Genomic DNA, 71,866 nt, shown 5'->3' with positions numbered 1-71,866 from the left:
GTTCCCCCATATACAATAACCCCCCACATGACATTTAAAAACACCAATAGGGAACCCCCCCCCACCCACCCAAACGCCCCCCCAAAAGAACCCCCCCCCCTCCCGCCCCTGGGCTGCTGCTGACCTCCTAGCGCTCCACGAGATAGTCTAGGAACAGTTGCCACCGCCTGAGGAACCCTTGCACAGACCCTCTCAAGGCAAACTTCATCCTCTCCAGCTTAATGAACCCTGCCATGTCATTGATCCAAGCTTCCACACGAGGGGACTTCGCATCTTTCCACAGTAGCAAAATCCTCTGCCGGGCTACCAGGGACGCAAAGGCCGGAATACCGGCCTCTTTCACCTCCTACACTCCCGGCTCATCCGTTACCCCAAATAGTGACAACCCCCAGCTCGGCTTGACCCGGGCTTTCACCACCTTGGACATAGTCCTCGCAAAACCCCTCCAAAACCCATCTGTTGCGATGTTCACTTGAATATCATGACATCCCCCTTTTTTTACAAGATTATGTGCCTACGTGGTTATAAATAGAGATGTGTACTGAGTGCAGCTAAATGTGTGTGTGTGTGCATTATTTACAGCAGGTACATGGGGCTTAACTATATACAAGGGGCGATGTCGGGTGTGACATAATAACGAGGTTGTACCATAACAAAGAACGGGGAAACGTGGAACGATAAAACTAATTCCTGTAACGATAAGAACATATTAATACAGTGGTTGCATGAGTTCCACGTGTAAACAGTCTCATAACTTCAGTCTAGTAGGTGGGCGACGAATTTGGGTTGACCGCCTCAAGGGTAGGTCTCGAACAACCGGCTGAGGTGCGGGCCTGGCCACGGACGACGACGGAAGGGGCATGGTGGCAGGCAGCTCCACGAAGTTGCTATCAGGAACAACAGGAGGACACGGTGTCAGTGTAAGGTCTCGTAGCGAGCGTGGAAGCAGGCGAAGAGCCCGGCGATTGCGCCTACGAACGGATCCATCAGGCATGCGAGCCAGGAACGAGCGGGGAGCCACACGTCGGAGAACTTCGGCAGGTGCTGACCAGCCACCTTCTGGTAGGTGGATGCGGACTTCGTCTCCAGGGGCCAGGGCGGGGAGATCAGTTGCCCGTGTGTCATATGACCTCTTCTGGCGACCGCAGTGCAGTTGCATTCTGTGCAGTACCGGAGCATGGTCTATTGTGGGTGCCAGGATGGAAGGCACAGTGGTCCTGAGGGCGCGACCCATCAGCAGCTGGGCTGGTGAGAGACCAGTGGCTAGTGGGGCCGAGCGATAGGCCAGCAGGGCGAGGCAGAAATCCAATCCGGCAGCAGCAGCCTTGCAGAGGAGCCACTTGACAATGTGAACGCCCTTCTCCGCCTTTCCATTGGACTGGGGGTGCAGAGGGCTAGACGTCACGTGTGTGAAGCCATACGAGGCAGCAAACGATAACCATTCCTGGCTGGCGAAACAGGGCCCATTGCCCGACATGACAGTCATCGGAATGCTGTGGTGAGCGAAGGTGTCTTTTCAAGCCCTTATGACAGCAGACAACGTCAAATCGTGCAGGCGGATGACTTCTGGGTAGTTGGAGAAGTAGTCAACGATGATGACATAGTCCCTGCCGAGCGCGTGAAATAGGTCCACACCCACCTTCGCCCAGGGGGACGTCACCAGCTCATGGGGCAGAAGCGTTTCAGGAGGTTGCGCCGGCTGAAACCTTTGGCAGGTGGGACAGTTGAGCACCATATTGGCAATATCGTCACTGATTCCCGGCCAGTATACCGCCTCTCAGGCCCTCCATCTGCACTTCTCGACCCCCAGGTGCCCTTCGTGTAGTTGGTCGAGAACCAGCTTGTGCATGCTGTGCGGAATCACAATCTGGCCCAGCTTCAGAAGGACACCATCAATGTCGGCCAGGTCGTCTCGGACATTGTAGAACTGCGGGGACTGCCCTTTGAGCCACCCTCCCATCATGTGGCGCATCACACGCTGTAGAAGGGGGTCGGCCGCAGTCTCTCGGCGATTACGGGCCAGACTGGAGTCGTCAGCTGGCAGATTTGCCGATGTGAAGGCCACCTGCGCCTCGACCTGACATACGAACCCCTCCGAACCTGGCGGCGTGCTCACTGGTCTGGATAGGGCATCCGCAACAATGAGTTCCTTACCAGGGGTGTAGACCAGTTGGAAGTCGTACCTCCTGAGTTTAAGTAGGAAGCGCTGGAGGCGAGGGGTCATCTCGTTCAGGTCCTTGTTTATGATGCTGACCAGGGGGCGGTGGTCAGTTTCAACAGTGAACCGGGGAAGACCAGACACATAATCATGGAACTTGTCTAAATCGCTTAGCAAGCCCAGGCACTCCTTTTCGATCTGCGCGTAGCACCAGTCAAGATTTTGGTGGCACGAGACGTGTCAAAATACGCCAATACCGGTGCAGTTGTGAGTTTGAGTTTGAGCTCCTCCCATTCCAGCTGGTGTGTGTGTTGCCACTGGAACTCTGTGGACTTTTCAACGAGGTGGCGCAGAGCTGTCGTGTGGGAGGCAAGGTTGGGAATGAACTTCCCCAGGAAGTTTTTTTTAAATTAAATATTTTATTGAAAATTTTTGGTCAACCAACACAGTACATTGTGCATCCTTTACACAATATTATAACAACACAAATAACAATGACCTATTTTATAAACAAAAAATGAATAAATAACAAAAATGAAAACTAGCCCTAATTGGCAACTGCCTTGTCACAAGTAACACTCTCCAAAAATATAATTTAACAGTCCAATATATAATTATCTGTAGCAACGACCTATACATACTATACAGTATATATGAACAACCCTGAGAGTCCTTCTGGTTCCTCCTCCCCCCCCACCCCCACCCCTCCCCCCCGATCCTGGGCTGCTGCTGCTGCCTTCTTTTTCCCATTCCGTCTATCTTTCTGCGAGGTATTCGACGAACGGTTGCCACCGCCTGGTGAACCCTTGAGCCGACCCCCTTAGGACGAACTTAATCCGCTCTAGCTTTATAAACCCTGCCATGTCATTTATCCAGGTCTCCACCCCCGGGGGCTTGGCTTCTTTCCACATTAGCAATATCCTGCGCCGGGCTACTAGGGACGCAAAGGCCAAAACATCGGCCTCTCTCGCCTCCTGCACTCCCGGCTCTTGTGCAACCCCAAATATAGCCAACCCCCAGCTTGGTTCGACCCGGACTCCTACTACTTTTGAAAGCACCTTTGTCACCCCCATCCAAAACCCCTGTAGTGCCGGGCATGACCAAAACATATGGGTATGATTCGCTGGGCTTCTCGAGCACCTCGCACACCTATCCTCCACCCCAAAAAATTTACTGAGCCGTGCTCCAGTCATATGTGCCCTGTGTAATACCTTAAACTGAATCAGGCTTAGCCTGGCACACGAGGACGACGAGTTTACCCTGCTTAGGGCATCTGCCCACAGCCCCTCCTCGATCTCCTCCCCCAGCTCTTCTTCCCATTTCCCTTTTAGTTCATCTACCATAGTCTCCCCTTCGTCCCTCATTTCCCTATATATATCTGACACCTTACCATCCCCCACCCATGTCTTTGAGATCACTCTGTCCTGCACCTCTTGTGTCGGGAGCTGCGGGAATTCCCTCACCTGTTGCCTCGCAAAAGCCCTCAGTTGCATATACCTGAATGCATTCCCTTGGGGCAACCCATATTTCTCGGTCAGCGCTCCCAGACTCGCGAACTTCCCATCCACAAACAGATCTTTCAGCTGCGTTATTCCTGCTCTTTGCCACATTCCATATCCCCCATCCATTCCCCCCGGGGCAAACCTATGGTTGTTTCTTATCGGGGACCCCCCCAAGGCTCCAGTCTTTCCCCTATGCCGTCTCCACTGTCCCCAAATCTTCAGTGTAGCCACCACCACCGGGCTTGTGGTGTAGTTCCTCGGTGAGAACGGCAATGGGGCTGTCACCATAGCCTGTAGGCTAGTCCCCCTACAGGACGCCCTCTCTAATCTCTTCCACGCCGCTCCCTCCTCCTCTCCCATCCACTTACTCACCATTGAAATATTAGCGGCCCAATAATACTCACTCGGTAGTGCCAGCCCCCCCCTATCCCTGCTACGCTGTAAGAATCCCTTCCTCACTCTCGGGGTCTTCCCGGCCCACACAAAACCCATGATGCTCTTTTCAATCCTTTTAAAAAAAGCCTTCGTAATCACCACCGGGAGGCACTGAAACACAAAGAGGAATCTCGGGAGGACCACCATCTTAACCGCCTGCACCCTCCCTGCCATTGACAGGGATACCATATCCCATCTCTTGAAATCCTCCTCCATCTGTTCCACCAACCGCGTTAAATTTAACCTATGCAATGTGCCCCAATTCTTAGCTATCTGGATCCCCAGGTAACGAAAGTCCCTTGTTACCTTCCTCAACGGTAGGTCCTCTATTTCTCTACTCTGCTCCCCTGGATGCACCACAAACAACTCACTTTTCCCCATGTTCAATTTATACCCTGAAAAATCCCCAAACTCCCCAAGTATCCGCATTATTTCTGGCATCCCCTCCGCCGGGTCCGCCACGTATAGTAGCAAATCGTCCGCATACAAAGATACCCGGTGCTCTTCTCCTCCCCTAAGTACTCCCCTCCACTTCTTGGAACCCCTCAACGCTATCGCCAGGGGCTCAATCGCCAGTGCAAACAATAATGGGGACAGAGGGCATCCCTGCCTTGTCCCTCTATGGAGCCGAAAATATGCAGATCCCCGTCCATTCGTGACCACGCTCGCCACTGGGGCCCTATACAACAGCTGCACCCATCTAACATACCCCTCTCCAAAACCAAATCTCCTCAACACCTCCCACAAATAATCCCACTCCACTCTATCAAATGCTTTCTCGGCATCCATCGCCACTACTATCTCCGTTTCTCCCTCTGGTGGGGCCATCATCATTACCCCTAACAACCTCCGTATATTCGTGTTCAGCTGTCTCCCCTTCACAAACCCAGTTTGGTCCTCGTGGACCACCCCCGGGACACATTCCTCTATTCTCATTGCCATTACCGTGGCCAGGACCTTGGCATCTACATTTAGGAGGGAAATAGGTCTATTGGACCCGCATTGTAGCGGGTCCTTTTCCTTCTTTAAGAGAAGCGATATCGTTGCTTCAGACATAGTCGGGGGCAGTTGTCCCCTTTCCTTTGCCTCATTAAAGGTCCTTGTCAGTACCGGGGCGAGCAAGTCCACATATTTTCTATAGAATTCGACTGGGAATCCATCCGGTCCCGGGGCCTTTCCCGCCTGCATGCTCCTAATTCCTTTCACCACTTCTTCTACCTCGATCTGTGCTCCCAGTCCCACCCTTTCCTGCTCTTCCACCTTGGGAAATTCCAGCCGATCCAAGAAGCCCATCATTCTCTCCCTCCCATCCGGGGGTTGAGCTTCATATAATTTTTTATAAAATGTCTTGAACACTCCATTCACTCTCTCCGCTCCCCGCTCCATCTCTCCTTCCTCATCCCTCACTCCCCCTATTTCCCTCGCTGCTCCCCTTTTCCTCAATTGATGTGCCAGCAACCTGCTCGCCTTCTCCCCATATTCGTACTGTACACCCTGTGCCTTCCTCCATTGTGCCTCTGCAGTGCCTGTAGTCAGAAAGTCAAATTCTACATGTAGCCTTTGCCTTTCCCTGTACAGTCCCTCCTCCGGTGCTTCCGCATATTGTCTGTCCACCCTCAAAAGTTCTTGCAGCAACCGCTCCCGTTCCTTACTCTCCTGCTTCCCTTTATGTGCCCTTATTGATATCAGATCCCCTCTAACCACCGCCTTCAACACCTCCCAGACCACTCCCACCTGGACCTCCCCATTATCATTGAGTTCCAAGTACTTTTCAATGCACCCCCTCACCCTTAGACACACCCCCTCATCTGCCATTAGTCCCATGTCCATTCTCCAGGGTGGGCGCCCTCCTGTTTCCCCCCCTATCTCCAAGTCCACCCAGTGTGGAGCGTGATCCGAAATGGCTATAGCCGTATACTCCGTTCCCCTCACCTTCGGGATCAATGCCCTACCCAGCACAAAAAAGTCTATTCGCGAGTAGACTTTATGGGCATAGGAGAAAAACGAGAACTCCTTACTCCTAGGTCTGCTAAATCTCCACGGATCTACACCTCCCATCTGCTCCATAAAATCTTTAAGTACCTTGGCTGCTGCCGGCCTCCTTCCAGTCCTGGACTTCGACCTATCCAGCCCTGGTTCCAACACCGTATTAAAATCTCCCCCCATTATCAGCTTTCCCATCTCTAGGTCCGGAATGCGTCCTAGCATCCGCCTCATAAAATTGGCATCATCCCAGTTCGGGGCATATACGTTTACCAAAACCACCGTCTCCCCCTGTAGTTTGCCACTCACCATCACGTATCTGCCCCCGTTATCCGCCACTATAGTCTTTGCCTCGAACATTACCCGCTTCCCCACTAATATAGCCACCCCCCTGTTTTTCGCATCTAGCCCCGAATGGAACACCTGCCCCACCCATCCTTTGCGTAGCCTAACCTGGTCTATCAGTTTCAGGTGCGTTTCCTGTAACATAACCACATCTGCCTTAAGTTTCTTAAGGTGTGCGAGTACCCGTGCCCTCTTTATCGGCCCGTTCAGCCCTCTCACGTTCCACGTGATCAGCCGAGTTGGGGGGCTTCCTACCCCCCCCCTTGTCGATTAGCCATCACCTTTTTCCAGCTCCTCACCCGGTTCCCACGCAGCTGTATCTCCCCCAGGCGGTGCCCCCCCGCCCATCCTCTCCCATACCAGCTCCCCCCTCTCCCCAGCAGCAGCAACCCAGTAATTCCCCCCTCCCACCCCCCCCGCTAGATCCCCCGCTAGCGTAATTACTCCCCCCATGTTGCTCCCAGAAGTCAGCAAACTCTGGCTGACCTCGGCTTCCCCCCGTGACCTCGGCTCGCACCGTGCGACGCCCCCTCCTTCCTGCTTCTCTATTCCCGCCATGATTATCATAGCGCGGGAACCAAGCCCGCGCTTCTCCCTTGGCCCCGCCCCCAATGGCCAACGCCCCATCTCCTCCACCTCCCCTCTTCCCCCCATCACCACCTGTGGGAGAGAGAAAAGTTACCGCATCGCAGGATTAGTACATAAAACCCCTCTTTGCCCCCCACATTCGCCCCACCACTTTGTTCGAACGTTCTTTTTAATAACCCGCTCATTCCAGTTTTTCTTCCACAATAAAAGTCCACGCTTCATCCGCCGTCTCAAAGTAGTGGTGCCTCTCTAGATATGTGACCCACAGTCTTGCCGGTTGCAGCATTCCAAATTTTATCTTCTTTTTATGAAGCAGCGCCTTGGCCCGATTAAAGCTCGCCCTCCTTCTCGCCACCTCCGCACTCCAGTCTTGATAAACGCGGATCACCGCGTTCTCCCATTTACTACTCCGAGTTTTCTTCGCCCATCTAAGGACCATTTCTCTATCCTTAAAACGGAGGAATCTCACCACTATGGCTCTGGGAATTTCTCCTGCTCTCGGTCCTCGCGCCATCACTCGGTATGCTCCCTCCACCTCCAACGCACCTGCCGGGGCCTCCGCTCCCATTAACGAGTGCAGCATCGTGCTCACATATGCCCCGACGTCCGCTCCCTCCACACCTTCAGGAAGACCAAGAATCCTCAGGTTGTTCCTCCTTGCGTTGTTTTCCAGTGCCTCCAACCTTTCCACACATTGTTTCTGATGTGCCTCCTGCGTCTCCGTCTTCACCACCAGGCCCTGTATATCGTCCTCATTCTCGGCTGCCTTTGCCTTCACGACCCGAAGCTCCCGCTCCTGGGTCTTTTGTTCCTCCTTTAGCCCTTCGATCGCCTGTAGTATCGGGGCCAACAGCTCTTTCTTCATTTCCTTTTTGATCTCTTCCACACAGCATTTCAAGAACTCTTGTTGTTCAGGGCCCCATGTTAAACTGCCACCTTCCGACGCCATCTTGGTTTTTGCTTGCCTTCCTTGCCGCTGTTCTAAAGGATCCACTGCAATCTGGCCACTTCCCTCTCCTTTTTCCATCCGTATCCAGGGGGGATTCCCTTCTGGTTTACCGCACAGTGTTTTTAGCCGTCAAAATTGCCGTTGGGGCTCCTATCAAGAGCCCAAAAGTCCGTTTCACAGGGAGCTGCCGAAACGTGCGACTCAGCTGGTCATCGCCGCACCCGGAAGTCCTTCCCCAGGAAGTTGACCATGCCAAGGAAGTGTAGCACTGCTTTCTTGTCGGCCGGCTGCGGCATGGCTGTGATGGCGCTCACCTTGTCTGCATCCGGACGGACCCCTGACCGGGAAATATGGTCCCCCAGGAATTTCAGCTCGGTTTGGCCAAAGGAGCACTTGGCTCGGTTGAGGCGCAGGCCGTTTTCCCGTATGCGTGCAAAAACGCATTGGAGACGATACATGTGCTCCTGCGGTGTGGTGGACCAGATGATGACATCGTCCACGTATACGCGCACCCCTTCGATGCCTTCCATCATCTGCTCCATGATCCTATGAAAGACCTCGGATGCCGAGATGATGCCAAATGCCATCCGGTTGTAGCAGAACCTGCCGAAAGGGGTATTGAAGGTGCACAGCTTTCGGCTGGACGGATCCAGTTGGAACTGCATCCAGTTTCGTAAATATTTTCGCCTGGGCCATTTCGCTCGTGATCTCCTCCCGTTTGGGTATGGGATAATGTTCCCTCATGATATTGTTATTGAGGTCTTTTGGGTCAATACATATCCGGAGCTCGCCGGAGGGCTTCTTGACACACAACATGGAGTTGACCCACGGCGTGGGCTCTGTGACCCTGGATAGGACCCCTTGGTCCTGGAGATCCTGCAGCTGCTGCTTGAGGCGGTCTTTGAGTGGCGCAGGGACCCTGCGAGGTGCGTGAACGACCAGGGTGGCGTCTGGTTTGAGCCGAATTCTGTAGGTGTACGGCAGTGTTCCCATGCCCTCGAATGCCTCCTGGTTGTGGGCAAGGAGCGATTGGAGCTGTGTGTTAAACTCTGCATCCGGGAAGTCAGACGTTCCGTCTGGAGAGAGAGAGTGGACTCGTTGCACGAGGTGGAGAGCCTTGCATGCCTGTGCGCCTAGCAGGGAATCCTTCGATGAGCCGAGTATCTCGAACGAGAGTGTGGCCGTGTGTGTGTTGTGTGTCACCTGGAGCTGGCAGGATCCCATAGCCGGGATAACATTCCCGTTGTAGTCGACGATCCTGCACCGAGACGGCCGAATTGGTGGTCTGACCTTCATGGAGTAGAAGGCTGACCATGCTGTGAGGTTGGCGGAGGCGCCAGTGTCCAGGCGGAAAGTGATCGGCGATCGGTTGACCGTCAGGGTGGCACACCATTCATCACCCGGGTTGATCGTGTTAACTCGGTTCCCATCAATGACCGCAACCCGGAAGTCGTCTCGGTCGTCTGTGTCACCGGTCTGGATGTCGTCTGGGCAAGATTCGTAATAGGGAGGCTGAATGGTCCGCACGTTCCTGCGAGGTTGTCGGAGTTGTGGAAGATTGGCAGGTTGAGCTGCTCGACAGTAAGCAGCATAGTGGCCCATCTTGCCACAGTGTAGGCATTGTCGGGTTCTTGCAGGACATTGCCGCTTTAAATGTGCAGCTCCACAGTTGCCGCACGTCGTGACGTCATGGCGTTCGTTGCGCCACTGCGCATGCGCAGTTCGGTCTTGCGTCGGGCGCGCCTGCGCATCACGTCCCTCAGTGTTGCCGTAGGTTTTGGCGCGCCCAAGCGCGGGAGGCCTCGAAAAACACGCGAAATGGCCGCCCTCGTCCGGGCCGCGGGCCGGGAGAAACTCGATCGCCTGGACCCGTTCGGCCTCGTGGGGTACCTGGCTCGCTGATCCGGTCGCTTAGGACCCCCTCCGCGCCGATTCGGTCACCTGAAATTGGGTATAGCACATTCTCGTGCAGGACACAGGCTTCTATTGCAGAGGCTAAGGTTAGGTCTTTTATTTTTAAAAGCTGCTGGCGTAGGGTGCCCAGGCGACCCCAAAAACGATCTGGTCCCGAATCATGGACTCTGAGGTGGTGTTGTAATCGCAGGACTGCGCGAGGATACGGAGATGGGTAAGGAATGACTGAAAGAGCTCATCCTTACCTTGCAGGCGCTGCTGGAATACATACCTCTCAAAGCTCTCGTTGACCTTGACGTTGAAGTGTTGGTCGAGCTTGAGGAGGACCGTCTCGTATTTAGATTTGTCCTCGCCTTCCGCGAACACCAGGGAGTTGTAGATATGGATGGCGTGCTGACCTGCGGTGGTGAGGAGGATGGCGATCTTTCTTTTGTCCGAGGCGCTCTCTTTTTCGTTGGCTTCCAGAAAGAGTTCGAAACGCTGTTTGCACAACGTCCAATTTACGTCGAGGTTCCCAGCGACTTGCGGTGTTTTGAGGGTGTCCATGGCGCCGGATGGCAGATTTGTGGGTAGGTATTAATTCACTTCTGGTACCATGAAGTGTTGGGTACTCTGAGACACAGATGAACCAACACGGTTGCGAATGGTACAACGCAGTTTTATTTCATTTAACTATTGACATAGTAAACTCTGGTACTCAGCACATGGTGACTGTCTGAGTGGCTGGCAATGAGGTCTGTGCCCTGAGCTGTCTCCTGCTGGGCTGCCCAGGAAGTGTCGTGTTCCTTGTTTTGTACTGTGTATGCTCTTGTCTGTGATTGGCTGTCGTGTTGTGTGTGCTAATGGGTCCGTTGATCTGTCCATCATTATGTGTGTATGTATGTGCTGTGATGTTCACTTGTTTATCATGACAAGGCAGGCAATCAAATCATAGTCAAAGAGGCAGCTTAAGGTGTGGTTTAAAGAAGGAAAGGGAGGTGGAGAGGTGAAAGGATTTGGAAAGGGAGTTCCAGAATGTTTTAAAAAATATGTATTTATTCAAATTTTTCAACAGATTTTCAACAAACCCCCCCCTGCCAACAAAAAGAAAGAAACAAGAACACAACAATCAAAAATTATACAAAACATTATACATTGGTGTTCCCCCATATACAATAACCCCCCACATGACATTTAAAAACACCAATAGGGAACCCCCCCCCCCCACCACCCACCCAAGCGCCCCCCCAAAAGAACCCCCCCACTCCCCCCCCCCTCCCGCCCCTGGGCTGCTGCTGACCTCCTAGCGCTCCGCGAGATAGTCTAGGAACGGTTGCCACCGCCTGAGGAACCCTTGCACAGACCCTCGCAAGGCAAACTTCATCCTCTCCAGCTTGGTGAACCCTGCCATGTCATTGATCCAGGCTTCCCCACTAGGGGGCTTCGTATCTTTCCACAGTAACAAAATCCTCCGCCGGGCTACCAGGGACGCAAAGGCCGGAATACCAGCCTCTTTCACCTCCTGCACTCCCGGCTCATCCGATACCCCAAATAATGCCAAGCCCCAACTCGGCTTGACCCAGGCTTTCACCACCTTGGACATAGTCCTCGCAAAACCCCTCCAAAACCCATCCAGTGCCGGGCACGACCAGAACATATGGACATGATTTGCCGGGTTTCCCACATCTGTCCCCCACCCCAAAGAACCTACACAACCTCGCCCCTGTCATATGTGCTCTGTGAGTAACTTTGAACTGTATTAGGCTGAGCCTGGCGCAAGAGGAGGAAGAATTAACCCTACTCAGGGCATCAGCCCACAGACCCTCATCTATCTCCTCCCCCAGCTCCTCCTCCCACTTGCCCTTTAACTCCTCCATCTTCCTCTTCCTTCAGCTCCTGGTAAATCGCCGAAACCTTGCCCTCTCCAACCCATACACCTGAAATCACCCTGTCCTGAATGCCCTGTGCTGGGAGCAGCGGGTATTCCCTCACCTGCCGCCTCACAAACGCCCTCACTTGCATGTACCTGAAAGCGTTTCCCGGGGGTAGCCCAAACTTCTTCTCCAGCGCCCCTAGGCTCGCAAACGTCCCATCGATGAACAGGTCCCCCATTCTTCTAATCCTTGCCCGATGCCAGCTCCAAAACCCCCCATCCATCCTTCCCGGGACGAACCGATGATTCTCCCGAATCGGGGACCAAACCGAGGCTCCCACCTCGCCCCTGTGTCGCCTCCACTGCCCCCAGATCTTCAGCGTCGCCGCCACCACCGGACTCGTGGTGTACCTTGTCGGCGAGAGCGGCAGCGGTGCCGACACCAGCGCCCTCAGGCTCGTGCCCACACAGGACACCATCTCTAGCCTCTTGCACGCCGCCCCCTCCCCCTCCATTACCCACTTACGGATCATCGCCACATTGGCTGCCCAATAATAGCCGCACAAATTCGGCAGCGCCAACCCCCCTGTCATGATATTCAAACACACACATCATGATGGACACACTAACAGGCAAATCAGAGTACACAACACCACAACCAATCACAGACAAGAACACCAACCACATAAAAAGCACGAGCACGACACCTGGAGGTCAGTAGGTCTGGGGAGAAGGGAACAAGAAAGAGCTGTTGAAACACCACAAGCAGGGAGCCCCCCACGTGCAGAGTGCAAAGACCAAGTTGTAAATAGTGAGTTTAAATAAAGAAGCGTTGTACCATATGCAACTGTGTTGGCTCATCTGTGTGTCAGAACACCCAACACCACATGGTACAGGAGTGGATCGATACCTGCCTACTAACCTGCCATTCTGGACATGGACCACACCGGCAAACCGCAGCCGATGCAAGTCACGGGGAACCTAGGCACCAACTGGAAGCTCTACAGGCAGCGATTTGACCTGTACATCCGTGCCACCGAAAAACAGAATGCCTCGGATGATTCGAAGATTGCAATGCTCCTCTTCTACGCAGGCCCCCACCCAAACGATGTCTTTAATTCACTGGTGTTCGAAGAAGGCGAAAACCAGGCCAAATATGACACGGTCATCCTCAAACTGGACCAGCACTTTCAAGTTGAAGTAAACGAAAGTTTTGAAAGATACATCTTTCAGCAACGCCTGCAAGGTAAGGAGGAGCTTTTTCAACCCTTTTTGACGCACCTCCGGATTCTAGCGCAGTCCTGCGGTTACGGCACCACTACAGAGTCCATGATCAGGGACCAGATTGTTTTTGGCGTTGCCTCTAGTGGCCTACGCCAGCAGCTTCTTAAAATAAAGAGCCTCACCTTAGCGTCTGCTGTGGAAGCCTGTGTCCTCCATGAAAATGCTACCTGCCGTTTTGCCCGATTTCAGGCGTCCGAGTTGGCACGGAGGGGGTCCCCAGCCGTCGAATCGGCAAGCCAGGCCGCCCACGACGTCGAACGCATCCAGGCCGTCGATTTCTTCCCGCCCCACGGCCCGGACGACAGCGGCCGCTTCCCGCGCTTTTCGCGGTCTCCCGCGCAGGTGCGCGCCAAAAATAACGGCCACAACGAGGGACGCACTGCGCAGGCGCGTCCACCGCAAGATCGCACTGCGCATGCGCAGTGGCGCAACGAACGCCGTGACGTCATGACGTGCAGCAATTGTGGAGGTCTACACTTAAAAGGGCAATGTCCTGCAAAAAACCGACAGTGCAACAGATGTGCCATGATGGGCCACTACGCAGCCCGCTGTCGTGCGGCTCAACCCATAGATCCGGCGCATCCTCGACAACCTCGCGCACGAGTCAGGACCGTCCAGCCCACGCATCAAGACTTCCAGTTAAGTGATGCAGATGACCAGGATGCCTTCCGAGTTGCCGTCATTGATGTCAACAAGGTCAATGCCATCAATCCAGCCGATGAGTGGTGTGCCACCCTGACGGTCAACCGATCGCGCGTCGCCTTCCGTCTGGACACCGGCGCATCCGCCAACCTGATTGCTTACTCTGCAGTCCAGGCCATGAAGGTCAAACCACCCATCACACCATCCCGGCTTAAGATGGTTGACTATAACGGGAACGTTATCCCGTCCATAGGATCTTGCCAGCTACAGGTGACTCACAAGAGGTACACGGCCACACTCCCCTTCGAAGTTGTGGGCTCATCAAAGGACTCGTTACTGGGCGCACAAGCGTGTAAGGTCCTTCACCTGGTACAGCGCATTATGTCTCTCTCTCCAGATGAGATATCCGACTTCCCGGATGCTGAGTTCCACGCGAATCTCCATTCCCTCCTCGCTCACAACCAGGAGGTTTTTGAAGGCATGGGGACATTGCCACACACGTACAAGATTCGACTCAGACCGGACGCCATCCCTGTCGTTCACGCACCTCGCAGGGTTCCTGCGCCTCTCAAAGACCGCCTCAAGGCACAACTGCAGATTCTTCAGGACCAAGGGGTCCTATCCAAGGTCACGGAGCCCACGCCATGGGTCAGCTCCATGGTCTGTGTAAAGAAGCCCTCGGGCGAGCTCCGTATATGTATAGATCCAAAAGATCTGAACAACAACATCATGCGGGAACACTATCCCATCCCGAAACGAGAAGACCTCACCAGCGAGATGGCGCGAGCCAACATATTCACTAAATTGGATGCGTCCAAAGGATTCTGGCAGATCCAACTGGACCCGGCCAGCCGAAGACTATGCACATTCAACACCCCTTTTGGCAGATTCTGCTACAACCGGATGCCATTCGGCATCATTTCGGCATCTGAAGTATTCCACCGCATTATGGAGCAGATGATGGAAGGCATCGAAGGGGTACGTGTATATGTGGACGATATCATCATTTGGTCCACCACTCCGCAGGAACACATGCATCGTCTTCGACGTGTCTTTACCCGCATACGGCAAAATGGCCTGCGTCTCAACCGTGCGAAGTGTGCTTTCGGCCAGACGGAGCTGAAATTCCTCGGGGACCACATCTCAAGGTCCGGGGTCCGTCCCGATGCAGACAAGGTTAGCGCCATCACAGCCATGCCACGACCGGCTGACAAGAAGGCTGTCTTAAGATTCCTGGGCATGGTCAACTTCCTTGGAAAGTTCATTCCCAACCTGGCTTCTCATACAACAAACATGCGCCATCTCGTAAAAAAATCGACGGAATTCAACTGGCACCAATCGCATCAGCGGGAATGGGAGGAGCTCAAGCACAAACTGGTCACGGCACCAGTGCTGGCCTTCTTTGACACGACTCGCCCTACAAAGATCTCAACAGACGCCAGCCAATCTGGTATTGGAGCGGTACTCCTGCAAAAAGACAGCACGTCATCATGGGCCCCGGTTGCGTATGCCTCACGAGCCATGACCCCTACCGAACAGCGCTACGCGCAAATCGAAAAAGAATGCCTGGGCTTGTTAACTGGACTGGACAAGTTCCACGACTATGTGTATGGCCTGCCACGATTCACGGTCGAAACTGACCACCGCCCCCTGGTCAACATCATTAACAAAGACCTGAACGACATGACTCCTCGCCTCCAGCGCATCTTACTCAAACTCAGGAGGTACGATTTTGAACTGATCTACACTCCGGGGAAGGAACTCATCGTGGCGGACACTCTTTCCCGAGCAGTGAGCACACCACCAGATGCAGAGGGGTTCGTGCGTCAAATTGAGGCACACGTGACTCTGACAGCAGCAAATATGCCAGCTGATGATCCTAGTCTGGCCCACATACGCGCAGAGACGGCGACTGACCCTCTGCTGCAGCGAGTGATGCGCCACATGACGGAAGGGTGGCTAAAAGGGCAGTGCCCCCAGTTTTATAATGTGCGAGATGATCTCACCAATATAGACGGGGTCCTTATGAAATCGCATAGGATCGTTATTCCACACAGTGTGCGCCAGATGATTCTTCGTCAACTACACGAAGGCCACTTGGGCGTCGAAAAATGCAGACGAAGGGCCCGGGAGGCGGTATATTGGCCGGGTATTAATGAAGACATAGCCAACATGGTGCTCAACTGCACAACCTGTCAGAGGTTTCAGCCGGCGCAACCTCCGGAAACACTTCTACCACACGAGATGGTGACGTCCCCCTGGGCGAAGGTGGGTGTGGACCTATTTCACGCGCTCGGCAGAGATCACATTGTTATTATAGACTACTTCTCAAACTACCCGGAAGTCATGCCTCTCCATGATCTGACGTCGTCCGCAGTCATTGGGGCCTGCAAGGAAACGTTTGCTCGCCATGGCATTCCAAGGACTGTCATGTCAGACAATGGACCTTGTTTTGCCAGCCGTGAATGGTCGTCCTTTGCCGCAGCATATGGTTTCACTCATGTGACATCCAGCCCTCTGCATCCACAATCGAACGGGAAGGCTGAAAAGGGTGTCCACATCGCAAAGCGGCTCCTGTGCAAGGCGGCTGATGCCGGATCGGACTTTAACCTTGCCTTGCTGGCCTATCGATCGGCCCCGTTATCCACGGGCCTCTCGCCAGCGCAGCTACTAATGGGTCGCTCCCTCAGGACGACGGTACCTTCCGTCCTGGCACCGACAACAGACAATGAGGCGGTTCTTCGGAACATGCAACTGCAGCGTGATCGCCAGAAAGGTCGGTACGACACACGAGCGACGGACCTGCCCCCCCTGTCCTCCGGAGACAAAGTACGCGTCCATCAACCGTATGGTGGCTGGTCAGCACCGGCCGAAGTCCTCCGACAAGTGGCTCCCCGCTCGTTCCTGGTTCGCATGCCGGATGGTTCCGTGCGTCGCCGCAATCGGCGCGCCCTTCGCCGACTTCCACGCTCACAGCCACACAACACGCCAGATCCTCAACAGGCTTCCGAGGATGACTTTGTGGAGCTGCCGCACATCACGCCCTTTCCATCGCCACCCATGGCCATGCCTGCACAGCAGCCGGTGGTTCTTGATCCACCCTTGAGGCGGTCAACCCGAATTCGTCGCAAACCCATTAGAATGGACTTATAATACAGTTCATATGTTTAATAAGTTGGACAATTTTACATGATAACCTGTTGTTGTTTATCGTTCCAGATGTCGTCTGACTGGACAACTGTTCAAATTTTTTTTCTTCTTCTCTCGTTCGCATTTCTGTTATGTTATGGTACAACTGGATTCATGTGACGCACTCGACATCGCCCCATGTACATAGTTCCGTCATAGACACATGCTGCACACGACACACACACACTCTTAGATGCACTCACGTCACGATCATATCTATTACCACGTAGGCACATATCTTTGTAAAAAGGGGGGATGTCATGATATTCAAACACACACATCATGATGGACACACTAACAGGCAAATCAGAGTACACAACACCACAACCAATCACAGACAAGAACACCAACCACATAAAAAGCACGAGCACGACACCTGGAGGTCAGTAGGTCTGGGGAGAAGGGAACAAGAAAGAGCTGTTGAAACACCATAAGCAGGGAGCCCCCCACGTGCAGAGTGCAAAGACCAAGTTGTAAATAGTGAGTTTAAATAAAGAAGCGTTGTACCATATGCAACTGTGTTGGCTCATCTGTGTGTCAGAACACCCAACACCACACCCCCCTGTCCCTGCTACGCTCCAGAAACACTCTCTTCACCCTCGGGGTCTTATTCGCCCACACAAATCCCATGATGCTCCTACTTACCCGTTTGAAAAAGGCCTTGGGGATCATAATGGGAAGGCACTGGAACACAAAGAGAAACCTCGGGAGGACCGTCATTTTGACCGACTGCACCCTACCTGCTAGTGAGAGTGGCAGCATCTCCCATCTTTTAAAATCCTCCTCCATCTGCTACACCAACCGCGTCAAATTGAGCTTGTGCAGGGCCCCCCCCCAACTCCTAGCTACTTGGATCCCTAGATACCGAAAGCTCCTTTCCGCTCTCTTCAGCGGTAGCTCATCTGTCCCCCTTCCCTGGTCTCCTGAATGCACCACAAAGAGCTCACTCTTCCCTATGTTGAGTTCTTCCCCAAAAAGTCCCCACACTCCCTTAGGATCCGCATGACCTCCGCCATCCCCTCCACTGGATCTGCCACATACAGCAACAGGATGTCAGCATACAACGACACCCGGTGTTCCTCTCCCCCCCGGACCAGTCCCCTCCATTTCCTGGACTCCCTCAGTGCCATGACCAGAGGCTCAAATGCCAGTGCAAACAACAAGGGGGATAGGGGGCACCCCTGCCTCGTCCCGTCCGGTACAGCCGAATGTACTCCGACCTCCGCTGATTCGTAGCCACACTCGCCACCAGGGCTCTATGTAGCAGCCTGACCCAACTGATGAACCCCTCCCCGAACCCAAACCTCCGCAACACTTCCCAAAGATACTCCCACTCCACCCGGTCAAAGGCCTTCTCCTCGTCCATAGCTGCCACTACCTCCACTTCCCCCTCCACCGGGGGCATCATAATCACATTGAGGATCCTCCGCACATTTGTATTCAATTGCCTACCCTTCACAAATCCCGTCTGGTCCTCATGAATCACCCTCGGGACACAGTCCTCAATTCTCGTAGCCAGCACCTTCGCCAGCAACATAGCATCAACATTGAGGAGCGAGATCGATCTATACGACTCACATTGCAGTGGATCCTTGTCCCGCTTCAGGATCAAAGAAATCAGCGCCCTAGACATTGTCGGGGGCAAGGTCCCCCCCTCCTTCGCCTTATTGAAAGTCCTCACTAGCAACGGGCCCAGCAGGTCCACGTATTTCCTGTAGAATTCAACCGGGAACCCATCCGGCCCCGGGGCCTTCCCCGCCTGCATGCTCCCCAATCCTTTAACCAGCTCCTCCAGCCCAATCGGCGCCCCCAAACCAGCCACCTGCTCCTCCTCCACCCTCGGGAACCTCAGCTGATCTAGGAATAGTCGCATCCCCTCCTCCCCCGCTGGGGGCTCAGACCTGTACAGATCCCCATAGAAGTCCCTAAATACCTCATTTATTCTCACCGCACTCCGCACCGTATTCCCCCCTCTATCCCTAACTCCACCAATCTCCCTCGCTGCCTCCCTCTTACGAAGCTGATGTGCCAGCATCCGACTCGCCTTCTCCCCATACTCATTAGTCGCCCCCTGCGCTTTCCTCCACTGTGCCTCTGCTTTCCCCGTGGTCAACAGGTCGAACTCCGTCTGGAGCTTCCGTCGCTCCCTGAGTAGCCCCTCCTCGGGGTCCTATGCATACCACCTGTCCACCCTTAAAATCTCCCCCACCAACCTCTCCCTCTTCCTCCCCTCTCTCTTCTCCCTGTGGGCCCTAATGGAGATTAGCTCTCCCCTGACCACCGCCTTCAGTGCCTCCCAGACTACCCCCACCTGCACCTCGTTGGCCTCCAAATATCTTTCAATGCACCCCCGCACCCGCCCACACACCCCCTCATCTGCCAACAGTCCCACATCAAGGCGCCACAGCGGGCGCTGGTCCCTCTCCTCCCCCAACTCCAGCTCCACCTTATGCGGGGCGTGGTCCGAGATGGCTATGGCCGAATATTCCTTTCCCTCCACTTTCGGGATTAGCGCCCTCCTCAAAATGAAAAAATCTATCCGGGAGTAGGCTCTATGGACGTGGGAAAAGAAGGAAAATTCCCTGGCCAGCGGCCTGACAAACCTCCATGGATCCACTCCCCCCCATCTGGTCCATAAACCCCCTGAGCACCTTGGGATGATTGATTAGGGTAGGGCGGTGGATGTTGTCGACATGGACTTCAGTAAGGCCTTTGACAAGGTCTCTCATGGCAGACTGGCACAAAAGCTGGAGTCCAAGAGAGGGGATTGCAGGGTAGGACGGGGGAAGAGTGGGCAGAAAACCGTAGAGTTCGGGCGAGGGAGAAGCGAGACAGTAACCCTCGAGAGGGGGGCCACCACAATAGCAGGAAAGCTAGCGCCGGAGGCATGCAACAAAGCAGGGCCGCAGTGTGCCCCCAACAGGGGGTCTGTGCCAGGCAGGGGGGCGGGGGGGGGGGGGGGGGGGGGACCACTCAACAGAGACAGGAGAGCAAACGGGGATAGGAGCAGTGGAAAGAGGGACAAAAAAGGGTATACGGGAAAGAGGAGAAAAGGGGGGGGGAAGGGAGGGACCGGGGGGGGGGAGGGGGGACACAGGGAAGGAGGGACAAACAAGGCAAGAAAAGGAATAGCAATAGGGCTACAAAGTGCCACAACCAAGGGCTCGGAACAAGGAATTGCTACAAGCATCCACCCAGTATGGTCTCTGGGCGAAGGGAGACCCCAGAGTGCGGGGGGCTACCCACGTGGCGGACGCACAGTGGGCGGCCATGTCGGGTGCCCCCTGGACAAAGGGAAACCCAGGAGCGCAGGGGCCCGACCGCATGGAGAGAGCAGTGACAGCGGCCATCCTGGACGGCCCCCTAACAAAGTGAAACCCCGGAGGGCAGGGGCGCGTCCAGGATGGACGTGTTAACGTGTACGCGCTCAACTGGGACGACACGAGCTTCATCAAAAAGACCATGGCAGAATTCCCCGACACAGCGACGCACCGACTAATTATGGGGGCGGGGGTTGATTCAACTGTGTACAGGACCCAACGAATGACAGATCTTCTCTCCAGTACACAACCAGAATTGACTTCTTTGTGGTGGGGAAAACGGTGCGTCCGGGGATAGACAAAGTGGAATACTCCGCAATTGTGATATCCGACCACGCTCCACCATGGACATGAGGCTGGAGACGGGCAGGGCCCAACGCCCCACATGGCAGTTGGACATTGCCCTACTAGCGGACAAGGCCTTCGACGAAAAGATATCGCGGGTCATAGCAGAATACACGGAGATCAACCAAAACGGGGAGGTCTCACCCTCCACGTTCTGGGAAGCGCTAAAGGCCGTAGTAAGAGGGGAAACTATCGCTTTCAAAGCGCGAAGAGAAAGGGAGGAAATGGCAGCTAGGCAGCAGCTGGTCGACTCCATACTGGAGGTAGACCGTAAATACTCCGAGTCACCGACTGTAGAGCTCCTGGCGGAGGGGAAGGAGCTACAAAGGAATTTTGATCTGCTCTCCACCAGGACAGCAGTGCACCAACTCTGCCAGGCATGTGGGACCCTATACGAACACGGAGACAAAGCCAGCCGCCTGTTGGCACACCAGCTGAGAAAGCAGGCAGCCACCAGAGAAATTGCACAAATCAGGGATACCAGAGACACATTAGAAACAGAACCAGAAAAGATCAACAAAACCTTCAAGGCCTTCTACCAAGGGCTCTACACCTCAGAGCCCCCAATGGGGGAGTCCGGGATGAAACAGTTCCTTGATGGACTGGACATACCAGTCATGGGGGAGGGCAGAAAACCTCCATGGATCCACTCCCCCCCCAACTGGTCCATAAACTCTCTGAGCACCTTGGCCGCAGCCGGCCTCTTACCCGTCCTGGACCTAGAACGGTCCAGTGCTGGGTCCAGCACCGTGTTGAAGTCCCCCCGCATTATCAAGCTTCCTACCTCCAGGTCCGGAATCCAACCCAGCATGCGTTTCATAAATCCGGCATCATCCCAATTCGGGGCATATACGTTCACCAGTACCACCCGCACCCCCTGCAACCTACCGCTCACCATCACATATCGACCTCCATTGTCCACTACAATATTCAATGCCTCGAACGACACCCGCTTTCCCACCAGTATTGCAACCCCTCTGTTCTTCACATCCAGCCCTGAATGAAAGACCTGTCCTACCCATCCCTTTCTCAGCCTAACCTGATCTGCCACCTTCAGATGTGTCTCCTGGAGCATAACCACATCTGCCTTCAGTCCCTTTAAGTGCGCGAACACCCGGGCCTTCTTGACCGGCCCGTTCAGGCCCCTCACATTCCAAGTTATCAGCCGGATTGGGGGGCTACTCGCCCCCCCCCCCCCCCCCCCCCCACCCTCCCCCTGCCAACTAGCCATCTCCTTTTCTAGGCCAGCCACGTGCCTGCGCCTCCCGCACCCTCCAGTCCCCCAGGCGGCGGACCCCCATCCCGACTACCTCTCCTACTTCCAGCTCCCCTTTGGCCAATGCAGCAGCAACCCTGTTCCCCCCCTTCCCCCTCCCCCCTCCCCCCGCTAGATCCTCATCTAGCCATTTTGCTCCCCCCATGACACTCCCGTAAGTCAGCTGACTCCTGCTGACTCCGGCCTCTCCCGCCATTCCATCGACCCCCCAGTGTGAGAATCCCCCCACCCCTTGGCAGTCAGTGTGCGCTCCTCTCCAGCACCGCCCTTCCCCCCAGTCCCCACCCCCATCCTTCCCTAACGCGGGAAAAAGCCCGCGCTTTCCGTCTGAGCCGCCCCCTCTGGTGCAGCTCATTTTTGCGGCCTCACCCCAACTCCCCATCCCCGGGCCTCCGTGGGGCCCTGCCCCTCCAACACCGACGCCCACACTCTCCCACAGCCCCCACATCAAATCCATTCACCCATCCCCACCCAGCACTCAAACCAAGAGAACATTCCCCAAACGCAATAAACACAGTAAACATCCCCCCATGACCAACCCTCAATTTGAGTCCAACTTTTCAGACTGGATAAAGTTCCATGCCTCATTGGGCGTTTCAAAATAGTGGTGCCGATCCTGGAACGTGACCCACAATCGCGCTGGCTGCAGCATCCCGAACTTCACCCCCTTCCGATGGAGCACCGCCTTAGCCCGGTTGAAAAAAGCCCTCTTCTTACCCACCTCCGCACTCCAGTCCTGGTAAATTCGGATCTCCGTGTTCTCCCACCTGCTGCTCTGCTCTTTTTTGGCCCATCTCAGGACGCACTCTCTGTCCACAAAGCGGTGGAACCTCACCACTACAGCACTTGGCGGCTCGTTGGCTTTGGGTCTCCTTCCTAGGACCCGATGAGCCCCATCCAGCTCCAGGGGCCTCGGGAAAGCTCCCGCGCCTATCAGCGAATTGAGCATCGTGCTCATATATGCCCCGGCATCGGGTCCCTCCACTCCTTCGGGGAGACCCAGAATCCGAAGATTCTTCCTCCTCGACCTATTCTCCAGGTCCTCGAATTTTTCCACCCACCTCTTGTGCAGCGCCTCGTGTGCCTCCACCTTCACCGCCAGGCCCAAGATCTCATCCTCGTTCTCCGAGGCTTTTTGCCGCACCTCCCGGATCGCCGCCTCTTGGGCCTTCTGGGTCTCCACAAGCTTCTCAATCGCCGCCTTCATTGGCGCCAGCATTTCTGTCTCCAGCTCCTCAAAGCAGCGTTTAAGAAACTCTTGCTGCTCCTGCGACCACTGCGCCCACACTGCTTGGTCTCGACCTGCTGCCATCTTGCTTTTCCTCCCTCGCACTTTTCGCTGCACCAGGATCACTTTTTTCACCGCTCCACTCCTGGTCCAATACATATAATGTCGGGGGGACCTTGCTGTCACCTTCCCACACTGGGAGCCGTCAAACAATTGCCGTTGGGGCCCCTCTGGAGAGCCCCAAAATCCGTTCCCGGCGGGAGCTGCCGAACGTGCGACCTACCTAGGCATAGCCGCAACTTGAAGCCTTGGGAATTCTAGAACTGAGGGTTTAGTTGACTAAAGGCATAGCCGCTAATGGCGGGGCTAAAGAAAGTAGCGCAGTGCACGATAGGCCATAATTGAAGGATGCAGAGCCCTCAAAGGCTTGTAGGGATCGAGGAGGTTACAGAGATAACCAAGGCCAGGGAAGAATTCATGAACAAAAAAGCCTGACCATTTCTATGCCTTCCTAACTCTACTTATTTACAAATTTATTGTCACAACCTTCTAAACAACTCGAATGGATATATTCTGATGAGGCGGCATGGTTTAACTCTGAGCTCCCTGTCAGTGATCAATATGTTAATCATATATTTGGGGCAGTTGCGCTGTCTTTAGAGTCTGCCTCAAGGTTTTAACCTTGACAGAACAAACAGAATCTGTGATACATTGACCTCAGTCAGACACAGTTTAAATAAATTCACGTGTCCTTGTGGCATCACAGAGTTCATTGGATCAAAGTAGCCCCTGATCTTGATGGGAGGCATTGTCATAAAACACTGAAAAGGTTTGACAATATAATAATAATCACAAAGGCATATGGGGCTGTTTAGCACAGAGCTAAATCGCTGGCTTTGAAAGCAGACCCAGGCAGGCCAGCAGCACGGTTCAATTCCTGTAACAACCTCCCTGAACAGGTGCTGGAATGTGGCGACTAGGGTCTTTTCACAGTAGCTTCATTTGAAGCCTACTTGTGGCAATAAGTGATTTTCATTTAATCTTTCTTAGTGTCACAAGTAAGCTTACATTAACATTTCAATTATGTTACTGTGAAAAGCCCCTAGTCGCCACATTCCGGCGCCTGTTCGGGTACACAGAGGGAGAATTCAGAATGTCCCATTCACCTAACAGCACGTCTTTCGGGACTTGTGAGAGGAAACCGGAGCACACGGAGGAAACCCACGCAGGGGGAGACCATGCAGACTCCGCACAGACAGTGACCCAAGCCGGAAATCAAACCCGGGTCCCTGGCGCTGTGAAGCATCAGTTTTAACTACTGTGCTACAGTTTCTTATTCGACAATTCTTATTCGACAAATGTTAATCACTATATTAGTTGTGAATATTTTAACTGCTTTGTGTGGAAAAATAGACTCTGGTGGGAGCGTTTACCAAAGGCTGCAAATTCCAGCATGGATTGGGAAAAATGAATCCTCATAATTAGCTTCCCTGCACCACTTGCAACAATAAACTCCGAACTCCCTCTAGCTGTGCCGTGCACTATTTTGCAAACAGTTACAGAAAAACTGCAAGCTATTCAGCCCAGCTGCGCTGTGCCAGTGTTTGCCCTCTGCACGAGCCTCCTCCCACTCAACCTCATCTCACTCCATCAGCATACCTACTACTCCCACTTGTCCCTCGCTTGCTCTAACCAGCTGCCCATTAAATATATATTTCTCAACACGAAAGTTCGGCAAACATTCTGCAGACAATTCATTCACCGTTTTTGAACCTCTTCTTATCACTTTTGCCTCGGAAAGAAAAAGGAGGAAACTGCATTCATATGGCGCCTTTCATGACCTCCTCCACGCAATGTGTGTTGCAGCTCCACAGAGGCAGTTTTGAATTGTAATAACAGTGCAGGAACGGATAATTTTTTACAAAAAATATTTGATTGAAATTTTAACTTTTTTTTACAAAGTTTACAAAAATCAAACAATAACACACAATGACAGCAATGTTGCAACCTAACACCATAAGTCCTTAAGACATAGGAGCAGAATTCGGCCACTCGGCCCATCTTCTCCCAAAGGTAGAGGAGTCTAGAACTAGAGGGCATAGGTTTAAGGTGAGACGGGAGAAATACAAAAGAGACCAAAGGGGAAATTTCTTCATACAGAGGGTGGTGAGCATCTGGAACGGGCTGCCAGAGGCACAGGTAGAGGCGGGTACAATTTTTTCCTTTAAATAGCAGTTAGACAGTTACATGGGCAGGGTGGGTATAGAGGGATATGGGCCAAATGCGGGCAAGTGGGACTAGCTCAGTGATAGAAACTGGGCGGCATGGACAAGCTGGGCCGAAGGGCCTGTTTCCATGTTGTAAACATCTATGAATCTATGCCCCTATGAATCTGCTCCACCATTCAATCATGGCTGATATTTTTCTCATCCCCATTCTCCTGCCTTCTCCCCATAACCCCTGATCCCCTTGTTAATCAAGAACCTATCTAGCTCTGTTTTAAAGACATTCAGTGAATTGGCCTCCACAGCCTTCTGCGGCGAAGAGTTCCACAGATTCGCCACCCTCTGGCTGAAGAAATTCCTCCTCATCTCTGTTTTAAAGGATTGTCCCTTTAGTCTGAGATGGTGTCCTCTGCTTCTAGTTTTTTCTACAAGTGGAAACATCCTCTCCACGTCCACTCTATCCAGGCCTCGCAGTACTCTGTAAGTTTCAATAAGATCCCCCCTCATCCTTCTGAACTCCAACGAGTACAGACCCAGAGTCCTCAACCGTTCCTCATACGACAAGCTCTTCATTCCAGGGATCACCTCCTCTGGACCCTTTCCAAGGCCAGCACATTCTTCCTTAGATACGGGGCCCAAAACTGTTCACAATACTCCAAATAGGGTCTGATCAGAGCCTTATACAACCTCAGAAGTACATCCCTGGTCTTGTATTCTAGCCCTCTTGACATGAATGCTAACATTGCATTTGCCTTCCGCACTTAGGGGTCCTCCAATGATACGCTGAGGAATTGCTCCAGTATGTTCCCACGTGACGGTCTACCCGGCAATTGCCCAGAATAGCTAACATCCTCTGGACCCCCAACCTGACCCCCCCCCCCTACTGACTCAACCCACCCCCTCCCGAACTGACCACCCCCTCCTGGTGTGACCCAGTCTGACACCCACTCCTGGTGCGATCTGATCCGACCCCTCCTCCTGGTGCGACCAGGCCTGCCCTTTATCACCCCCCTACCCCAGTCCAATCCTGGCCTGACCTGATCCCTCTACGCAGACTGACTCAAACCCCCGTGTCACAAGTAGGCTTACATTAACACAGCAATGAAGCCACTGTGAAAATCCCCTAGTCGCCACATTGCGGCGCCTGTTCGGGTACACAGAGGGAGAATTCAGAATGTCCAATTCACCCAACAGAACGTCTTTCGAGACTTGTGGGAGGAAACCGGAGCACCCGGAGGAAACCCACGCAGACACAGGGAGAACATGCAGACTCCACACAGACAGTGCCCCAAGCCGGGAATCGAACCCGTGCCCTTGGCGCTGTGAAGCAACGGTGCTAACCACTGTGCTACCGTGTCACCCATATTGGAGGTATTGGCGAGCTTAAAAGTGGATAAATCTCGAGGTCCAGCTGAATTGTGCCCCAGGTGCTAAGGGAGGCGAGGGAGCAGATTGCTGGGGATCTGACCTAAAGTTTTAATTTTTTCTAGCCACGGAGGAGGTGCCAGAGGACTGGAGAACAGCTGTTTAAGAAAGGTTGTAGAGACATGCTAGGGAACTACAGACCAGTGAGTCTCACGTCAGTTGTTGCAAAACTACTGGAGAAGATTCTGAAGGAGAGAATCTATCTCCACTTGGAGAGGCAAGGTTTGATCAGGGATAGTCAGCATTGGTTTGTCAGAGCGATCATGCCTAACAAATGCACTTGAATTTTTGAGCATGTAACCAAGTGTATAAATGGGGGTAGTGCAGTTGATGTCGTTTACATGGATTTCAGCAAAACCTTTGACAAGATCCCACATCTGGGGCGAAATTGTCTTTTATCGGCGCGATGTCCGCCGACCGGCGCCCAAAACGGCGCAAATCAGTCAGGCATCGCGCCGCCCCAAAGCCGCGGAATCCTCCGCATCTTGGGGGGCCGAGCCCCAATCTTAAGGGGCTAGGCCCACGCCGGACTAATTTCCGCCCCGCCAGCTGGTGGAAAAGGCCTTTGGTGCCCCGCCAGCTGGCGTGGAAATGACATCTCCGGGAGGCGCATGCGCGGGAGCGATAGCGGCCGCTCACGGCATCCCTGCGCATGCGCTGTGGAGGGAGTCTCTTCCGCCTTCGCCATGGTGAAGACCGTGGCGAAGGCGGAAGGAAAAGAATGCCCCCACGGCACAGGCCCGCCCGCAGATCGGTGGGTCCCGACCGCGGGACAGGCCACCGTGGGGGCACCCCCCGGGCCAGATCGCCCCATGCCCCCCCCCCCCAGGACCCCGGAGCCCGCCCGCGCCGCCTTGTCCCGCCGGTAAGGTAGGTGGTTTAATCTACGCCGGGGGGACAGGCATTCTAGCAGCGGGACTTTGGCCCATCCGGGCCGGAGAATCGCGGGGGGGGTGGGCCGCCAACCGACGCGGCGCAATTCCCGCCCCCGCCGAATATCCGGTGCCGGAGAATTCGGCAACCGGCGGGGGCGGGATTCACGCCAGCCCCCGGCGATTCTCCGACGCGGCGGGGCTTCGGAGAATCTCGCCCGTGATACTTATTAAGAAGGCAAATGCACATGGGATACAGGTTGATTTGATAAGCTGGATTCATAATTGGTTTTGCAGTAGGAGACAGAGGATGATGACAGACGGCTGCTTTAGTGTCTGGAAGCCAGTGACCAGTGGCATACCACAGAGATCTGTGCTGGGCCCCCTATTGTTTATCATTTATATAAATTACATAGATGACTATGTGGGGAGTAGGATCAGTAAGTTTGTGGATGACACAAAGATTGGCCGGATGCTTAGCAGTGAGGTTGAGGTCTTGCATTACAGGAATATGTAGATGGGATGGTCAAATGGGCGGATAAGTGGGCAGCACGGTAGCATAGTGGTTAGCACTATGGCTTCACAACACCAGGGTCCCAGTTCGATTCCCGGCTAGGGTCACTGTCTGTGTGGCGTCTGCACGTTCTCCCCGTGTCTGCGTGGGTTTCCTCCAGGTGCTCCGGTTTCCTCCCACAATTGCCAAAAGATGTGCTTGTTCGGTAATTTGGACATTCTGAATTCTCCCTCGGTGTACCCGAACAGGTCCCGGAATGTGGCGACTAGGGGCTTTTCACAGCAACTTCATTGCAGTGTTAATGTAAGCCTACTTGTGACAACAAATATTATTAAAATTTAAAATTATTGAAATTGGAAAAAGATGGAATTTAATCCTGAAAAGTGCGAAGTAATTCACTTTGGAAGGAGTAATTTAACAACAAAGTATACTATGAAAAATCTAACACTGGGAAGTTCTGAAGAACAAAGGGATCTTGGCGTGTTTGTTAGGGTGGTGAAAAAGGCAAATGGGACACTCGGCTTTATCAATCGGGGCACAGATTACAAAAGCAGGGAGGTCATAATGGAGTTGTACAGAACTTTGGCGAGGCCACAGTTGGAGTACTGCGCGCAATTCTGGTCGTCACATTACAGAAAGGATGTAATTGCACTGGAGGGGGTGTCGAGGCGATTCACCAGGATGTTGCCTGGGATGGAAGATTTAAGTTGTAAAGAGAGAAATATTCGGGAAGTCCGGTGGTGGTGGCAACGCTGAAGATCTGGAGGCAGCTGAGGCAGCACTTTAACCTACTTGTGGGTGGGGTCAAGAGAGATTCCGATTAGGGGGAACCATAGGTTTGAGCCAGGGAAATGGGATGGGCGGATCCTGTTAGGGTAGAGGTCAGCTCCTCCGCCCTGTGCCTCGGCATGACGAGGGGGGGGGCGGGTGTGGGGGCAGCACAGCAGCACAGTGGTTAGCACAGTTGCTTCACAGCTCCAGGGTCCCAGGTTCGATTCCCGGCTTGGGTGACTGTCTGTGCGGAGTCTGCACTTTCTCCTCGTGTCTGCGTGGGTTTCCTCCGGGTGCTCCGGTTTCCTCCCACAGTCCAAAGATGTGCAGGTTAGGTGGATTGGCCATGCTAAATTGCCTTAGTATCCTAAAAAGATTAGGTGGGTTTACTGGGTTATGGCGATAGGGTGGCGGCATGGGCTTAAGTAGGGTGCTCTTTCCAGGAGCCGGTGCAGACTCAATGGGCCGAATGGCCTCCTTCTGCACTGGCCTTAAGTGCGCAATAGGTGGGGATGTTAAGCGATGACTGCACCATTTGCGACTCCTCAGATAATGAAGCAGTCCATGTCCAAACACAGCAAGACCTGGACAATATCCAGGTTTGGGCTAACAAGTGGCAAGTTACATTCACACCACACAAGTGCCAGGCAATGACCATCTCCTACAAGAGAGGATCTAACCATCGCCCCTCAACTTTCAATGGCATTACCATCGCTGAATCCCCCACAGTCAACATCCTGGGGTTTACCATCGACCAGAAACTGAACTGGACTGGTCATATTAATACTGTGCATACAAGAGCAGGTCAGAGGTTAGGAATCCTGTGACGAGTGACTCACCTCCTGACCCCCCAAAGCCTCACCACCATCTACAAGGCACAAGTCAGGAGTGTAATGGAATACTCCCCACTTGCCTGGATGAGTGCAGCTCCAACAACACTCAAGAAGCTCAACTCCATCCAGGACAAAGCAACCCGCTTGATTGCTCCCCCTTCCACAAACATTCAATTTCTCCACCACCGAAGAACAGTGGCAGCTGTGTCCACTATCTACAAGGTGCACTTCAGTAACTCGCCAAGGTTCCTTAGAAAGCACCTTCCAAACCCACGACCTACTGTCTAGAAAGACAAGAGCAGCATACAACTGGGAACCCCACCACCTGGAGGTTCCCCTCCAAGTCACTCGTCACCCTGACTTTGAAATATATCACCTGCACTGTCGCTGGGGCAACATCCTGGAACTCCCTCCCTAACAGCACAGTGGGTGTACCTATACCTCAGGGACTGCAGCGTTCCAAAAAGGCAGTTCACCACCACCTTCCCAAGAGCAATTAGGGATGGGGAACAAATGCAGGCCCAGCCAGCAATGCCCGCTTCCTGTAAATTAAGTAAAAAACAAAATAACCAGCCGGTAAAGTGCTTTAATAGGTCGATATGGACGGCCCAGCCACTCCCCCTGCCGAAAATACACCTGACGAGGGAGTCGGGTGCGGGCACATGAAATGCAACCCATGAATACCGGGATGATGTGAGGAAAACCAATTGGGTAAGATAGCGATGATCGGGGAGGATTGGGGTTCCCTGAAAATTTACTATTTTCTAGAATTGTGAGAATGACAGCTAGAGAGAAATGTTCAAAGGGTCACTTAATCTAAACAAGCAACAGTTGCGAAGGAGTGAGGTCGACGCTGCCCTGCCGTATATCTGAAGGTAATTATTGACGCAGCAACTGTGCAACCCAGGACCCAATGCTTCCAGCCAAGTGAACTCAGAGAGACCGGGTCCCATGATTGCGGGCGTGGGTGGAAAACACTTTCCTGGAAACGGAGAAGCAGAACTGCTGGATGACAGGGTAACAACGAGCAGAGCTGGATTGGGGGAAAAAACACAGTTGGAAAAAATGGCAAATATCCTGTAGCCAAGTAACAGCCCTGGCAACAAGAGATCACAGCTGGCTCTGATTTGTCACATGACAGTGAATAACTTTGACACAAGTTCCTACTCCCCCTCCCTTCTGATGGGGAGAGCACAACATTTAGCAAGCGTGGCACATTCGAGGACAACTGCCTACCCTTTACAAACCCTATTTGATCTTTCCCAACCACCTGCGGAAGACACTCCTCCAACCTAAGCGCCAACACTTTGGCAAGAATCTTGGCATCCACATTTAACAAGGATGTTGGCCGTTACGACCCTAGGTCCTTATCTTTTTTAACAAAAACAAAATTGATGCCTGTCCCATTGCCTCCAGGACCACCCCGCCCCCCCTCCCCCCCTTAGCTACCATGTCCTCAAACACCTCCACCAAAAGCAGTGTCAGCACTGTAGGGGCTGTTTAGCACAGGGCTAAATCGCTGGCTTTGAAAGTAGACCAAGGCAGGCCAGCAGCATGGTTCGATTCCCGTAACAGCCTCCCCGAACAGGCGCCGGAATGTGGCAACTAGGGGCTTTTCACAGTAACTTCATTTGAAGCCTACTTGTGACAATAAGCCATTTTCATGTCCGATTACTTCTTATAAAGTTCCACCAGGAACCTATCCGGCCCCGGTGCTTTACCTGTTTTCATTTTCCCCATCGCCGTCCGAACCTCCTCGATCCTCAGTGGCTCCTCCAATCCTGCCTTTTCCTCCTCTCCTACTTTGGGACACTCCAACCCCTCCAAAACCTCCCTCATATCTGACTCGTCACCCAGGGGCTCCGACCTATACAACCTCCTATGGAATTCCTCGAATGCCCTATTCATCTGCTCCAGCACCATCACCAGCCCCCTCACTCTATCCCGGACTTGAACAATCTCCCGAGTGGCTGCCTGTTGGCGGAGCAGTCCCACCACCAAGCGACTGGCCTTTTTCCCGCACTCATACACCACACACCTTGCCCGCCTCAGCCACTTTCCCTGAGGACAAAAGGTCAAACTGCGTCTTCAGTTCTTTGACTGGCCAAAGCTCCAGAGTGAGATCTTCCGCGTACTTCCATTAACTTCCAAAATTGTGTCTACCGGCCGCTGCCTCTCTTCTCGCCACCTTATCCACCTGCGCTTTATACGTGATGATCTCGCCCCTTACCACCGCCTTCAACGCCTCCCATACCTCTGATAGCAAAACCTCCCCATTTTTATTAAACCCACATAGTCATCAATCACCTTTCCCATCTTCACACAAAAACCTGGACCCACAAGCAGCCCCATATCTAACCTCCACTCCGGCCTCCGTTTAGGCCTCTTCTCGAAGATCACATAATAATACCAACCTACTCTCCACAGCACCCATTTCTATATCCTATCTCCCCCTGACCTGCTACCACTGTCTCCATCTGAAACCTCACTCTCTTACCCGCCAGTATCACTACACCCCAGCCCCCCCCACCCCCCCCCCCCCACCCCCCCAAGGGCCTTGCTATCAAAGCCCCAGTGAAACACCTGGCTCAGCCTACCCTTCCGCAGTCTTGCTTGGTCCCCTACAACAGCACCACATCGGCTCTCAGGCTCTCCACATGCAAAAAGGTTCTCACCCACTTCACCAGTCCACCCAAACCCCGCACATCCCACGTTACCATTCGGACTGGAGTGTCTCTCGGCCCCTCCTTTCTGCAATGACCACCTCCCCCTTCCCACTGCCAACCTCTTAGGCTCACAGTCCACTCAAAACGGGCCCCGGCCCTTCCCCACAAATGGGCCCAAGCCCTGCCCCAGTCACCGTCAACCAACTACCCCTCCCTCCTATATCAGAAACCTTTCCCCCCCCCCCCCCCTCCTCCCCCCAACCACTTCCACTCGAAACAGCTCCTCTCTGCATGTTCCCCATCCCCCCACCATTCACACTTCCTGGGGCAGTCGAAACCTGTCCACACAGGCTCGGCCAGCCACAGCCTTACTGCCTTAAGACATGGGCTACTTCATTACCCAAGGAGCCGCAAATTCACAGAATTTAGAATTTACAGTGCAGAAGGAGGCCATTCGGCCCATTGAGCACCCTACTTGAAATGAAATGAAATGAAAAATGAAATGAAAATCGCTTATTGTCACAAGTAGGCTTCAAATGAAGTTACTGTGAAAATCCCCTAGTCGCCACATTCCGGCGCCTGTTCGGGGAGGCTGGTACGGGAATTGAACCCACGCTGCTGGCCTGCCTTGGTCTGTTTTAAAAGCCAGCTATTTAGCCCTGTGCTAAACCAGCCCCTCCCCTAAACTTAAGCCCACACCTCCATCCTATCCCCTTAACCCAGTGACCCCACCTAACCTTTTTGGACACTAAGGGCAATTTAGCGTGGCCAATCCACCCAACCTGCTTTGGACTTGTGGGAGGAAACCGGAGCACCCGGAGGAAATCCACGCAGAGAAGGGGAGAATGCGCAGACTCCACACAGCTAGGAATTGGACCTGGGACCCTGGAGCTGTGAAGCAACAGTGCGAACCCCTGTGCCGCTGTGCCGCACACGGCAAACGGTTGGAATTTCAATGATTTTATCCTTGAACTTTGTGATAATGTCGCAATCTTGTGAAGATCAAGGTAATTTAACTTTCCCCAAATAATATTAATCACACACTCTGCCATAATGGCATCCAATGCAGACAGCGCCAGAAGTCCAGACGTATGCAATGCAGACGCCGTTGTGAATCTGAAATGGGACCTGTCGCACCAAAATGATGGGCGATATGCAATTGACCACTTACCCATATGTGGAGCTGGGAAAAGCTGGATGACACCTCAATCAGCACAGCTTCAAACCACTCTCATTCTATCTGATAAAATGCAGTCTGCCCATGCAGTCCCATAAATCCCCTCAGGCTTAATTCACCTTGTGACAATGCCAAAGTGTAAAGTCAGCTAATAAGACATAAGCAGTTCACTGACCACAGGGGATCGAGTGTAATACCAGGTCCTGTAGGAGGTTCCTGTAGTTCTGAACTAAGAATAATGAACTCAACACGTACGTTGTATCGATACATTTCTTTAGAGATTTATTGATTTCTCAAAGAGGTACATTCTGATATGTGCCATGCCTGAATGTACATTGCGATGTTCATTCTCATGTATGTGTATTTGTTGTAGGTTTAAGATACATCCGAAGATAAGATAGGTCAAATTGGCTATTACACAGGTAGCTCTTTTTGATATAAAAGACTTTCTTGCTCGCTGATGCTTGCGTATACATTTATTAACTTTGCATTATGCACAGGATTTTACTGATTCATTGTTTTAAAAGAAGAACTCCAGGAGGGGTAACGGTTACTAATGTTCACCTTCCTGACGTGGAGCTCCCCTATGCATCCCAGAACAATGTAACGTGAAAGAAACCTGTCAGATACTGGCCTACCACAGGAAAGTATGATCTTAGTAGCAAAGCAGAGAAGGAATGTTGTCCTCCAGACTCAGTTTACCTGACAGATTCACATTAAAAGTCTTGCCATGTGACTATTTCCAATGTTATTTTTCTCAGAGAGGGTTGTTACAGCGAGTTATTGTTTGAGGCAGATTCTCACATCTTTTGAAGCAGAAAGTATTTGAAAATGAAGACTAGAAAGGGATTTGGTGAAAGGCCAGAGAAATGGGGTGACAGTAGATGGGTCGACGGATGTGGCGACTAGGGGATTTTCACAGCAACTTCATTGCAGTGTTAATGTAAGCCTACATGTGACAATAATAAAGATTATTATTATTAATTGAAGCTTGATAAAGCAAACGGCTGGAATTTCGATAATTTTATCCCTGCACTTTGTGATAGTAATATGCAATCTTGTGAAGCAGTAAGCCTCACTCTAATGTTTGCTGATTCCAAAGGTACCTGAGGCTTTGGATTCAACCCCTTTGCCTCAGGGACCTCGGGCAAATGGGGACCAGACAGAAAGGCACTCATTGGGGGTCCCCCAGGGGATTGGAGGTCTGCATCTGTGTGCCCTTTGGGCAGGGGGGTGCCCTGGCACTGTTGGTGCCAGCTGGCATGGGCATTGCCAACTGCTGCCATTTCATGCAAGCGCATGATTGGCCCGGGGCTGCCTGGCATGGGTGTGGGAGGGGGCCGGGGACCCTCCCATATTGTGTTCAAGCTGGGGTGGGCGGTCACGGATTGTTTTGGGGGCCTCGGAGATCGGGACGCCATATAAAATGGTTTCCCGCTCTCTTGCGACAATGGGGAGCTCCAGCGAGCGGAGCTCCCCACTGCACAAAATGGGGCTATGTGCCGCCCCATACGGCTCCTTATTCAACGCGGGACGTGTTGAATAGCCACGTGTTTCTCAGCACTGCGAGTGCCGGGAAATACGTGGCTAAATACGCTCGCTAGGGGACGCCCAATGTCCCCATTTTTGGCTCAAAGTCTGATTAAGTTCCTCAGAACTACTTTGAGGCACCTTACTGCATTAACGGCGCCAGATAGATTCAACCTGGTGTTGTTTCAGCTGACTAACTATCCCATTAAAATCCCTGGGAAGTGCACCTCTGCCATAGAGAGGGTCAAGTGGATTGGGCACAGTTTATCACTTCCCTGAAAAGATCTCCAATTATAATTCTGAGAAGGTTCTGTATTGTGCCGTGCACACTCAGTTTGTTTCCGATGTAGTGTCTCTTCCCTCGTTCTACTTCCTTTAGGCACAGGTTCGCTTGAACTTTAAGCTTGAAAAAAAAACCGAAGTCACGTTCAAAGTGATTAAGCCAACCAGACACGACAGTTATCAACCAAAGCAGAGGGTTAGAAGACAAACATCATCGCAGCAGACCCAACGTGATAGACATTAAACAACCTGACTCACAGATTCTCACATGTATGGCTACAGAACATGTAGTGAAATGAATAGGGAGGATTCAGTGGGAGAGCGGGCAACTACGTAAGCTGTTGAAAACAGCGCGGGAGGAAAGAGAGCCGGGACATTGAAAACAGCGCGAGAGGAGAGAGAGCCGGGAGATTTAAAAAGCGCGGGAGATTTAAAAAGCGCAGGAGCTGCGAGTCAGAGCGGAGATTTTAAAAGATCGCGGCCTAGTTTCGGGAGCCGTTCGGAGGAGGAGGAGCAGTCTCTGTCAGGGAGAGAACCTGAGAACATCTAAGACACTCAGAAGGTAAGAGGGTAAGCAAGTGATTTTTACTCATTTTTACTTTTATACCTTTTTCAAATTGTGTGTGTCGGGGGAAACTGAAGTGACATCACAGAAAAGCTGTGACCTGAGTGGCTGGTTGGGAATCTACACTAAATTTTTTTAAATTAAGCATTGGTAACTAATTAAACATAATTACTTAATTATAATTTAGAGGGGTATCTAAGCCAGAGATCGGAGAGTACTATATTTAGCTTTCGCATTTATATCAGAAATCTACTGCTAGGAAACAGATAGTTAACAGTAACTTTTTTTAAAAATTGTTAAAAATATATAAATTTTAAATTTTTTTTTTTAATTTTAATTAATTGACGCAATGTCAGTTAGAGGGGTGCAGTGCTCTGACTGTGAGATGTGGCAGGTCCGGGAGGCTTCCAGCGTCCCGGATGGCTTCATCTGCAGAAAGTGCACTCAACTGGAGCTCCTCACAGACCGCATGGTTCGGTTGGAGCAGCAATTGGATGCACTTAGGAGCATGCAGGTGGCGGAAAGCGTCATAGATCGCAGTTATATAAATGTGGTCACACCCAAGGTGCAGGCAGAGAAATGGGTGACCACCAGAAAGGGCAGGCAGTCAGTGCATGAATCCCCTGTGGTTGTCTCCCTCTCGAACAGGTATACTCCTTTGGATACTGTCGGGGAGGATAGCCTATCAGGGGAAAACAGCAGCAGCCAGAGCAGTGGCACCACGGCTGGCTCTGATGTTCAGAAGGGAGGGTCAAAGCGCAGAAGAGCAATAGTAATAGGGGACTCTATAGTCAGGGGCACAGATAGGCGCTTCTGTGGATGTGAAAGAGACTCCAGGATGGTATGTTGCCTCCCTGGTGCCAGGGTCCAGGATGTCTCCGAACGGGTAGAGGGCATCCTGAAGGGGGAGGGCAAACAGGCAGAGGTCGTTGTACATATTGGTACTAATGACATAGGCAGGAAGGGGCATGAGGTCCTGCAGCAGGAGTTCAGGGAGCTAGGCAGTAAGTTAAAAGACAGGACCTCTAGGGTTGTAATCTCGGGATTACTCCCTGTGCCACGTGCCAGTGAGGCTAGAAATAGGAAGATAGAGCAGCTAAACACGTGGCCAAACAGCTGGTGTAGGAGGGAGGGTTTCCGTTATCTGGACCACTGGGAGCTCTTCCGGGGCAGGTGTGACCTATATAAGAAGGACGGGTTGCATCTAAACTGGAGAAGCATAAATATCCTGGCCGCGAGGTTTGCTAGTGTCACACGGGAGGGTTTAAACTAGTATGGCAGGGGGGTGGGCATGGGAGCAATAGGTCAGAAGGTGAGAGCATTGAGGGAGATCTAGGGAATAGGGACAGTGGAGCCCTGAGGCAGAGCAGACAGGGAGAAGTTGCTGAACACAGCGGGTCTGGTGGCCTGAAGTGCATATGTTTTAATGCAAGAAGTATTACGGGTAAGGCAGATGAACTTAGAGCTTGGATTAGTACTTGGAACTATGATGTTGTTGCCATTACAGAGACCTGGTTGAGGGAAGGGCAGGATTGGCAGCTAAACGTTCCAGGATTTAGATGTTTCAGGCGGGATAGAGGTGGATGTAAAAGGGGTGGCGGAGTTGCGCTACTGGTTAGGGAGAATATCACAGCTGTACTGCGGGAGGACACCTCAGAGGGCAGTGAGGCTATATGGGTAGAAATCAGGAATAAGAAGGGTGCAGTCACAATGTTGGGGGTTTACTACAGGCCTCCCAACAGCCAGCGGGAGATAGAGGAGCAGATAGGTAGACAGATTTTGGAAAAGAGTAAAAACAACAGGCTTGTGGTGATGGGAGACTTCAACTTCCCCAATATTGACTGGGACTCACTTAGTGCCAGGGGCTTAGACGGGGCAGAGTTTGTAAGGAGTATCCAGGAGGGCTTCTTAAAACAATATGTCGACAGTCCAACTAGGGAAGGGGCGGTACTGGACCTGGTATTGGGGAATGAGCCCGCCCAGGTGGTAGATGTTTCAGTAGGGGAGCATTTCGGGAACAGTGACCACAATTCTGTAAGTTTTAAAGTGCTGGTGGACAAGGATAAGAGTGGTCCTAGGATGAATGTGCTAAATTGGGGGAAGGCTAATTATTACAATATTAGGCGGGAACTGAAGAATATAGATTGGGGGCGGATGTTTGAGGGCAAATCAACATCTGACATGTGGGAGGCTTTCAAGTGTCAGTTGAAAGGAACTCAGGACCGGCATGTTCCTGTGAGGAAGAAGGATAAATACGGCAATTTTCGGGAACCTTGGATAACGAGAGCTATTGTAGGCCTCGTCAAAAAGAAAAAGGAGGCATTTGTCAGGGCTAAAAGGCTGGGAACAAACAAAGCCTGTGTGGAATATAAGGAAAGTAGGAAGGAACTTAAGCAAGGAGTCAGGAGGGCTAGAAGGGGGTCACGAAAAGTCTTTGGCAAATAGGGTTAAGGAAAATCCTAAGGCCTTTTTACATGTACATAAAAAGCAAGAGGGTAGCCAGGGAAAGGGTTGGCCCACTGAAGGATAGGCAAGGGAACCTATGTGTGGAGCCAGAGGATATGGGCGAGGTACTACATGAATACATGCATCAGTATTCACCAAAGAGAAGAAATTGGTAGATGTTGAGTCTGGAGAAGGGTGTATAGATAGCCTGGGTCACATTGAGATCCAAAAAGACAAGGTGTTGGGTGTCTTAAAAAATATTAAGGTAGATAAGTCCCCAGGGCTTGATGGGATCTACCCCAGAATACTGAAGGAGGCTGGAGAGGAAATTGCTGAGGCCTTGACAGAAATCTTTGGATCCTCACGGTCTTCAGGTGATGTCCCGGAGGACTGGAGAATAGCCAATGTTGTTCCTCTGTTTAAGAAGGGTAGCAAGGATAATCCAGGGAACTACAGGCCGGTGAGCCTTACTTCAGTAGCAGGGAAATTACTGGAGAGAATTCTTCGAGACAGGATCTACTCCCATTTGGAAGCAAATGGACGTATTAGTGAGAGGCAGCATGGTTTTGTGAAGGGGAGGTCGTGTCTCACTAACTTGATAGAGTTTTTCGAGGAGGTCACTAAGATGATTGATGCAGGTAGGGCAGTGGATGTTGTCTATATGGACTTCAGTAAGGCCTTTGACAAGGTCCCTCATGGTAGACTAGTACAAAAGGTGAAGACACACGGGATCAGGGGTGAGCTGGCAAGGTGGATACAGAACTGGCTAGGTCATAGAAGGCAGAGAGTAGCAATGGAAGGATGCTTTTCTAATTGGAGGGCTGTGACCAGTGGTGTTCCACAGGGATCAGTGCTGGGACCTTTGCTCTTTGTAGTATATATAAATGATTTGGAGGAAAATGTAACTGGTCTGATTAGTAAGTTTGCAGATGACACAAAGGTTGGTGGAATTGCGGATAGCGATGAGGACTGTCAGAGGATACAGCAGGATTTAGATTGTTTGGACACTTGGGCGGAGAGATGGCAGATGGAGTTTAATCCGGACAAATGTGAGGTAATGCATTTTGGAAGGTCTAATGCAGGTAGGGAATACAGTGAATGGTAGAATCCTCAAGAGTATTGAAAGTCAAAGAGATCTAGGAGTACAGGTCCACAGGTCACTGAAAGGGGCAACACAGGTGGAGAAGGTAGTCAAGAAGGCATATGGCATGCTTGCCTTCATTGGCCGGGACATTGAGTATAAGAATTGGCAAGTCATGTTGCAGCTGTATAGAACCTTAGTTAGGCCACACTTGGAGTATAGTGTTCAATTCTGGTCGCCACACTACCAGAAGGATGTGGAGGCTTTAGAGAGGGTGCAGAAGAGATTTACCAGAATGTTGCCTGGTATGGAGGGCATTAGCTATGAGGAGCGGTTGAATAAACTCGGTTTGTTCTCACTAGAACGAAGGAGGTTGAGGGGCGACCTGATAGATGTCTACAAAAGTATGAGGGGCATAGACAGAGTGGATAGTCAGAGGCTTTTCCCTGGGGTAGAGGGGTCAATTACTAGGGGGCATAGGTTTAAGGTGAGAGGGGCAAGGTTTAGAGTAGATGTACGAGGCAAGTTTTTTACGCAGAGGGTAGTGGGTGCCTGGAACTCGCTACCGGAGGAGGTGGTGGAAGCAGGGACGATAGTGACATTTAAGGGGCATCTTGACAAATACATGAATAGGATGGGAATAGAGGGATACGGACCCAGGAAGTGTAGAAGATTGTAGTTTAGTCAGGCAGCATAGTTGGCACAGGCTTGGGGGGCCGAAGGGCCTGTTCCTGTGCTGCACATTTCTTTGTTCTTTGTGAGCTGTAATTACTGAAGAAATGGTCTGCAGGTTCTGGCTAAAGGGTGAATTTTAATAGTGAGAATCGAAATCAGCAAGTCATTAAGTATTAAAGTCATTTTCGGCTTTCCAAGCACATCTTCAATAGTCCTTCATTTTTTTAGAGACTATGCAGCATGTCTAAATTCAGACTATCCCTCTCTATTCGAAGGGTGGTGCAGGATTCTTTTCCTTTAGATTAACCCTCTCTCTGCTCAGCAGTGCAGGAGCTGAGGAAGAATGAAATGGCTAGATTGGAGGACATGTGCTGAAAGTGGTCTCACACGATAGGGGTGTGTCAATGGATAGTAGAATTCCCAGGGATTTCAGGCTATCAAAATGCGATGGGATTTCACAATAGTTTGGTCGGGTTAGTTTAGCATGCAGTTCACAACTTTCTGTACGTACTGGCAAATTATAATAGCTCTGAGAAGATCCAATGCCACGTGTTTTGGAACATGAGAACAGAGTTTTAATCGACCTTGCGTTCCCGACACCCCTTTATGACCCCACTACTGCACCATAGTCATTTCCACGTCAGAATACATGCAGCATTGCTGTTTGCTGGTTTCACTGCGCTCTGCAGTGGGAACCACGACCCCCAGCTCCTTTCTGCAGCCGACCTTCTGGATCACCTTCATCAAGATATTCTTCAGGTGTCTCCGAAATCTCTCATTGACAAAAGCGTAGAGGAGTGGATTGAAACAGCAGTGGGTGAAGGCGATTGACTCGGTTACCTGCAGGGCGTAATCTAGCCTCTTGCTCACCTCGCAGTTGCCAATCACCCCGAGGTCCTCCAGCGAATGCAGGAAAAGGACAATATTGTAAGGGAACCACAGGACAAAGAACACAGTGACCAACATGATGACCAGTTTTAGGGCTTTGTCCTTGCCGAAGGATTTGGACTTAAGTAGGACCGAGGTGATCCGAGCATAGAAGAAGATCATGGCAAAAAATGGAATGATAAACGCAATGACGTTGACTTGGAGTTGTATTGTTGCCTGCCAGATCCCATGTTGATCGTTGCCATAGTGACTTAGGCAGGTGTACCTGTCGCCGATTCTTCGTGACTCGCTGAATATGAATTCAGGGATTGAAACAATCATTGCCAGGGCCCAAACTGCAGCACTAATGACAATGCTCTTGAAGATTGTCCTATGGTTCTTCATGGAGACCGTGTGGACGATTTGGAGATACATATCCAAACTCATGCAGGCTATAAAGAAGATACCACTGTAGAAATTCACACTGTAGACGGCACTGATTATTTTGCACATGGCATTCCCAAAGATCCACTCCGTGGTCACGTACGTGGCCCAGAAGGGGAGGGAGACAGCAAACAGGAAATCGGAGATGGCCAAATTCAGCAGATAGATGTCAGTCATTGTCTTCAACTTGAGGTATTTGAGTATCATAAGGACCAGGAAGCTGTTGCCTAGTATTCCGAAAACAAAAGCCGTGATGTACAAGACCGGGAGGAAGATCTTCCCAAAGGCATTGACTTCATCCTTCCCACAGGGAAGATAGGGAGTGAAGTCAAAATCAGTGTAGTTATAATCCTCGTCATAATAGCTTGAGTTGTTGGACGTCCCCTCCACGTTAGTGCTGCTCATCATCACAGGGGTAACAAAGAAAACCTCACTGGAAGAGAAAAACAACAATAGTCTTCAGTGAATTTGAGGGGAAAAAACAGAACAATTTGCCCTGGCCAGTCACTAACTTTTAATATTTTCGAAGATGTCAGAAAATATTAATTTTCTTCCCAATCTCAGAATCAAACCCTACCTCCCCCACTCCCCCCTCCCCCCCCCCCCCACCTCATTCCGCTTCACCAAAAGGCAAAACTTGCATTTATATGGCACCATGCACCAGAACGTTCAAAAGCACTCTAAAGCAGAAGTAATTTTCGAAGTGCATTGGTTGTTTTAATGTAGGAAACCATTTTAATGTCTCATGTGACAGACAGCACCTCTGACAGTGTAACACTCCCTCTTTACTGCATTTAAAAATACCAACCTAGATTTAGTGCTCTGGTTTCTGGTGTGGGACTTGAACTCACAACAGTCTGGAAAGGGCTGAGCCACTAAGCCGCAGGAGAAACCATTTGAATCCTTGGATTAAGAAGGAGAAAAAGAAAGTTCAGGATTTCGGAATCTTGGTGGAATGTGTGTGTCTGCGTATGTGGTCTACGAGTGTGTGTGTCTGTATGTATGTGTCTGTGTGTGTATATGTGTGTGTCCGTGTATGTGTCCACATGTGTGTGTGTGTGTCTATGTGTCTGTGTATGTGTGCCTACGTGTATGTGTCTATGTGTGGCTGTGTATGTGTGCGACTGTGTATCTGTGTGTGCGTCTATGTATGTGTGTCCCCATCTGTGTATGTGTCATATTGTGTGCGTATCTATTGGTACCAGTGACTCACCCCCCCCCCCGCCATATGTGTGTGTCCGTGTCCGTGTGCACGTCTATATATGTGTGTGTCTGTGAGTATCCGTCTGTATGCATCTATATGTGTCTGTGTCTATGAGTGCCCATATATGTGTGTCTATATGTGTGTGTCTGTGAGTGCCCCTGCATGTGCGTCTATAGATTCATAGATTCATAGAATTTACAGTGCAGAAGGAGGCCATTCGGCCCATCGAGTCTGCACCGGCTCTTGGAAAGAGCACCCTACCCAAGCCCACACCACCCTATCCCCATAACCCAGTAAACCAGTAACCCCACTCAACCAACACTAAGGGCAATTTTGGACACTACGGGCAATTTAACATGGCCAATCCACCTAACCTGCACATCTTTGGACTTACTGGACTATATGTGAATGTCTGACCCTGTGTGTGCGTCTATATGTGTGTGTCTGTCCGTGTGTGTGTGTCTATATCTGTGTGTGTCAGTGAGTGTCCCTGTTTGTGTGCGTCTATATATGTGTGTCTGTTAGTGTCCATGTGTGTGCGTCAATATGTGTGTCTGTTAGTGTCCATGTGTGTGCGTCAATATCTGTGTGTCTGTTAATGTCCATGTGTGTGCATCAATATGTGTGTGTCTGTTGTGTCCTTGCGTCTATATCTGTGTGTCTGTGAGTGTCTGTGTGTGTGCGCCTATATGTGTGCGTCAATATGTGTGTGTCTGTGAGTGCCCTTGTGTTTGCGCCCATATGTATGTGTCTGTGTGTGTCATTGTGTGTGCTTCAATATGTGTGTGTCAGTGAGTGTGCCTGTGTGCGTCTATATGTGAATGTCTGTCCGTGTGTGTGCATCTATATGTGTGTCTGTCCATGTGTGTGTGTCTATATGTATGTGTGTGTCTGAGTGTCCGTGTGTGCGTGTCTATATGTGTGTGTGTGTGTCTGTGAGTGTCCATGTGTGTGCGTCAATATATGTGTGTCTGTGAGTGCCCTTGTGTTTGCGCCCACATGTGTGTGTCTGTTGTGTCCTTGCGTCTATATCTGTGTGTCTGTGAGTGTCTGTGTGTGTGCGCCTATATGTGTGCGTCAATGTGTGTGTGTCTGTGAGTGTGCCTGTGTGCGTCTATATGTGAATGTCTGTCCGTGTGTGTGCATCTATATGTGTGTGTGTCCGTGTGTGTGTCTATATGTATGTGTGTGTCTGAGTGTCCGTGTGTGCGTATCTATATGTGTGTGTGTCTGTGAGTGTCCATGTGTGTGTGCGTCTATATGTGAATGTCTGTCCGTGTGTGTGCATCTATATGTGTGTGTGTCCGTGTGTGTGTGTCTATATGTATGTGTGTGTCTATGAGTGTCCGTGTGTATGCGTTTATATATTAATGTCTGTCCATGTGTGTGCATCTATGTGTGTGTGTCTGTAAGTGCCCATGTGTGCGTCTATATGTGTGTGTCTGTGAGTGTCCGTGTGTGCGTGTTTATCTGTGTGTGTCTGTGAGTGTCCTTGTGTGTGATTCTGTAGGTGTGTGTGTGTGTCTGTGAGTGCCCGTGTGTGCGTGTCTATATGTGCGTGTGTCTGTGAGTGTCCTTGTGTGCGCGCCTATATGTGTGTGTCTGTAAGTGCCCGTGTGTGCATGTCTATATGTGTGTGTCTGTGAGTGCCCATGTGTGCGTCTATGTGTTCGTGACTGGGTGTCCTTGTGTGTGCGCCTATATGTGTGTGTCTGTAAGTGCCCATGTGTGCGTCTATATGTGTGTGTCTGTGAGCCCGTGTGTGCGTTTATGTGTGTGTCTGAGTGTCCTTGTGTGTGCGCCTATATGTGTGTGTCTGTAAGTGCCTGTGTGCGTCTATATGTGTGTGTCTGTGAGCCCGTGTGTGCGTCTATATGTGTGTGTCTGTGAGTGTCCGTGTGTGTGCGCCTATATGTGTGTGTCTGTGAGTGCCCGTGTGTGCGTCTAAACGTGTGTGTCTGGGAGTGTCCGTGTGTGTGCATCTAAACGTGTGTGTCTGTGAGTGCCCGTGTGTGCGTCTATATATGTGTGTGTCTGTGAGCACCCATGTGTGTGCGCCTATATGTGTGTGTGTGTCTCTGAGCGTCCATGTGTGTGCGCCTATATGTGTGTGTGTGTGTCTGTGAGCGTCCATGTGTGTGCGCCTATATGTGTGTGTGTGTGTCTGTGAGTGTGCGTCTGTATAAGAATGTCTGTCCACGTGTGTACGTCTATATGTGTGTGTGTGTGAGCCCGTGTGTGCGTCTATATGTGTGTGTGTCTGTGAGCGTCCATGTGTGTGCGCCTATATGTGTGTGTCTGGGAGTGCCCGTGTGTGTGCGTCTATATGTGTGTCTGCGAGTGCCCGTGTGTATGCGTCTATATGTGTGTGTCTGTGAGCGTCCGTATGTGCGTCTAAACGTGTGTGTCTGTGAGTGCCCGTGTGTGTGCGTCTAAACGTGTGTGTCTGTGAGTGCCCGTGTGTGCGCGTCTATATGTGTGTGTGTCTGTGAGCGTCCATGTGTGTGCGCCTATATGTGTGTGTGTCTGTGAGTGCCCGTGTGTGTGCGTCTATATGTGTGTGTGTGTGCCTGTGTGTGTGCGTCTATATAAGAATGTCTGTCCGCGTGTGTATGTCTATATGTGTGTTTCTGTGAGTGTCATTGTGTGTGCGTCTATATGCGTGCGTCTGTGAGCCCGTGTCTGCGTCTATATGTGTGTGTCTGTGAGTGTCCGTGTGTGTGCGCCTATATGTGTGTGTCTGTGAGTGCCCGTGTGTGCGTCTCAACGTGTGTGTCTGGGAGTGTCCGTGTGTGTGCATCTAAACGTGTGTGTCTGTGAGTGCCCGTGTGTGCGTCTATATATGTGTGTGTCTGTGAGCACCCATGTGTGTGCGCCTATATGTGTGTGTGTGTGTCTGTGAGCGTCCATGTGTGTGCGCCTATATGTGTGTGTGTGTGTCTGTGAGTGTGCGTCTGTATAAGAATGTCTGTCCACGTGTGTACGTCTATATGTGTGTGTGTGTGAGCCCGTGTGTGCGTCTATATGTGTGTGTGTCTGTGAGCGTCCATGTGTGTGCGCCTATATGTGTGTGTCTGTGAGTGCCCGTGTGTGTGCGTCTATATGTGTGTCTGCGAGTGCCCGTGTGTATGCGTCTATATGTGTGTGTCTGTGAGCGTCCGTATGTGCGTCTAAACGTGTGTGTCTGTGAGTGCCCGTGTGTGTGCGTCTAAACGTGTGTGTCTGTGAGTGCCCGTGTGTGCGCGTCTATATGTGTGTGTGTCTGTGAGCGTCCATGTGTGTGCGCCTATATGTGTGTGTGTCTGTGAGTGCCCGTGTGTGTGCGTCTATATGTGTGTGTGTGTGCCTGTGTGTGTGCGTCTATATAAGAATGTCTGTCCGCGTGTGTATGTCTATATGTGTGTTTCTGTGAGTGTCATTGTGTGTGCGTCTATATGTGTGTGTCTGTGAGCCCGTGTGTGCATCTATATGTGTGTGTGTGTGTCTGTGAGTGTCCGTGTGTGTTCGTCTATATGTGTGTGTGTGTGTCTGTGAGTGCCCGTGTGTGTGCGTCTATATGTGTGTGTGTCTGTGAGTGTCCGTGTGTGTGCGTCTATATGTGTGTGTGTGTGCCTGTGTGTGTGCGTCTATATAAGAATGTCTGTCCGCGTGTGTATGTCTATATGTGTGTTTCTGTGAGTGTCATTGTGTGTGCGTCTATATGTGTGTGTCTGTGAGCCCGTGTGTGCGTCTATATGTGTGTGTGTGTGTCTGTGAGTGTCCGTGTGTGTGCGACTATATGTGTGTCTGTGTCTGTGAGTGTCCGTGTGTGTGCGTCTATATGTGTGTGTGTATGTCTGTGAGTGGCTGTGTGTGTGCGACTATATGTGTGTGTGTGTGTGTCTGTGAGTGTCCGTGTGTGTGCGTGCGTCTATATGTGCGTGTGTCCGTGAGTATCCTTGTGTGTGTGTCTATGTGTTTGTCTGTCTATGTGTGCACATCATAGAATTTACAGTGCAGAAGGAGGCCATTCGGCCCATCGAGGCTGCACCGGCTCTTGGAAAGAGCACCCCACCCAAGGTCCACACCTCCACCCTATCCCCATAACCCAGTAACACCACCCAGAGTAACCCACATGCTCCCCCTTTTGTTAAATAACCCGAGGCACTCACTATCTACATGAAGTTAAGTCATTTGGTGGATTGCTAGGGGCTCCGTTGATTTGTGTAGAAAGTTACCCAGAATTTTAAAAATGTTTTCATTGGAAATGAAAAGCCAGAATGACAAGAATAGGAATCGGAGCAGGAATAGGAGTAAGACCCTCAAGTCTGCTCCACCATTCAACTGGCCTATGCTTGATCATCCACCTCAATGCCACTTTGCCTACTATCCCCGTACCCCTTGGCATCTTTAATAACTATGTGAAGTTACTGGAGTATAAGAATGCAGAAGTTATGCTGCAACTTTACAAAATCCTGGTTAGACCCCACTTGGCACCACACCTTAGGAAGGATATTTTGGCCCTGGAGGGAGTGCAACACACAATCATAGAATTTACAGTCGAGTCTGCATCGAGTCTGCACCGGCTCTTGGAAAGAGCACCCTACCCAAGCCCATACCCCCACCATATCCCCCATAACCCAACCCAACACTAAGGGTAATTTTGGACACTAAGGGCAATTTAGCATGGCCAATCCACCTAACCCGCACATCTTTGGACTGTGGGAGGAAACCGGAGCACCCGGAGGAAACCCACGCAGACACGGGGAGAACGTGCAGACTCTGCACAGACAGCGACCCAAGCCGGGAATCGAACCTGGGACCCTGGAGCTGTGAAGCAATTGTGCTAGCCACTATGCTACCGTGCTGCCCACGGTAAAACTATGTTTTAGTAAACATAGGTTTACTAAAATGATACTCGGGCTTCAGGGGTAGAGTTATGACGAGAGATTACACAATTAGGCTTGTTTTCTCTAGAATTTAGAAAGTTAAGGGGTGATCTGGTCGAAGACTTCAAGGTATTGACAGGGTAGATAAAGATAAACTGTTTCCACCAATGAGAGATTCTAGAGATTCTAGAACTAGGGAAGCACATCTCCACACAATAGGGGTTGAGGTTTGGAATCTCTTCCACAAATAGCAGTTGATTCTCCATCAGCTGTTAATTTTAAATCCGAGATCGATAGAATTTTGTTCAGCAAAGATATTAAGGGACATGGGCCAAAGGCAGGTAGATGGAGTTCAGTCACAGATCAGCCATATTCTCATTAAATGGTGGAGCAGTCTCGAGGGGCTGAATGGCCTCCTCCTGTTCCTATGTTGCTATAGAGTAAAACAACACCTGCAGGAAAGGAGAAGAGAAATTAGAATTTTACATATTTTGACCCCTCCCAGTTACTGTGAAAGGACTCTCTGTGGTCTGAACCTTCGACTTCAGAGCCACAGTAAAGATGGAGCAGAAAGGCACACTAACCACACCCAATCTGTCCTCTGTGAGAGGCCGGACTTCTGCTGCCCACACGAGGGGATAAACAGAAATTACTTCCAGTACGCATCCTCATCGAATATACAACCCCCCCCCCGCCCACCGAACCCCCTCCCAACCCCATCTTCAACCTCCATCAAATAGCCCCTGTCTATTGGATGCACATTGAGTGATGCGGCTATTGGGTTTTAAGAAGACAATTCCCTCTCGGGATGTGGCCATTTATGGCCCTCCATAGTTGCCCTGGAGGTGGTAGCGAAGAACCACCTTCTTAAACTACTGCAGTCTGTGGGGTAAAGCGCTGCTAGCTTAGGACGACCAGGGTTTTGGCAATGAAGGAATAGTAATAATAATAATGATTAGTGTCACAAGTAGGCTTACATTAACACTGAAATGAAGTTACTGTGAAGATCCTCGAGTTACCACATTCCGCCGCCTGTTCGGGTACACGGAGGGAGCATTCAGAATGTCCAAATTACCTAACAAACACATCTTTCGGGACTTGTGGGAGGAAACCGGAGCACCCGGAGGAAACCCACGCAGACACGGGGAGAACGTGCAGACTCTGCACAGGCAGTGTCCCAAGCCGGGAATCGAACTCGGGACCCTGGAGCTGTGAAGCAACAGTGCTAGCCACTGTGCTACCGTGCCGTCCATATATATGTCCAAGTCAGGGCAGAGTTTGACTTGGGTGGAAGTTGGAACTTGTGCTGTTCCTATGCACCTGCTGCCCTTGTCCGGGAGCTAAACAGACCAAACGCAGCTTTGTTGATGCTTGCATGATTGTTCTCCCTCATTGAAGGTTGCTTCCTTCCCACGTAGCGTCAGCATCATTGTATTTATTTGTAACTGTGGGCACAGGAAGAAACACTCGGCCTCTATTTTAAGTTCACTGGACAGCTGACTGGTGGATGATTTTGGAATTGTTGGTGCGATAAGGCTCATGATATTGTAACAATGAATAAATGAGTAAAGGATGAGGAACAATGATTGCACGTGATGCCAAAAGTGTAAAGGCGAAGAATGCAACATGAATGGGAAAAAAGAGCCCTTGAAATGAAGAATGCATTCTACCTCTTGGCTCATTTTGTTAATTGTTCATTTTGTTCCAATTGTTAATGAATTATATTTGTCCCCACAGATGTGCTACATCCGCCAACTTGTTTCCATTAAGGGTCGTTGAATAGAACCATGGTTTCCATCACAGACACTCTCGAGTGAGAGAACTCTTTTCACAAAGAATTATTTTAATTTATTCTTTCCAAGGATGTGGGCACCGCTGGCTGGACCAGCATTTGTTGTCCATCCCTAATTGTCCTTGAACTAAATGCTTCACTCGCTCATTTCAGAGGGCAGTTAGGAGTCAAACACATTGCTGTGGGTCTGGAGTCACATGTAGGCCAGACTGGGTAAGGACGGCAGATTTCCTTCCCTGCAACATGGTGGCCTCACGACGCTGAGGTCCCAGGTTCAATCCCGGCTCTGGGTCACTGTCCGTGTGGAGTTTGCACATTCTCCCCGTGTCTGTGTGGGTTTCGCCCCCACAACCCAAAGATGTGCAGGATAGGTGGATTGGCCACGCTAAATTGCCCCTTAATTGGAAAAAATGAATTTTCTTTTTTATAAAAGAAAAGATTTCCTTCCCTGAAGGACGTTAGTGAACTTGATGAGTTTTTACAACAATTGACCATAGTTCCATGGCCACAATTACTGAGACTAACTTTATATGTATGGGGCAGCACGGCCGTGGTTAGCACTGTTGCTTCACAGCTCCAGGGACCCGGGTTCGATTCCCGGCTTGGGTCACTGTCTGTGCGGAGTCTGCACGTTCTCCCTGTGTCTGCGTGGGTTTCCTCCGGGTGCTCCGGTTTCCTCCCACAAGTCCCGAAAGACGTGCTTGTTAGGTGAATTGGACATTCTGAATTCTTACTCTGTGTACGCGAACAGGCGCTGGAGTGTGGCGACTGGGGGATATTCACAGTAACTTCATTGCAGTGTTAATGTAAGCCTACTTGTGACAATAAAGATTATTATTATTATATGTATAGGACTTTGGTTAGGCCACATTTGGAATACTGCGTGCAGTTCTGGTCGCCACATTATCAGAAGGATGTGGATGCTTTAGAGAGGGTGCAGAGGAGGTTCACCAGGATGTTCCCTGGAATGGAGGGTGCTAGCTATGAAGAAAGGTTGAGTAGATTAGGATTGTTTTCGTTGGAAAGACGGAGGTTGAGGGGGAACCTGATTGAGGTCTACAAAATTATGAGAGGTATGGACAGGGTGGATAGCAACAAGCTTTTTCCAAGCGTGGGTGTGTCAATTACAAGGGGTCACGATTTCAAGGTGCGAGGGGGAAAGTTTAAGGGAGATGTGCGTGGAAAGTTTTTTACGCAGAGGGTGGTGGGTGCCTGGAACGCTTTGCCAGCGAGATGGTAGAGGCGGGCACGATAGCATAATTTCCGATGCATCTAGACAGATATATGAATGGGCGGGGAACAGAGGGAAGTAGATCCTTGGAAAATAGAAGACAGGTTTAGATAAAGGATCTGGATCGGCGCAGGCTGGGAGGACCGAAGGGCCTGTAATTTTCTTTTTGTTCTTTGTTCTATATTCCAGATCTTTTTTATAGTTAGCTGAATGCAAATCTCACCAGATGCTGTGGTGAGCATTAGCCCAGGCTTCTGGATTACTTGCCCAATGACAAAATGAGAAACATTAGGAACATAGGGACAGGAGTAGGCCATTCAGCCCCTCGAGCCTGTCCTGCAAAATGGGTTGCAGCTTCAGGGAGGAAGGCTCCGCAAATGATGAGAAACGGCCGGTTTTGGGAAGGTAATGGAGGTGGAAGAGTGGGTGGGAAGGCTTTATAAATACGCAGTGGAAGCGTTCAACCCACAGTCAGAACCTCCGGTCCTGATTTTGCATCAAGTTGGGAAGTAATTTCGATGTCGCATTTCCGCTGTCAGGCCCCAGTTAATGGCCGTCATCTTTATGCCATCCTTCCTAAGGAAGTAGCAGAGCTCCGAAAGCTAGCGATTTGAAACAAACTTGTTGGACTTTAACCTGGTGTTGTAAGACTTCTTACTGTCCTACCTTGGTGTCATTGGAAAATTTAGCGACCTTACATTTGGTCCCATCATCCAAAACATTGGTGTGGGTTGTGAAAGGTTGAGGACCCAGCATTGATCCTATGGCACTACGTTCCTTATAGCTTGCCAAGCAAAAACAGGCCCATTTATCCTGACTCTGCTTCCTGTTAGCTGTTTATCAATGCTGATATATTACCCCCGACACAGTGTTTTCTCATCTTGTGTAACAACCTTTCATCTGGCACATTATCAAATGCCTTCTGGAAATCCAAATACACCACATCAACAGGTTCCCCAATATCCCCCTTCTTGTTACTTCCTCACAAATCTCGAATAAATTAGTTGAACATGATTTCCCTTTCATAAGCCCATGTTGACGCTGAACAAGTTATGATTTTCTAAGTATCCTTCTTAATAATGGATGCTAGCAATTTCCCTGGGGAAGAGGTTAGGCCAACTGGCCTATAGATTCCAGCTTTCTGCCTCCCTCCTTTCTTGAATAAAAGTGTTGCATTTGCTACTTCCCAATCCACTGGGACCCTTCCAGAATCTAAAGAATTTTGGAAGATTATAACCAATGCATCTGCTCATAGAATCATAAAATGGTTACATCACAGAAGGAGGCCATTCGATCCATCATTCCGTGCTGGCCCTGAACAAGAGCAACTCACCTAGTCAGACCCCTGCCGTTTCCCTGTACTGCCTCAAAACATTTCTCTTCAACTAATGATCCAATGATTCCCTTTTGAAAGCCAAGATTTAATTGCTTTCACGCACTCTCGCCGGGTTCCAGGTTCGAACTATTCACTGTGTAAGAATGTTTTTCCTCATGTTGCCATTGATTCTTTTGCCAATAAAACATTCATTCTGTGACTGTATTAACACTATCCTGTATTTGTTCATGGCCCTTCTCTGTAATAACTAAAACCCTGATGTTCACAAATAGAGAAATTGCACTTCCAGTTCTTGCGCCCACAGTGGTCCCAGCACCAACCTCTGTACAACACTATTTCCCCCTTTCGCCAGTCTGACTAGCAATACTTTACCCTCACTCTCTGCTCCCTTCTAATCCGATGGTTTAATTGAGGCTCGTTAACTGTTTATTCGTTTCCTACAATACAGTATTTGCATTCCAAATTGCCCAGTCTGTTTGAGTCGACATTGTCTAACTTTTCCCGCAATTTGCAGAGCTGTGTAACAGCGCAGAGATCCACAGTGCTTAATGTTGTGGTGGAGAGGAGTTAGAGTGTTTTGGAACTATGAAGTGTCACAGAAAATAAGGAGGCCATTTAGCCTGGCAAGTCTGTGCCAGCTCTTTCAACATACACTCTCATTCCCCGACTCTTGTCCCCATAGCGTTGTAATTTGTTTTAATACTTATCCAATTGCCTTTGACTATTTCCCTTTCACAATTGAGTCTATAGCCACAACCCTTTATAAACTATAACCACTTAATGCGTTTTTAAAAAAACGGGTTGCCTCTACTTCCATTTCCAAACATCTTAAATCTGGTTATTGTCCCTTCCGACATGAGAAATAGTTTCTACCTATTTACTAGCTATTTTATCTTTCTATTTACTCCATCATCTTGTTCCCGATCATCTATGTGTAAGTTTGGAAAGTGCCCATGATATCCAACTGACCTACCTTAACCAAATCTACTGGAGCTTCATCGTATGACCTTATTATAATTTCCACCAGCCTGATCCCCTCAAACATCCTTTCCCTTATTTTTTTTAATTCATTCTTTCTCATCTAACATGGCCAGCATTTGTTGCTTATCCCTAATTACCCTGGAGGGCAATTAGGAGTCAACCACATTGACTGGTAGAGACCAGGGACCATGCCCAAATGGGTTGTAGTAGACTGCTCCCCCATTTCAGTTTCTTAAAAGTCTTTTTGTTACAGTTTTACCTAAACCTCAGCCCCACGCTCCTGCTCTACGGACACCCGGTGCGGAGAGGAGCGGGGTAGGAGGAGGACCTTCTCGTGAACCCCTCCTGGCACTGACCAAACCCGTCATAAACAGGTCCAGGCAGTGGGTGACCGAGGGGGGCCGTCCGACCTGACTGTCTGCCCCTCTTCATTCGTGGCTGGGTGTTCCTATAGAGGGAGCACATGGAGTTCACGGGCACCGTCAAGGCCTTCCGTGTTGGTGGGCACCATGGGGACTCATCGCCCCTCTTAATCAGGTTTCGGTTCAATTTTTTAAGTTTAATTTATGATTTGCTTTTTCTTTCAGGCAGTATCCCTTTAAGGAGCTGTCTCTTTAGTAATGACCCTCAGCTTGTTTGATATATTTTAATTGGTTATTTGATTTATTCAAAATAGGAATCACAATGACTGGAGCCGCACGGCAGAATTCCTTTCCCGAGGGACATTAGAGAAACAGATGGGTTTTTATGACAACCGATGATAGTTCCTTGGTCACCATTACTGAGACTATCTTTAGATTTGAGAATTAGTGTGGTGGGGTTTGAATCCATGTTCCCAGGGCATTAACCTAGGCCTCTGATTACACCACCCCACTAAAATCAGTTTCATACTTTTAACTAATAAATGGAGCATTGAAAGAAAATGATAAAAACACAATTCTTTTAGAATGCCCGATGATTGTTATTCCCAGGTTTGTTCACAACAGCGGATTGGAAGATATTATACAATGTCGAGTGACTCCCAGATAATCCTGGAGGGTTGACAACCAGAAACAGACCCCTGCACACTTGTAACCCGCACTCCATGTGGGGGCAATCCCAGGCGAAGTGAGCTGGACACTCCCAGGGGGATTTATGGCACTCAGCTTTAGTATGTTCTGGAATTAGATTGAGGGAGCTGACTCTGCCACTTTCACCATCAATATGAAACTGGCAGCGTCATTACCGATCCCTCATCTACCTGCTCAGCTTCTCCTTAAATATATCCACATTATTCACCCTAACCACTCAATGTGGTAGCTAGTTCCACATTCTCACCAGTTTGACAGTGATTGCAACTGTTCAAGCAGTCTTACTTTGATAAACCGCAAAGACAGAGTAAATAAGCATTAGTACATTCACTGCTTCTCTCTGTATTTCCCTCTATCACTCCCTTGATATTCATAACCTTACTCTGCATGGTTCATTGATATTGTGGTATTGATTGAAATTTGGATTGCGCCATTTTACCCTTTGCTGCGGTCTCATAACTGGCTATAATTCCCATTGCCCTGTCCAAACCATTATCTGACATTCAATGGCATTACCATCGCTGAATTCCCCACAATCAACATCCTGAGGATTACCATTGATCAGAAATTGAACTGGACTGGTCATATTAATACTGTGGCTACCAGTGCAGGCCAAAGGCTAGGAATCCTACGTCGAGTAACTCGCCTCCTGACCCCTCCAAAGCCTGTCCACCATCTACAAGGCATAAGTCAGGAGTGTGATGGAACACTCTCCCCTTGCCTGGATGAGTGCAGCTCCAACAACACTCAAGAAGCTCAACACCATCCAGGCCAATGCAGCCCACTTGATTGGCACCCCATGCACAAACATTCACTCCCTCCACCACCCGTGCACAGTAGCTGCCGTGTGTACCATCTACAAGATGCACAGCAGGAACTCACCAAGGCTCCTTAAACAGCACCTTCCAAACCCAAACCACTACCATCTAGAAGGGCAAGAGCAGCAGATACCTGGGAACCCCACCACTTGGAGGTTCCCCTCCAAATCATTCACCATCCTGACTTGGAAATATATCGCTGCCCCTTCACTGCCGCTGGGGCAAGATCCTGGAACTCCCTCCCTAACAGCACTGTGGGTGCACCTACACCTTAGGGGCTGCAGTGATTCAAGACGGCAGCTCACCACCCCCTTCTGAAGGTCAACTCGGGATGGGCAATAAATGCTGGCCTAACCAACGACGCCCACATCCCGTAAATTAATTTTTAAAAAGTGTGTGTGGCACCTGTCACCAGTCTCCACCTCCACCTGACTGGCCCCTCCCCCTTTGATTTTTTGCACTTGGTTCCGTACTGCTCACCTATCTTTCAGAGACTTCACTCTTCACACCCCCCGCCCCCCGACCTCCGACCTGACATATTCACCGAGACCCCCTCACTCCTTAACTCCCTCAGCCTCTGCACTGAGCCACTCGTCATCCTCCATACTTTCAATTAAGTATCTTGGGGACGCTTTTCTGTGTTCCTCACACTTTGTTTTCGTCCTTCCATATTTTTACCGCAGATGGATCCCTGTAAGACGGGAACTAGGAACGCACCCGATTATGAGGTCCACGTTTTCCCTTTGAAGGCTAGTCCGTTGAGCTTGCCAGGCGCATAGAACTTCCCAGATATTTCTTTCTAGGTTCCCTGATCCGATCTGTTCCCTTTCCTGAAGACAAAAGGTAAAGAAACTCTTGTCCAGTCAGAGCGGATGATTCCTTACCTTAACAAAGCTGAAATCCACCCTGTCCTAGTTTCTTTTCAACACACACTCACTCTGCTGAAGTTTGGAATTGTCTTTTTGTCCTGAATTCAAGATTGGAAAGGAAATTTCTTTTGGTTGTGGCAATGCCCACCAATGAATATTTTCTTATTGTGATACACATTCAGTTGTGTCGTGTTGAAATCCTGATGTTTTTTTCCGAATGGAAAGTTTGAGTCCAGTGGAAAGTTCCAGTATAAATTCCAAACTAGAAGAACAGACTTTACTGTCAAAGGCATAAACATCATTCATAAAAATAAGACGTGGCTTAAATGTCCACATTTGTGAGTGTCTCTCTGTCTGTCTTCGTGGGGCAAGGTTTAGAGGGGATGTGCGAGGCAAGTTTCTTATGTAGAGGGTGGTGAGTGTCTGGCACTCGCTGCCAGGGGAGGTTGCAGATACATTAATGGCGTTCAAAAGGCATCTTGACAGACACATGGGGCGTCATTCTCCGACCCCCCCAGCGGGTCGGAGAATGGCCGTTGGCCGCCGTGAATCCCGCCCCCGCCGGTTGCCAAAGTCTCCGGTACCGGAGATTGGGCGGGGGCGGGAATCGGGCCGCGCCAGTTGGCGGGCCCCCCCGCTCAATTCTCCGGCCCGGATGGGCCGAAGTCCCACCGAGAAATTGCCTGTCCCGCCGGCGTAAATTAAAGTAGGTATTTACCGGCGGGACAAGGCGGCGTGGGCGGGCTCCGGGGTCCTGGGGGGGGGCGCGGGGCGATCTGACCCCGGGGGGTGCCCCCACGGTGGCCTGGCCCGCGATCGGGGCCCACCGATCCGCGGGCGGGCCTGTGCCGTGGGGGCACTCTTTCCCTTCCGCCTCCGCCACGGTCTCCACCATGGCGGAGGCGGAAGAGACTCCCTCCACTGCGCATGCGCGAGAAACTGTCAGCGGCCGCTGACACTCCCGCGCATGCGTCGCCCGGAGATGTCATTTCCGCGCCAGCTGGCGGGGCACCAAACGCCGTTTCCGCCAGCTGGCGGGGCGGAAATTCCTCCGGCGTCGGCCTAGCCCCTCAATGTTGGGGCTCGGCCCCCAAAGATGCAGAGCATTCTGCACCTTTGGGGCGGCGCGATGCCCGTCTGATTGGCGCCGTTTTGGGCGCCAGTTGGCGGACATCGCGCCGTTGGGGGAGAATTCCGCCCCATGGATAGGATGATTGTAGAGGGATACGGCACAAGGAAGTGCTGACTGTTTTGGCAAAGCTTGGTATCATGACCGGTACTGTGAATATCCCCTCGTCGCCACACTCTGTCGTCTGTTCGGTACACAGAGGGAGAATTCAGAATGTCCAATTCACCGAACAAACATGTCTTTCGGGACTAGTGGTAGGAAACCGGAGCACCCGGAGGAAACCCCCGTGGACACAGGGACAACATGCAGGCTCCGCACAGACAGTGACTTGAGGCGGGAATCGAACGCGGGTCCCTGGTGCTGTGAAGCAACAGTGCTAACTATTGTGCTACCGTGCCACCCAATATGGCATTAATACAGACATTGGTACTAGACATAGGAAGGACAAATGTTCAAAACACATACTCAATGAATGTCGGGCAAGTTTCAAAGGGCCTAGCATTCTTATTACACAAAGCCCAATTAATAGAGTCCAGCCATCAACAAAGCAAACACAATATTGAACTAAATGTTCAGAGCAGGATAATACAGGACAAAGAAAGCCATGATTAAACAATGGAGTGTTCTGATCAGACCATATCTTGTATATTGTGTCCACCAGTGCACTCAACTCATTCTTGGGCTGAGAGGCTTATTTTATGAGGAAAGTTTGAACAGGTTGGGCCCACACCCATTGGAGTTTAGAAGCGTGAGAGGTGATCTTAGAGAAACAGATAAGGTCCGGTACGGACATGATGGGCCGAATGGCCTCCTATTGCTCCGTAGCAATTCCGGGATCTTGCGATGCTGTGATCCCGAGGGGGATTTGATTGGGTGGATAGCAGGAGAACGTTTCCACTTGTGGGAAAGACTAGAAGTAGAGGCCACAGTTTAAGAATAAGAGGTCGACTGTTTAAGATGGAGATTAGGAGAATGTTTTTCTCTAAGGGTTCTCAGTGGGTGACCCAGAAAGCAGTGGGGGCCAGGTCACTGAATCTATTCAGGGCAGAGTTTAACAGATTGTTGATCGGCAAGCGAGTCAAGGATTGTGACAGACAGGGAAGTGGAATATAGAGAACTCTCTGGTCAGCCATGGTATTACTGAGTGGCAGAACAGGCTCGAAGGGCCGAATGGCCTACTCTTGCCCCTGAGTCCTAAGTTCCTCTGTAAAATGGAGGTTATGCAGAGAAGTGCCACAAAACTGCCCTCTATCCTTCAGAAAAGACCACGGATTGGGTTCTCTGGCCTCAGCCGTGGCGTGCGAGAATGGAAAATTTGGTGTTCCAGCCAAAACTCCATTTGCTTTCAGCGCCGGAAAATCCCAGCCGCAAACGAGGACGGAAGATTCCGGGTGACCAGGAAACCTGGGGCTGAATTTTACAGTCCTACCCCGGCTTGGAGGGGCCTTAAAATGCAGCCGACCGTTCAAAACGCGCGGCGATTTTCCGCCCCCCTCTGTGGGCTGTATTGCAGGTGGCGGAGGTGGCACCTCTGCCGCTGTTTACCAGGTTTCCCGCTGTTTGCATCCTCCGCAGAGGGGAACAGCGGGAAAGTCCCGCCAATTGATTTCAGCCGGAACGGAAAATCCCAACGATGGGAGGGACCGTAAAAGTCCGCCCATTTGGAGTCTGCAACTTCAGGAAGAGGCATTTGTGAAGTGATTTTATGGAGAGGTTTGACAAGAGTATAAATGGTACCCGTGTTTGCGTGGGTTTCCTTCGGGTGCTCCGGTCTCCTCCCACAAGTCCCAAAGACATGTTTGTTAGAACATAAAACATAGAACATAGTGCAGAAGGAAGCCATTCGGCCCATCGAGTCTGCACGGACCCACTTAGGTCCTCACTTCCACCCTATCCCCATAACCCAATAACCCCTCTTTAATATTACTGTTCACATCCCTCCTTTGCAAAGCAGAAAAAAAAGGGCACAGACAAGGTCTCCTTTATAAACCTCGGGGGATTAATCACTCCGACAGGTGGGTTTGGGTGGGAGGAGATCAGAGCTGACAAGGTGAGCAGCAGCTTGGAGATGAGTAATGAGCACAGCAGAAAGGGCTGAAGCTTATAGCAGCCGCCATGCACACTTGTGCAGTTGGTGGGGGAAACCAAGGAATTGCCCAAAGCAGCATACAGCTGGCCTGGTTCTTATTTACTCAGCACACAAGCACCACCAGGCTCCCTCCATTCAGAACAGCTCCACGCCCAAGCTCAGAACTGCCACCCCAAACAAGGCATCCACCCTGTTTGGCCTTTCTGTCTTTATTCTAAACTGTGCAGCAATACACTTTTTAACTCAATTAGTCAGACATCAAAAGCACAAGGGACCCCCAAAACAGGGATCAAAACGATACATAGAATAAGCTCTTTTTGTGGAGGACTGTTATACAAACGTTCTGACCTGTAACCAGACTGTTTTAATGTTCAGCTGTTATACGGAAGTTAAACTAAATGGGGTGTGTAAAACCTAGGCTGTAGTTTATTATACTGAGACCATACTCTGTTCCCTCGTTGTACACTATCTTGATCTCCGAACGTGACTACTGACGATACAAGAGACTCTCTGCATACAACCAACCGACCAACTCATAACAGGCTTTTAACTTATTATCAGTAGTTGAATACGCTTTTCTTAAAAATGAAGGATTTGATTTCCCAGCTTGGCTAATCCCCCCTAAGAAACGTATTTTCTTTAAGCTATAAATATTTAGTTTTCGTCTGGCAGGATGATTCATTGCCGTTTTTATTACATTTTCTCTCATCCTTTGGCTGAAGAGGTTTTTGCCGCTGAGTGGGCGAGCTCTGAGGTTAAGAAATGAAAAAATGAAGTGAAAATGAAAATCGCTCATTGTCGCAAGTAGGCTTCAAATGAAGTAACTGTGAAAAGCCCCTAGTCCCCACATTCCGGCGCCTGTTCGGGGAGGCTGGTACGGGAATTGAACCCGCGCTGCTGGCCTGCCTGGGTCTGCTTTCAAAGCCAGCGATTTAGCCCTGTACTGTACCCACCAGAAAGGACTGAATTGTTAGATTGCAGGAAGCCATCCTGACCTCGAAGAATCCCTATTCGATCTTATTGGCAGGGTTGCCTTAATTAAATGTATTTCTGGAGGTTTAATGACATGACTCACCTCCCTGTGCTCCAGCCATTTGTCACCAACACATCGAGACATACTCAACGGAATTCTCCACCAGCGGGATCCTCCGCTCCGCCGGCAGCGCACCCACACCCGCGGGTTTCCCGACGGCGTGGGGTGCCCACCATGGGGAACGCCATTGGCCGGCTGGCAGAACGGAGAGTCCCGCCCACTGCCTTCCTACGCCAATTGGAAAGCAAGAAGACTCTTCAGCCATGAAGAGAGGCTGGTGTTGTTCTCCTCAGAGCAAAGAAGGCTGAGGGGGCATATGATTGAGGTGTATAAAACTATGAGGGACACCGGTAGGGTAGGTAGGAAGGAGCTTTTCCCCTTAGTAGAGGGGTCAATAACCAGGGGGCATAGATTTAAAGTAAGGGGGCAGGAGGTTTAGAGAGGATGTGTGAAAAGCTTTTTCATCCAGAGGGTGGGGGGAGTCTGGGACTCGCTGCCGGAAAGGGTGGTGGAGGCAGGAACCCTCACAACATTTAAGAAGTATTTTGATGAGCACTCGAAACGTCCTAGCATACAAGGCTATGGACAGAGTGCTGGATAATGGGATTAGAATAGATAGGTGCTTGATGGCTGGCACAGACAGGATGGTCCGAAGGGCCTCTTTCTCTGCTGTAAAACTCTATGACTCATTAACCAATTGGATGATGTTTGACTGTCAACCAAACAGCTTCCCCCCCCCCCCCATTATCTGATAAAAGAAATAGTCTAAGAAAATGACAAAATAATATTTTTTAATGATCTAGTGATTTTTCTCCAGGGTTGCACAGTGCAGTGTCCTGGAGAATTCCTGGAGGGTTGGCAACCCCAATGTTATACACAATAGAATGGACCAGGAGCACAGCATTCAGCCCAAACTGGTGTTAATACTCCACTCAAGCTCCCTCGCCTAGATCTAGCATCACTCTTCTTCCTCCTCCCTCAAGCTTCTCCTGAACTACAATCCACACAATCCAGTTATTGAGATTAACCTTTTATTTCAGGTTAATCAACAAAATCTAATCCTCCAGTCACCACAGTGGGATTTGAATTTACATCTCTGGGCGACCAGGCTAGAAACATCGGGCCGGCTTTTCCCACCCTTCCCCCACAGCGGATTCCCCAGCGATGGGACGGGCGAGCCATGCAAAATGGCGTGGACTTCGGCAGGACCGGATGACCCCGCCAGCGCCCAATGGTGAGCCGCCTCTGCCACCAGAACACACACAGTGCCGGGAGGAGGAGGGGGAGCCAGAAATTCCCACCCATTATTACTGCGGCACCATCCCGGTTTAGCTCGGTGGGCCGGACAGTTGGTCCGTGATGCAGAGCGACACCAGGAGCGTGTGTTCGATTCCCCTACCGGCTGAGGTAATTCATGAAGGCCCCCCCCCCTCCCGCCTTCTCAACCTTGCCCCTCGCCTGAGGTGTGGTGACCCTCGGGTCAAACCACCACCAGTCAGCTCTCCCCCTCAAAGGGGAAAGCAGCCTATGGCCACTGGGACCATGGGGACTTTACTATCGCCCAGCTGGCTCCTTACTATTAGGCAAGAGGTTGTAATTGCAAAGGTGAAAAATATTACCAGCCGCCCCGTGGGGCTGCATTAGAAAGAGGTGGGAGGCCACTTAAAGGGCAGAATTGTCACCGGAAGATTATGTCCAATTGTTTACCTGAAGGCCAAAGCTGGAACCAAGGCCTTCATTCCTCAGTGAGAAATGGGGAGGGAGAGGAGGCCACTTTAAGGCACTCTTCAACTAGGGACTTTGGAGCCTCCCATCACTCTCTGGTTTAACTGCCCTAATACCTCTTCATGTGGTTCAGTAAAAAAAATCAGATTATGCTACAGGGCTGGGGAGGAGGGTTGAGAGCGACACAGAGCTAGCCTCGACTCAAAGGGCCCGGAGTCTTCCTCCTGTGCCGTAATGGCCTAAACTTTCCAGACCCGCCTGCCACAGGAATCATCGCAAATGGGGTGGAAATTTGACGGGGCAGCAAAAACCCCTTTGACTTTGGTTGGGAATTTCGGGTCGCCTTGACTGGGACCAGTAGGTCCCACCGGCAGGGAGTGTCGGAATATCCCACCCAATATTCCCATAGAGGGCCATTTCCCTAACCCCACCCAAGTCCCAGCGTCCGCGTCACCCAAGGAAAGGAGCTGCCAGCACTGCGGGGTTGTGCCGAGTTAGGGCCAAGGCTGGCGTGCCTTCCTCTAAACCCTGCTCACTGTCAGCCAAACAGTGGAGCCGCACAAGATTAATTCTCCACACAGATCATTAACTTCAAGTAACAATGCAATCGACTGCAAACAGTCAGTGTCACCACGAGTGCTTGTAAAAGTAGAACACACACTTAACCGAGCGTCACTTGTTGCAGTTCCTGCATTTGTCCCTATCTTGTATTGAATCAGAGCAGAATGAAATTTTGCCTCAGAATGATGATGTTTAAACTCTTCACTGATGGTACCCCAATGTGCTAATTGTAGAAGTATGAAGCCGAAAACACAATATGCGCACCATTAATATCACTTAGCGTGACAGCCCCTACCTCTCTTGTGTATTACCTTCTGAGTAGAGTCTTGCTCTCTGCTGGCTTCTTCTGCGGTGTGTCAGCAGTCTGTGTTATTTATATTCTGAACTTGCTTACATTACCAGGAGGCTGCTGACAGTTATAGCTTCCTTAGCTGGTGCTTCCTGTACAGTTTCTGCGTTTTAACGAGGGTCCCCTCCCCCCCTCTTGCACCACCTCCATCCACTCCCTTGTCCCCCACCCCCCCCCCCCACATCCATCTGAGGGAAAAAATGCCACATGATGAAAATACAGGGGTGTATTGTCAGTTCAGCTGACAACCGATCCACTGAGATAGGACCGGAGCTTGTTCAGCACCTTCCAAACCTCGGCATGTCCTGCAGCATCTGACAGCTGGTGACGAATTTTTGAAGTGCGGTCGTTGATGAAATGGAGGAACCCTGGGCTGCCAATTTGGGCACAGCAACATCCCACAGCGCCAAGACATTGACCAGTCATGTTGATGGTGGGATAAACATTGGCCAGGGTACCGGGGCGGATTCCTCTTCTCTCCATAGAATCGTTATGGTGTAGAAGGAGGCCATCGGGCCCATCGAGACCATTCGGCCCATCCAACCGGAGCGCCCAGAGGAAACCCATGCGGACGAGGGGAGATCGTGCAAGCGTCCTAACTCCGTAGAGTCACCCAAGGCCAGAATTGAACCCGGGTCTTTGGCATTCTGAGGCAGCAGTGCTATCCACCGTGCCACTGAGCCGCCTTGGAAATATTTCCGTGGGATCTTTTATGCCCACTTGTGAGGGCAGTCAGGGCTTGGTTTATCGTTCCATCCAAAAGACGGCACCTCTGACAATGCAATACTTCACTGAAGCTCTTAAGGCCGACTGGAAGGTTCCAGTTCATCTATGACAATCGGCCTTAATAGCCCTTCAATTGCTGTGAAGTGACTCCCTATCAATTGTGTGCGGATAGCTCTATTGTGCCCGATTCTGCCTCCAGGAAAATGGCCAAGGGCGGGAGGAAGCCAGAAAAATTGCAATTCCATCTCCAGCATGGATTTACGTGCCCACTGTCTCTGATAAAAAACATCTGGAGTGGACCTCAAAGGCAGACTGATGTCGAAATGTGTCAACTTTCTGGCAACTCCTTCAATCTCCAAACGTAGTGCTTTGGACTCAACTGGGGAAGTCAGGAGGGGGGACCTGATGGTTGGACAAGCAACAGTCTTCAAACCAGATGGGGTTTTACCACAATTGACGATGGTTTCACTTTTAATTCCAGATTTTTTTATTGCTTTCAAATTTCACCCGGGACCCTCGAGCCCCTGGGTCACTGGATTACTAGTCCAGTGACAATACCACTATGCCACCCCCTCCCATGAATGCGGGTGGGCGCAGAGGAAAGGGTGGGCACGGGGTTGACTCGTCCATTGCACTCACTCAGGGGGACAGCGACTGCGGAGCTGTCTCAGGGAGCTGCGGACAATGGGAAAAAATAAATAGCGACACGGAAAAGCCCTGCAAAGGTTGTCTACGAAGCGCAATCCAACACAAACCTCAGTCCCCAGACTCCTTTTTAAATTTTATTTCAGCCCCGACAGGTCATCCCGGCCTGGATCGAGGCTGCAGCCAAACTGTAAAGGCCACCCGGCCAATCGGGCTGTCTGCCAACCGTAAAGGCAGAGACGGGCCACGCAAAACCTCATTCAATTGACCCCTTAATTTCCTGCTTGAATGAGGGAGGGCCCACTTCAGAATCCTGCGTACGCCGCCAACCAAAATATTGCATAAGTGCGCGTTGACGTCAGGACCACGAGCTCGATGTCTTCCCCCGTGTTTTCACACACTTTCGGGTGGGGCCCGGGCCTCCGTTCGACAGCTGGATGGATTCCTTCAGAACAAACAAACAATCAAGAAGGAAGAAGATGCCAACTCTTCGCCTGGCAAAGTTGGCACATCGCCATGAAGTCTCTGGAAGTGCCAGGCATTTCTTGACTCACTGGGTTCTCTTGGAAACAACAACCCTACCCAAGGGATGAAATTAGTACCAGGGGTGGGTGGAGATCACTGCCTCCTACTGTCTACATTCTCCAATCAGAAAGCGTAACCCCTACAATTTGAAACTCCAATTCTCAAAGATAACCATCTTCCCCGACAGCTGTCTTGGAGGGTCCCTGAGAAATCGAACCAAACAAATTCCCCTGCGGCCCTCCTGACATTTGACGACTACTTAAATGCCCTCTTTCCATACATTTCCCTCAACAAGCATCTCAAAGCCGATGATCTTGTTCATTATCACTTCGCAGCTTGTGGGATCTTGCTGTGTACAAATTAGCTGCTGAGTCGCCGACGATTCAACAGTGGCTACACTTCAGAAAACACCTCATTGGCTGTCGAGCACTTTCCAACATCCTGAGATAGCAAAACGGTGTTATTCGAATCAAGGACCTCTTTAAACTTTTATCTGAATTATCCAGCTTCACTCAAATAGGAATTTCCTGCTTACGTTGGGATTCCTCCAGGAAAGGTTTGCCGAGCACAAACAGGGCATTCCTGAGCATCCACTTCTCCCCCCTCAGAGGTGAAAAGTATGGGGATGGGGAGAGGAAAATAGACCTGTGTCAGGATTAAACCTACGCTGGGAGGGAATCCATTGGAAGCACATGACCCCAGTTGAACTCACAGTTCCGGTTCAACTTCAAGCCATTTGTCAGCCTGGAGAGCACGGGGAGGAAATTTTTCACAACTCAGCAATGTGGCAAGGCTTCATAAAGAGAGCAGTCAGTGTTACAATACAGTGGTTACAGTGCAGTCTAGAATCGGTTTGACTCGGTGCGAACACTTTCACCTTCGGCCACTCACTTGCGCAAGACCTGGGCAGCACGGTAGCAAAGTGGGGGCAGCACGGTAGCATTGTGGGGGCAGCACGGTAGCATTGTGGGGGCAGCACGGTAGCAAAGTGGGGGCAGCACGGTAGCAAAGTGGGGGCTGCACGGTAGCATTGTGGGGGCAGCACGGTAGCATTGTGGGGGCAGCACCGTAGCATTGTGGATAGCACAATTGCTTCACAGCTCCAGGGTCCCAGGTTCGATTCTGGCTTGGGTCACTGTCTGTGCGGAGTCTGCACATCCTCCCCGTGTGTGCGTGGGTTTCGTCCGGGTGCTCCGGTTTCCTCCCACAGTCCAAAGATGTGCAGGTTAGATGGATTGGCCATGCTAAATTGCCCTTAGTGTCCAAAATTGCCCTTAGTGTTGGGTGGGGTTATGGGGATATGGTGGAGGTGTTGACCTTGGGTAGGGTGCTCTTTCCAAGAGCCGGTGCAGACTCGATGGGCCGAATGGCCTCCTTCTGCACTGTAAATCCTGTGATAATCTATGAAAGACTGACGCCAAGAATGCAGACCGACAATTCAGGTCTGTGCTGAGAGAACGCTGCCCTGTCATTGGTGCCATCCTTCAGGTGCGATTCCAAACTGGGTGCCCCCTGCAGAGGATTTTGAAGGCCTCGTCGTTTGTTTCTTTCAAAAAGGACAGGAAACATTTGCAGCTTCACGGGCAACGTCCATCTCTGAACCATCACCAAAATGGCAGGTCATTGCTGACAGTGTGATATGTGCATTTTGGGTGGCCGACAGGACATGAAAGGCATGATGCACGATCAATTACCACAGAAGCGAGTTTGTAGAGCAATTGAAGGCTTTATTACACCAGTTGCTTCCCCAGCAGCGCAGTATCAGAATGGCTGCAGCCAGGGAAAGCACAGACCTTTATACTCCGGCCTGCTCGGTGGGACCAGCAGGCAGAGCTCTACTAAGGAACCTCTAATACGAGGTACCTCCAACATAGGTACCGTAATACCCTTAATACAGACTACCACATTTACCCCCTGTTAAAAAAGAGTCTGGCGGGGGTGGTGGCAAGGCATTGTACAGTGGTAGTTATCATGACGGTACCAGTTGGTGGTACAGTATTTACAGTTACACAAGTTCCAGTTATTTACAGTTACATTTAACGATTATACTAAAGCTATCAGTCGATCGGGGGCCTTGGTTGTCCTCTGTGATCGTCGCAGTCTCGGCGGTGATGCAGGCGCCGGCTCGGGCAGCCGTGACTCCAGGAGCGTGTTGTCCTCAGCTTCATCACCCCCGGGTGGGCCCAGTGGGAGGACGGATCCTCCTGGGAAGGGGGCTGCGGTGAGGTGCGCTGGTGGGAGGGTGGGTGGGGTTGGTGAGGGGGCCATACGTGGGGATCCAGCGGGTGCCAGATCCTGGAGGGAGACCGTGTCTTGTCGGCCGTCGAGTTGCGCCACGTAGGCGTACTGCGGGTTAGCATGGAGAAGGCGGACCCTCTCGACCAACGGGTCCAACTTGTGGGTCCGCGCGTGTTTGCGGAGTCCGGGAGCTGCCAGCCATGTTGGGAGCGAGGTCTCGGAGGAGGACTTCCTAGGGAAGGCAAGGTGACGTTCATGAGGTGTTTCATTGGTCGTAGTACACAGGAGTGATCGTATGGAGTGGAGTGCATCCGGGAGGACCCCCTGCCAGCGGGAAACCGGGAGATGTCTAGACCGTCGGGCCAGTAGGACGGTCTTCCAGACCTTTCCGTTCTCCCTCTCCACCTGCCCGTTTCCCCGGGGGTTGTAACTGGTCGTCCTGCTTGAGGCAATGCCCTTGCTGAGCAGGAATTGACGCAGCTTGTCGCTCAGGAAGGAGGACCCCCCTATCGCTGTGGATGTAGGCGGGGAAACCGAACAGGGTAGAAATGCTGTGGAGGGCTTTAATGACGGTGGCAGCAGTCATGTCGGGACAGGGGATGGCGAAAGGGAACCGAGAGTATTCATCAATCACGTTCAAGAAGTACGTGTTGCGGTCGGTGGAGGGGAGGGATCCTTTGAAGTCCATGCTGAGGCACTCAAAGGGGCGGGAAGCCGTCACCAGATGCGCTTTCTCTGGCCGGCAGAAGTGCGGCTTGCACTCCGCGCAGATTTGGTAATTTCTGGTGACGGTCCTGACCTCCTCAATGGAGTAGGGCAGGTTGCAGGTTTTGATGAAGTGAAAGAAAGGTGAGACCCCCGGGTGGCAGAGGTCATCGTGTAGGGTCCTGAGTCGGTCCACTTGTGCGCTGGCACATGTGCCGTGGGATAGGGCATCAGGAGGCTCGTTTAGCTTCCCGGGACGATACAAGATCTCATAGTTGTAGGTGGAGAGCTCGATCCTCCACCGTACGATCTTATCGTTTTTGATCTTGCCCCGCTGTGTATTATTGAACATGAAAGCAACCGACCGTTGGTCAGTGAGGAGTGTGAATCTCCTGCCAGCCAGGTAATGCCTCCAATGCCGCACAGCTTCTACTATGGCCTGGACCTCCTTTTCGACTGAGGAGTGGCGGATTTCGGAGGCATGGAGGGCGCGGGAAAAGAAAGCTAAGGGGCCTGCCTGCCTGGTTGAGGGTGGCAGCCAGAGCTACGTCTGATGCGTCGCTCTCGACCTGAAAGGGGAGGGATTCATCGACAGTGTGCATCGTGGCCTTTGCGATGTCTGCCTTTATGCGACTGAAGGCCTGGCGGGCCACTGCCGACAGGGGAAAGGCCATGGATTGAATTAAAGGAGACAAGGGCGGGCGTTGTCCGCATAGTTGGGGACCCACTGGGCGTAATATGAAAAACCCCCAGGCATCGTTTCAGGGCCTTGGGGCAGTGGGGGAGGGGAAATTCCATGACGGGGCACATGCGTTCGGGGTCGGGGCCTATTACTCCATTGTGCACTACGTAGCCAAGGATGGCTAGGCAATCAGTGCTAAATACACATTTCTCCTTGTTCTAAGTCAGGTTAAGGAGTTTGGCGGTATGGAGGAATTTGCGGAGGTTGATGTCATGGTCCTGCTGATTGTGGCCGCAAATGGTGACGTTGTCTATGTATGGAAACATGGCCCGCAAACCGTACCGGTCAAGCATTCGGTCCATCTCCCGTTGGAAGACAGAGACCCCATTAGTGACACCGAAGGGACCCTTAACGAAATGATAGAGCCGCCCATCTGCTTCGAATGCAGTGTACTTGCGGTCGTCCGGGCAAATGGGGAGCTGGTGGTAGGCAGATTTGAGGTCCACAGTGGAAAAGACCTTGGTCGAGATTCTCCACTCCCGCGCCGGTTGGGAGAATTGCCTGGGCCGCCAAAATTTCCCAGGACTCCGGTCCGATTCCCTCCCGCGATTCTCCCAAGCGGCGGGAACGGCTCGGTCGAGTTTCGCGGGCCGCAGGCTGGAGAATCGCCGGAGACACCCAAAATGGCGATTCTCCGGCACCCCTGCTATTCTCAGGCCCGGATGGGCCGAGCGGCCAGGCCAAAACGGCGGGTTCCCCCCGGCGCCGTCCACACCTGGTCGCTGCCGTCGTGAGCGGTGCATGAACGCTGGGGTTGCGGCCTGCGGGGGGGGGGCAAGGGGGGATCCTGCACCGGGGACTACCTTAAATGTGGGGTGGCCCGCGATCGGTGCCCACCAATCATCGGGCCGTCCTCTCTGAAGGAGGACCTCCTTCCTTCCGCGGCCCCGCAAGATCCGTCAGACATCTTCTTGCGGGGCAGACTTAGAGAGGACGGCAACCACGCATGCGCGGATGACGCCCGTTATGCGGCGCCGGCCGCGTCATCTATGCGGCGCCGCCTTTACGAGGGCGACAAGGCCTGGCGCGTGTAGATGACGCGGCCCCGATCCTGGCCCATTGTCAGGGCCTGAAACGGTCGGGATCGGGGCCGTTTCGCGCCGTCGTGAACCTCGACGGCGTTCACGACGGCGCAGCCACTTCGGTATGGGAGTGGAGAATCCCGCCCCTTGTATTGTGCAATCTGATTGACCATATCAGATATGCGGGGAAGGGGATACGTGTCGAGCTGCATATACCTGTTGATGGTCTGACTATAATCAATGACCATCCTGTGCTTCTCCCCGGTCTTTACAACCACCACTTGAGCTCTCCAGGGGTTGTTGCTAGCCTCAATAATGCCTTCCTTCAGTAACCTTTGAAGTTCCGACCTGATAAAGGTCCGGTCCTGGGCACTGTACCATCTGCTCCTGGTGGCGACGGGTTTGCAATCTGGGGTGAGGTTCGCAAACAGGGAAGGTGGGTCGACCTTGAGGGTCGCGAGGCTGCAGTGAGGGGGGGATATAGGGCCGCCAAAGTTAAATGTTAAACTCCGGCGGGCGTGCGTGGACAGCATGCCAGTAACAAAAGCATCCCGGATTAAAAGTTTGGTGTGGTCACTAGCCGAAACTTGCTGGCAGTTACAGTTCCTACCTAGTACTAATGATGCGCGGTAGAAGTCGTCCAGTGATTCCCCCAGAATTTGTCGGCTGGTGACCAGAAGATGTCGGGCGTACACCTGATTCACAGGACGAATATAGTGTCCTTTCAACAGAGTCATAGCGCCTTGAAGTCAGCTGCGTCCTCGATGAGCGTAAAGATTTCTGGGCTCACCCTCGAGTAGAGAATCTGCAGTTTCTGGTCCTCCGAGGGTGGAGTCGTGGCCGTCTTGATGTAGCTGTTGAAACACGCCTGCCAGTGTTTGAAAGTAGCCGCTGAGTTTGCCGCGTGAGGGCTGAGTTGTAGACACTCCGGCTTGATGCGGAGCTCCATTCTTTAAAATCTGGTGTAATAAATTGATGCACGATCAATTACCACAGAAGCTGGGTGGGCCCAGCAGGCAGAGCTCTACTAAGGAACCTATAATACGAGGTACTTCCAACATAGGTACCGTAATACCCTTAATATAGACTACCACAAGGCAGAGGTGGTGAACATCTGCACATGGCCTTCCAGTCCTTGTAAAAGTCACAGAAATCCCGGGAAATTAAAGGAGACAATGGATGAAGGGAACGAACATCTACGGAAACGTGCCCAGCCTTCCATGTTTCCCCGCTATTTTACCACCCCCTCCATCATAGAATCATAGAATTTACAGTGCAGAAGGAGGACATTCGGCCCATTGAGCTCTCATTGATATTCCGGCCCTCGGAAATACGGAGAACATGCAGACTCCGCACAGACAGTGACCCAAGCCGGGAATCAAACCTGGGACTCTGGCGCTGTGAAGCCATAGTGCTAACCACTATGCCATATCAAGACTGAGGGAGGAATTCTCCACTCCAGAGTCAAAGGACGGGAATTTTTGGATCTCCCTGTCAATGGGATTGTCCGATCCCACAGAAACTCAATGGAGTTTAAGCTGGGTCGCTGAAGCACCCACGGTGGATCCCAAGGGATTTGAGGGACATGCCTAAGCAGGGCCCTGGCACCAACCCCCTGGGACAGGTTGGCAATGCCAGGTTGGCACAATGTCTGCCTGGCAGTGCTAACCTAGCAGTGCCAACCTTCTGCCAGGGGCTGGTGTCAGGGCCCTCACCGGGCATGTCCCTCAATCCCCCTTGGGCTAGACTTACCCCTGCACCCCCAAAAGAATCCCCTTGACTGCCTCACGTCTGGTCAAACCTGTTGTGAACCTCGCTAATGTGGGGGGGTTTGACTGATGTGTTGTGCGTGGGTGCCAGCTGTACCTCTGAAGTATTGGTGGGTGGGTGGGGGTGGGGGGGGGGGGGAGGGGGAGGGGGAGGGGGGGGCGCCCCTATCTCTTATTAGAGCCAATTGCCGACTCTATGAGGCCTCGCCCTGCCAGAGTAATGGCCTGAACCACACCCACATTTTATTTCACCTAAGAGGCTCAGGATTTGGTAAGAAAACTGATCTCCAATCAACTACTCCCCTTCCCCCAGTCTACCTTTTGCCTTCCAGACCCTCCCAGACCCTTTCCTTGCCTCTGAGTTGCCTCACCTCCCCCTCCCCCCCTTCCCCCTTCCCGCATCCCCATCCTAAATCAAGTCTTTGCCTTCCAGCACCTGTCCTGGTCTTGCCCGAGCAGCCTTGGCACGGAGTGGGAGCAGCGATGAGCCCAGCACAGTGAAAGATGGGCGAATGTTGCGCGCACAAACCAAGCGATCATGAGTGAAGTGCAGTTCGCCACGTTAGCCCAGCAGATCACCCAACCCGCCATGAAGATCGGGAATGGGAAATGTCAAACTATTTTCACACGGGCAAGAAACTGATATTTGGCTGTATTCCAAATGTCCCTGTCCTGCCAGCCATGATACCAACCGCTGGTAAGAGCGGAGAATTCGTCCCCTAGTCTTTTTTTATAATAATCTTTATTATCGTCACAAGTAGGCTTACATTAACACTGCAATGAAGTTACTGAAAACCCCCAGTCGCCGCATTCTGGCGCCTGTTCGGGTACACAAAGAGAATTCAGAATGTCCAAATTACCCAACAGCACGTCTTTCGGGGCTTGTGGGAGGAAACCGGAGCACCCGGAGGAAACCCACGCAGACACGGGGAGAACGTGCAGACTCCGCACAGACAGTGACCCAAGCCGGGAATCGAACCTGCGTCCCTGGCGCTGTGAAGCAACAGTGCTAACCACTGTGCTATCGTGCCATATTGTCCAAGGTCACAATGACCCT

The 71,866-nt window shown here is 51.3% G+C and overlaps 1 protein-coding gene across 4 annotated transcripts; it reads right to left on the bottom strand.

The window, feature by feature from the left end:
* Positions 1 to 33,749: 33,749 nt before the first annotated feature.
* On the bottom strand, positions 33,750 to 62,504 carry LOC140424746 (atypical chemokine receptor 2-like). Of its 4 annotated transcripts, XM_072508114.1 has the most exons (3): positions 55,567 to 55,693; positions 42,191 to 42,285; positions 33,750 to 41,815 (listed from the first exon to the last, which is right to left on the bottom strand). In XM_072508114.1, exon 3 carries the CDS (start codon positions 41,788 to 41,790, stop codon positions 40,687 to 40,689), a length of 1,104 nt encoding a protein of 367 aa, XP_072364215.1. In that variant the 5' UTR covers positions 41,791 to 41,815; positions 42,191 to 42,285; positions 55,567 to 55,693; the 3' UTR covers positions 33,750 to 40,686. The 4 variants fall into 4 exon arrangements, with proteins under 4 accessions (XP_072364215.1, XP_072364218.1, XP_072364216.1 ...); XM_072508117.1 differs by lacking the exons at positions 42,191 to 42,285; positions 55,567 to 55,693 and adding an exon at positions 62,384 to 62,504; XM_072508115.1 differs by lacking the exons at positions 42,191 to 42,285; positions 55,567 to 55,693 and adding an exon at positions 62,400 to 62,434.
* Between the last annotated feature and the right edge of the window lie 9,362 nt (positions 62,505 to 71,866).

This window comes from Scyliorhinus torazame, chromosome 6 (assembly GCF_047496885.1).
Source record: "Scyliorhinus torazame isolate Kashiwa2021f chromosome 6, sScyTor2.1, whole genome shotgun sequence".
Taxonomy (NCBI): Eukaryota; Metazoa; Chordata; class Chondrichthyes; order Carcharhiniformes; family Scyliorhinidae; genus Scyliorhinus; species Scyliorhinus torazame.
The sequence above is the reverse complement of the archived record's forward strand: the minus strand, read 5'-3'. Positions and strand labels throughout refer to the sequence as shown.

Bases quoted from the DNA above. Each gene is read 5' to 3' on its own strand.
- LOC140424746 (XM_072508117.1), bottom strand. From the start codon at position 41,790: ATGATGAGCAGCACTAACGTGGAGGGGACGTCCAACAACTCAAGCTAT.